Raw genomic sequence first — 72,089 nt, forward strand, 5'->3', positions numbered from 1 at the left:
TCCACCCAGGACTGGTCCCTGGTGCCAGCACCTCTTCGGAGCTTGATGAAGCCCGGTCCAGGTTTGGCGTTGGTGACCTGATGGTGCCCGGCTCGGCTGGCAGGTGAAGGTGGGGTGGCGGCAGCGTCTGTGACTTGGTTTTGTGAGCCGCAGCCACCCTGTTTGTGTTGGATGAATGCCAGGATGTGAGCAAGCGGGAAAGCCTGGCTGCACTGGCCAAAGGTCAGCAAGTCAAGATCTTCATCAGGCAAATAAACCGGTGGAGGAGGAAGAGGAGGCTGGTCACCTGAGGAGCCTGTGCCTCCCTCCATATCAGGAGCATCTTGAATAGCACTCAGGTGCTGAGGTCGGCTTCCAAGTTTGCGCTTGGACATTGTGTAGAGCGTTTGGCACCTTTTCAGGGTCCCAAACCAAACCCAGTCCAGCTGGTCCTTCTCTGATAAGTTGACTGACACTCGAGCGGCGGGGACGGACTGATAAGACTTGCTGGCCTCCGCCTGGACACAAAAGAGCAGCAAAAGAAGAAGCAGGAAGCACAATAAAGAAGTCAACTTCAAACCACTTCACAAAGATCAATAAACAAAATGAAAGATCAATCAAAAATGAAATATCTAATAGTTTGTCAGCCTGGCCACAGTATAAAACTTAAGATATTCGACAATGACAAAAACAAAACGGCTTACTCTTAAGATGATCCGATGGCGTGTTTTGGTACGGAAGAGAAAAACCGTCTTTTAATTTTGAAGCAATCGTGTGGTTGATCGCTTCTTCTGAACTTATTAGAGAGAGAACGGAAGAAAAAGGAGATAGAGGAGAGAAAAAACTCTTGTTTATCGAACCCGAAGCGTCCCTCGGAGTTCAAACGAACCAGATGACGGTTCCGTTGCTTTTCAGCCGTCAGGCCTCGTTCCTGAGTCCAGAGCTGTAGCAGAAGTCTCTTCACACCAGCTGAAACTGGGACAAAAGAGAAATAAGTTTCGTTCTTTGCTGGGATTTATAGCTCTTCAGCGGCGGGAGGAAGCTGTGGGTTCCGGGGTTCGACGTCGCTTTGGTGACATCATCACGTTGCTTCCGGGCAGAGAATCATGGGACATGGAGTTGTTGCTGGTGCTGATTTTTAATATGCCTTCTTATTCACGCTCCAGGGCATTTTTGGCACAGTCTTTTGGAGAAATTACTGCATAGTAATTTTCTCATGAGGGCAGACCCTCAACATTCCCCCTTTTGGTTTCGGGGATCGCGCCAGAGCTCGATCGTCGGAAGCACCGATGGGTTCTTCCCTCAGGAACGTTGGTCGCCTTGGACGCCTTTGACCTTTGTCTTGGATCCTGGTCAGGCACAAAAACAAAAGAGGATAGGAAACGGGATAGTCCCCACGCGCATAACGAGGAGGAGCTACCCACGCAGGTGGTACGCAATGATGTCGTCGTCCATGCAGGAGGTAGTAGTGTAGAAGAAGGGAGGCCAGCGGGCGGTTGATTCCATGAGGAGACAAAAGGGGCAAGGATCAGGCAGTCCACAGTCCATGGGGACAAGGGGACAGGGATCAGGCAGCCCATAATCCATGGCTTAACAGGGGCACCCGTGAGGGGATAAAAGGGCATATCTCCGCCGGCCATACAGTTCAGTTCATAGGCACCCGTGAGGGGATAAAAGGGCATATCTCTGCCGGCCATACAGTTCAGTTCATGGGGCACGAGGTTATGTACGAGGTCCATAGTTCACAAACGCGCATTGGCCTATGTGGTCCCAACATTCCCCCCTTTTTGGTCCAAAGGCTGGATTAGGACAGTCTTTGGGCTAAAACAAGGACCATAAAACTAAGAGGTACTACATTGTGCTGGGCGGCTGACAGATTCACTGACAGACTGAGCTGGGCCGGCACATAACCACTAGCTAAAATGTGACCAAGTAAGAAACAAAAATATAGAACCCCCCCCCCCCCCACCCCAAAAAAAAAACCATATCATAACATCCAAGAAAAATCATAGCAACCCTGAGGTATCATAAAATACATTCTTAGGTAATACATTCAGTGTGTAGCTTATAAAGAATGTGACATAATGCAACACTCAGATAAAAATGTGAGGTAGACTAAAGTGAAACTACTCTTAGGGTTACAGAATAACAAAGAAAATGTTGCTCACCCCCTTTAGACCGATGTGGTACACTCACGCCTGGACTCTCTCCAAACGCTGTCGCGAGGCACACCGTAGGTGAGCAGGTGCATCTTATCCTGGAGTTTCTTAACACGCCTGTAGGCGGAATAAGCTATCACGGCCGTGATGAGCCATCCCAGCCCCAGGGCGACCAATGTGCAGATTAAGGTTGTATAATCTGTGTCTATGTAGCGTCTTGGGTATCTATTCATGAGCATCAGAGTAAGTTCATGTGGGGTTTGTGTGAACTTAACAAGTTTGGTCCCTTCAGTCAGCAGTTGTTCGTCAATTTCTAAATCGATGGTAAAGTTATAACCCCGGAAAGTGTCCATGATCTCAATCTCTGAGTCATGCTGTTCGAGGTTGAGATGATGGAGTGCCAGGTTGCCCAAGTGTACGATTGCACCTGGCAGAACTGAGAGGAAAAAGGTTTGGTTCGGCAGTTGTAACTCAGTGGCAACGTCATGCTGGTCATAAGTTACAAGGGCCGAGTCTGCTGGGGTGCTGATAAGCCATCTGTCACCTGCATGCTCACTCTAGTATCCATGTCCACATCTTTTAATGTAACCGTTGCTTTGCAATGCTGCAGGGGCGCGTCGCTCCTGAGGCCACACTGATAATTGGCAAAGTCCCGGACAAATGGGTTACCAAGACACACCCAGTGAATATCCTTGGTTTTTGTGCATAGATCTAAGTTAGGAGTTAGACAGAGTTTGCTATCAGCATTTTGGTAAGCTAGGAAGCTCAGACTGTTAAGGTGGAAATGCTTACTGTCTTTCCAAAAACCAACGTTTAGCATAGACTTAAGCCTATAGATGTGAGGTGTCTCAATTATGGGAACATTTAACATGAAACTGAGTTCTAATTTTTCTGCCTCAACATGAATGGGAATTGCACTGCCTAAGCTGTACGCAAGGTGGATTTGTGAAGTGTGTACAGTAGAGGGAGTAGCAGCTGTCAAAATATCTTTGAGCAGATCCAGTGGTACCAAGTACGTGGGAATGCGACCTTCAACCAGGCTGTCCAGAGTGGAACTTATTTCCCTAAGCAGGTCCTGCATCAAATCTCTCACCACTCGTGTGTACACAATATCCTGATGTATGATGTCAGACAAAGTCTTGATTGCATGTAGAGATTCATTAATCAGAGCAGAGTGTAGGTTGACAGTTACAAGAGTACCCTGTAAGGTTTTAGTAAGTACATCCTGTTTGCGGTCTAGGAGGACGAGGTTCCCCTGGATCTCTGGCATCTCGTCCTGGAGTTCGGCAATGTGTCGTTGGACAGTCTTAATACTAATTGTGTTAGCTGCCGAAAGTCCAACTGAAAAGAGGGATCCCACCACGGACACTGCAGCAATGAGTCCACCTAGAAACCTTTTTGGGTGGTTATTTCCGCTGAGGTCGTCCTCGTTGACCATGAATTTTTGAATTTGTGCCAATATGTAAGTGGTGATGCGCTTGGCATGTTGAACAGTACCAATACTGGATTTGTGAGGAGGGGGGGACAGGTATCACGTGCTTATGATAGTCGTCCCATGGGTCCAAACGGACAACAATACGTTGCGTGTGTATGCGGCAGTGTGTGATCAACAATCCGGGGTTGTCTTGGAGGACCATCCCGGTTGGTGGTCCCGGTTGAATGATGGCTGATGGAGTTGCTGCCGTTGATCCAAAGAGGATGCAGAAGATCCAGAGGAACTCCATCCTGTAATGGAGAGACTCGTGGTTAGTGAAAAGAACGGCGGGGGGGCCTTGTTCTTTGTCGGTTAGTACATGTTAGTGGGTTAGACGTGCACTTCACCGCCTTTCCATTTCCATGCATAGAACTATGTGGAGACTACGTCTACCTCCTGCGGGGAGTCTGGTCTATGTATAAGCGGGGATGGTTTGACATAGGGTTTGATTTGGTTCGCATGCACCCATTTGTAGACAGGCTCCTGTCTTGCTTTGGTGATGTGTAATATGTATGCAACTGGAGAGAGTTTTGCCATGATCTCAAACTGTCCTGCCCAGCAGGACAGGAACTTCTTAGCTTTGCCTGCCGGTTGGGCGAACCGGAAGTAGAATACTTTGTCACCCACCCCGTATTCGCGGCTGGTTGTCTTTTGGTCGTAGTAGGCTTTAGCGCCTTCTACGTTGGTCTCCAGTTTCTTCTGAGCATGCGCAAACGTAGCTTTGAGGTGTGTTTTCAAGTCTGCCACATACTGATGAGCGGTATAGGCAGTGGCAACACTGACATCCTCTGGGTGATACAGGAGGTGCAGTGGTAGGGTCATCAGTCTGCCGGTCATCACCTCAAAGGGCGTAACCCCCGTTGATTGCTGGGGAGTGGACCGTATGGCCATCAGGACCAGAGGGAGCTTAACATCTCAGTCCTTCCCGGTGGAGCAGACGTACTTTTTGAGCATGGAGACGACCATGCGGTTCATCCGTTCGACCTGTCCGGATGACTGTAGGCGATAGGGGAGGTGGAATTTAACTTCCACTCCCAGAAGTTCAAACAGGGACGTCATCACACTGGATGTGAAATGGGTTCCCCGGTCAGAGTCGATGCAGAGTGGAAGTTCCCATCGACTGAAAACGTGGTTAATCAGCAGTACAGCGGTTGTGACGGCTGTGTCATTTGGCGCTGGAAGGCACTCCACCCACTTTGTGAAACTGCAAGTCATAGTTAGCATATATTTGTTTCCTCTTGCCGATTTGGGAACTGGTCCAACCCAGTCGATCTGCAGGTGGGACCAAGGGAAGGTTATTCCCCTGCATTGCAGTGGGGCTCTAGCGAGCGGCTGGGAGGGTTGAAACTGGGCACAGATGAGGCAGCCCTGGACATAGCTATGTACGTCCTTGGACATCGATGGCCAATATGGTACTTCTGTCAGTAACGCGAGGGTAGCTTTTGCTCCGCTGTGACCTCCAACCAGAGTGTCGTTGGCATAGGCAAGCATCACTCCTCTGTGGTCGAGTGGAACAACCCAGCGCGGCGGGCTGTGGTCATCATGCATGTAAACTAACAAATTGTTTTGTAGTTTCAGGTACGCAAGCTGACGACGCAGGTTTACCAATTCTTGGCTTTCGCCAGTAGGTGATGACACGCAATTGAACAGTGTGGAGCACATCAGGGTGATTTCGGAGCCGGTATCCAGCAGAGCATCAACCTGTATGTATCCACCTACATTGGTGCTACAGTACAAACGGTGAGCATGATCATGGTTTGTTAAGTCACCGAGGAACTTCAGAAATTTAGTATCAGGTTTCTCTGGGGGGTAGATTTCAGTAGATTCCTGTGATCTACCAGTAGTGTTCCCCCAGCTGATCAGGTAGGTCCTGGCTGCTCTGAGGGATTGAGCCACGCTTAGTCATGCGGAAGGTGGCTCTGAGTCTGGCTTCTTAGAAGAAGACTTTGGTGCTGGGGTCTCATCTGCAGATTTCGGCTGTTCCTTCTGTTTAGCTAGGAACTGCTGAAACATTTCCTGGAGGTCGGCTTTGGTCAGGGACTCATCCGCGGACTCATGTTCGGGACCTACCTGTGGGCGGCGCTCCTTAAACCTTCCATTGTTCTGACCTGCTTGCCGTTGGTTTTGGTTGGGCCACTTCCTGTCCGATTGTCCAGACCTAGGTGGCTGCCAATCAGCACCCCCCTTCCCCTGTGGAGGAGGTTGGGACTGCTTTTGCGGTTTAGCGGGTCTAGGTTTAGCAGATTTTGGCTTAGTGGGTGGAGCTTCTGTGCCCTCCAGCTCCAAACGCGGTTCGTCGTCGGGAGCTAGGTGCATGACGCGTTGATGTGCGTCAGGCTTGTGGGGCTTCCCGCCTGCTTCCCAGGACTGCTGAGCATACCTCCTAATCTCCTGCGTTGTTAGTTTTTTCATTCTACAATACATTGAGACTTCGGAGCGAACACACTTGTGCAGGCTGTGAATGAAGAGGGATCTGAAGGCAGGGTCTTCCTCTAGTCCAGGGCCGTTTCGACCTTGGAAATAAGCACTTTTGAGTCGACGATAATACTCTCTGGGGGGTTCATTCGTCCCATGTTCGATGGAGAAGCCCCCCATTGTAGCTGACGCAGAGTCGGCATACGTAGAATATTCATCCCTCAATGCTCGACAGAGAGAGGAGTACCAATCTCGAATGTCAGGTGGTAGAGTTTCCATGAAACCATGCACCATTCTAGATGTGGTTTTCCAAATTAGCTTGAGCTTTTCCCTTGAAGAGGGTGCTGGAAGATCAAGCAGACAACGTCCTTCTTCTTCCGGCACTCACAGGGAGCAGTCGCTTCTGCCTTTCCTCCCTTATCTGTATTTTCCCAAGGCTCTTTTTGTCCCGTCTGCCTACAGAGCGCTTCTCTGCATTTCCTCTGCAATCACTATTTTTCAGCATGGATTTAATTAATTGGTCATTCAACACGATTGATAAGATTTTTTCTACAATGAGGACGGAGGAGGGGGCTCGCGCTTGCTCTCAAGGGACACATGCAGCGGGATATATGTTCAATTCCTGGAATAAGTGGAATATCATCTGTCTCTCTCAGCTGTCCATTGAGGACGTCGAAGATATGTGGATATTTGGCCTGATGATCGTCGGATTTCTTCTGATTGGAGTGGGAGGATATCTGGCTTTCCGTAAAATTGGGATGACGGGAGCGATTGGAGGGCAACCCGCAACCATGGACGGCACCGTCCGTGTGGATACCTCACAGACTGGGACGTTGCTCGAGGTAAATCACAAGCTGGACAATGTCTTAGCTGCGTTACCGGTGATAGCGCGCAGGATTGATAACATCTCGGAAAGGGTCACTGGACGGTGTGGAGATGTTTAATCACCTAATTGGCTTCACTGGAGGACTTGAATGATCAATACAGACTTTAAGGCAGAGAGGAAAAATTATCTCTGCCTGACCCAAACAAAGTTCTGTTATCGAATCTGACACCATAAGCAGCCTTGGAGTTGCGTGCAAAAACCCCCACGATGGAAGGAATGCAGACAAATGCTGTGAAACTCTATCCACCCACCCCCCCCTGCCTTCAGATTGTGGTCTCTACCGAGGTCATTAAGCTAAAGGACTCACTGCTCTCTGTGCTTCCCCATGACCTCCCTCCCACCTGCGGAGCCAGCTGGCTGAGCGCCACAGGCAGCCCCCGGTGAGGAAACCAGGATCCCCCCACCCCCTACCTACCGGGTCTCATGTTGTGAACTGTGATGTTTGTGCTTACATGTCGGGTGTTTTTTGCATTAGAGTGCTACACCCTGCTGGTGTAACCCTGTTAATGCCTTTTTTCTCCCTCCCCTGAACTTTCCTCATTTATTCCCTCATTTATCTACAAAGGAGCGCCGTCATGGCTGCTCCCATGGTCTGCCTGTATCTGTCCTGTCTATATGTGTGTGTGTAACCTTGGTCAGGTTGTACTATGGAGTCAAGTTCCTATGCTCTGATCTGATCTGAGCGCTGGCAATAAAATTCATTCTGATTCTGATTCTATCTCCCTGAGATAGTCATTGATGTTGGACTCACTGGTTTTAGGATCAAAGCGCCCTATGTCCTTAGCTAGCGATTCAATTTGACGTACACGGAGTCCTGACTCACGGTACAGCGCGTCATCCTCTGATTCTGACCCAGGGTCTGTCTCAGAGTGCGCTGGATATCGTTGGTGTGTTCTGGGCTCCCAAAGCTGATTCCTGGGGCCCAAATCGGGGTCCGGCACGCTGTGGCGGGCTGCTGGCATGTCATGTGGGTGCCTTGGGAGGTCCTCCTCCTGGGGCCCGTCTGCGTGGTGCAGCCTGCATCTTCCAACTGGGGCTTCTGTGTAATACGCTCTGTCCGGGTACGGACTGGCGCAGGATGCTTTGTCATGCAGCTGGTTACCGGCATGCCGAATACCGGAGTAGCTAGGATGGGTGGATGGTTGAGGTGCAGGGGTATACTGTGCATAACCCCAATCGGCACCTTGCACCCTTTGTGGACTGGGGGAGCGGTCCCAATAGAGGGGCCGCTCGGCTGGTCGACTTCTCACTGATTGAGAAGGCCATGAAGATGAGGGTGGTGGTACAACCTGGGGTCCGAGGGCGGACTGCCCTCGGCCCCTAGGTGGTCCTGAGTGCCCTATAGAGTGTGTAGGGAACGGGGCCGAAGGTTGGGACTGATAAGCTTCATCTCTCCCCTGCGGCGTGCGTCCGTCCAGAGAGTCCCACACTACATACTGTCGATTACTGTATGGGGATGTATCAGGAGGCAGACTATCAGGTACCTTGGAAAGAGGTGGCCTACCTTTACGGCGGGACGGCTGTCCCTCGCTTCCTCTGGTGGAGGAAACCAATTGCTCTTTGCCGATCGTCCTGGGCGGACCCAAGTCGGCTCTGCCGGTTTGCTTTCGTACCGGCGTGGGGGAGGACTCAAACTCAACCTCAGAGTCGTGGTGTACCCCCGCTTCCCACAGTGTGTTCTCATCAGTGGGGGGGGGGGGGGGGGGGGGGGGGCGGGGTCTCCTCCCCATCTTCCCCAGAATCGTTTCTGGCGTCGTCGTCCTCCTCGTCATCCTGCATCGATCTTCCATTTCGCTGTTTTTCAGCTAGGATACTCTGGAGTTCCATGATCTTCTGATCACGTTGAAGTTCTCTCTGATAGAGGATCAAGACTAACTTAGCCAAGGGAGCCTGGATTGGAACTTTACCGTCCGGGTTCTCTATTTGGTACATCACAGCGCCGAGCTCCTCGCTACGCTGTTCTTCAGTGAGGCTCCTTACGGAGTAGGTGGGTTCCCGGGTGATCCCAACCAGTTTGGACAGCATTTGTCCAGAAAATAGGCCAGGTTCATAGTCGTGGGCTGCAGCACCACCTGGTTGCTGGGAGCTGGTCAGGTCACTACTCTGATCCCCCATTTTAAACAACCGAACCAAGAAATAGCCTAGCAGAGCTTTGCAAAGCTCAAAAGCTGCACTTCGTGGCAGCAACTGCTAGCTTGTAGCAGAAACACTAAATTAACCTCTTGGTGCACACAGGTTTTAGCATTTAAAAATGCATGGAGATGCCGTGACTAACGCATAAAATATATTCCCTTCAGTATTTTAGCAAAAAGCTGTGCCGGTGCGTTGCCGTAGCAACATCTTACAACACTTGTAGTGTTAAAAGTGCTATTTATTCCTTCAGAATATTAGCAAACTGTGTTATCAGTCTTTGAGTGAAGGTTTTGGTTAGCTTTCTTAGCCACTGTGAGTTGAAGTTGCTAAATTAGCAGTTAATTTTAACCTAAAAGGTTAGCCAGAATTATTGTCTTTCACACTCCTAGAAGCTCTTGGTCATTGGTGAGAGATTGATGCAGCTTCTAGGTTTCTAAAACAAGATGTCTTTCTGTCTTGACCGAGCTGGCCAGGAGAGGGAGCCAAAACACTGCTCAGTGAAATCAGCCCCAACCCGTTGTCAGCTGGTTCAAGGCTGACTAGCCACAAGGATCCAAAGAATTTGTGTGTATAAAAATCAATCCGCGGTGTATCGCTGCCTCACACGGGGCACCATATATGTTGGGGATTATTGGTCAAACGAATAATTTGTAAGCTTTTACTTACTTTTTGGATTCTTCAATAAAATTTGTAAATATGGAAATATTTACCGATTTTATTACATAATTAGGATATCCGGAGATATCCTCGGGGCACCACCCTTTCTAAAAAAAGGGAAATGAATCCAAACCTCTTATCAATCTTGTCTAAACGTTCCATGAATCTTAACGAGCTGCAGTTAATTCTTCATATCACACAAACAAACTCAATCTGAGACAAAAATCTTGATTGGCAATACATTTATTAACTAATATCATCACTTCAGCTCCTTCTGAAGCGTTTAGCCAATCAATATTAACCAACTGATTTTATCAAATGAATAACAAACAATAAAACAATGAAAATGATACCGTAAAACAATCTGACCCAATGGTGTAATCAAAATGGAGGGAGATCTGAAAACCCAAGATGGCTGATCCTTTGTCTGGCTGAAAGTATCAAACCATGTGTGTTAAGGGTGCAACGATACACAAAATGGACGGTTCGGTTCGATTCGATATATTTGTGTCACGGTTCGATATTTTTTCGATACAAAAAAATTGTATTCATGCCTTTTTTAATTTGTCATTCATTGAAATTTATTACAAATATTTGTTTTAACTCAAAAGTACAATTTTGTAAATTAAATGTTGCTACAATAGCAAACTTATGTAACAAAGAAAATAATCTGTGAAAAACCAAAGTAGCTTTTTTCCAAAATAATAGCTATACTATAGCCTTCCTCTGGGCTATATTCTCAGCAGCAATTAAACAAGGTCCCTATAAAATGAACCATTCTTTTATGGAACTCCCCCTCACACTCATCTTCTGGAGTGCTAACACTTAGCTGCATATACAACAAAAATAACTTAAAATTAAAGCTGCAAGCAGCGTCGTTCGGCCCTCGCAGCTCCGCGCCGCTCCGGCCTGGCCGGCAGCCCGGGGCACCAGGGCACGTCCGCAGAACACAAACGTCGACCACCCCAACACCAGAAACTGCTAACGGCCACCTTGTCCGCAACTCACCCTGACTCAGCATCCCCTTTGAGCCCACCATTATATTTTATGTCTCACCACTAGGGAATCCTCTATCTTTACCACACTGGTGGTGTGATGACAGTGACCAACTTTAATGCTATTCTGACCATGTTTTTTAAAGTTATCGAAGGATAACGTTATCTAGGTGGCGCTGTGACCAACTACAGAAAAGTCCCATTGAGGTCAGCTTTGGTGACATTATATAACATTCACCAACCGTTTGTGCCTCATTGGCTAAAGGGCATGATTGTTCATTGCCATATTCAGTTTAGGGCAAATCGGAGGCCGTTTGTGGAAGTTACAGTCAAATGTAAGGTCATGGCGTCACGCCAGCATTCACCATGGCATCAAAGCCCCTCCCTTTCTGGAAAGCTATCAGATCTGAATGGTCTTTAAAACATCATGAAGACACTGTATGACCTGAGTGTCATTTTCATTAAATTAGAGGGGACAAATATAGGCATTTCACCATAAAACAATAGACTTCCTGTTGTCAGGGGGCGGGGCTTAGGTGATGTCAGCTGTCCACATTGTCGTTATCTTGAGATGTGGTCAGTGATCACACAGACAAAGTTTGAATTAAATCTGATCATGCACATGGGAGTTATTAAGTCAAGTAATGTCATGGCGAAAGGTCAAAGTTTGAGGCTTAGCCACGCCCACACCTTTATACTTATTTAAAATCCGACGGTTGAATTTTTTCCCCTTTGACTTAAAAGTACATAGCATAAGTTTGAAGGTGATCGGTGTAAAGGGCAACGGGCCATCAATGTCCAAACAACGTGTGCGAAAACCACTAAATCGAGTACTTGGACCAAAATGGCCGACCTCCTGTGCGAAATTGCGCTTGGCTCCAAGAGACTTTTTTGTAGGGCCAGAGACCCTACATGAGTGTACCAATTTTCGTAATCCTCAGTCAAACCTTGTCTTGGGGCTGACAGTTTTAATGGTCCTAGGGGGCGCTATTTCAGAATATAGGCCACGCCCACAAATCTCAGATGCCCATTTCTATTGGGGGTTAGACTAGGATCACTCACCAGACATTTTGTGGCGATGTCACGATAATTGAAGAAATGAGAGGCAAACGTATTGCCATGACGTGATGGCGAATTTCGCCATGCTCCCAAAGCCTCGCCTTTTTTCAAAACCTGCCAGTACTGTAGACCAAGTGACCTCAACTTGTCAGCTGCTATTTACCAGAGATTCCAGGTGATTGGGTAAAAGGAGTCCAATAGGGAGCTGTGAAAAAAAGAGTGGCGTGGCGAAAGGTCAAAGTTTGAGGCTTAGCCACACCCACACCTTTATACTTATTTAAAATCCGACGGTTGAATTTTTTCCTCTATGTCTTAAGAGTATATAGCAGAAGCTCGAAGGCGATTGGTGAAAAGGGCGACGGAGCATCACTCTCCAAACAACGTGTGTGAAAACCACTAAATCGCGCACTTGGACCAAAATGGCCGACTTCCTGTGCGACTTTGCACTTGGCTCCAAGAGACTTTTTTGTAGGTCCTGAGACACCACATTATTGTACCAAATTTCGTAATCCTCAGTCAAAGCATGGCTTGGGGCTGACAGTTTTAATGGTCCTAGGGGGCGCTAATACAGAAAATAGGCCACGCCCACAAACTTAAGCTGACCTTTTCTATTGGGGGTCAGACTAGGATCACTCACAACAATGGTCGAGGTGATATCACGATAAATGAAGAAATGAGAGGCAAACGTATATCCATGGCGTGATGGCGAATTTCGCCATGCTCCCAAAGCCCCGCCTTTTTTCAAAACCTTCCAGTACTGGAGACCAAGTGACCTCAACTTGCCTGCTGCTATTTACCAGAGATTCCTGGTGATTGGGTAAAAGGAGTCCAATAAGGAGCTGTGAAAAAAAGAGTGGCGTGGCGAAAGGTCAAAGTTTGAGGCTTAGCCACGCCCACACCTTTATACTTATTTAAAATCCGACGGTTGAATTTTTTCCTCTATGTCTTAAGACTATATAGCAGAAGTTTGAAAGTGATTGGTGAAAAGGGCGACGGAGTATCACTCTCCAAACAACGTGTGTGAAAACCACTAAATCGCGCACTTGGACCAAAATGGCCGACTTCCTGTGCGACTTTGCACTTGGCTCCAAGAGACTTTTTTGTAGGTCCTGAGACACCACATTAGTGTACCAAATTTCGTAATCCTCAGTCAAAGCATGGCTTGGGGCTGACAGTTTTAATGGTCCTAGGGGGCGCTATTTCAGAAAATTGGCCACGCCCACCGGATGTTCACGTCAGATTTTTTGGGGGGCCAGACTAGGATCACTCACAAGAAGTTTCGTGACGACATCTTTAGAAATAAAGAAATGGGAGGCAAACGTAAGGCCACGGCGGTACGCCTTACTTCGCCGCGCCGCCACAGCCCCGCCCTCTGCCGAAAACTCCCATAAAGTGACGCCAAGCAACCCCCACTTGCCTTGAATTACCAGCTCCAAATTTGTGGTGATTAAGTGAAATGGGGCAATTTGGGATCTTTCACAGTAAAACTTGACCTTTTTGGTCCTGAGGGGGCGGGGCTTGTGTGATGTCATCAACCGACCATTCAATTTACTTTGTGGGTCGATGACAAATGACCACAGAAAGTTTGGTAACTCTATTCCATTCAATTATGAAGTTATAGCAATTTAAATATTTTTGGCGAGTAGTCAAACTTTGAGGCCTGGCTCCGCCCCTTCAACATATACGAAAACTCAGAATCCTTATCTCATTTTGTTCGCCCATCCCTTCTGAGCAATTTTACACAATTTTTGAGACGATCGTGCGAAAAATGATCGAGCAATCCAATCAGAGACGGACCCTAAAAACGGCAAAAACGGCAAAAAATTGCCATTTCAACCCAAAATGGCCGACTTCCTGTTTGATATTGACCATGGTTGCAAGAGACTTTTCTGTGCGGACTGTTGAGTCCTACAAGTGTACCAAATTTCATAACTGTACGATAAACTAAGCTTTATGGAGAGGGTTTTTTTTCACTTTGTAGGGGGCGCTGTTCAGCCATTTTCTTTGCGACTTTTTTGGGACCTTTAAAATATCAAATTTTTCACCAGGCCTGACAAGTGTGCAAAATATTGTGAGTTTTGGGGTATGTTAAGGTCCCCAAAAAGCTGTTCAAAGGGGGCACGGAATAACAAAAAATAATAATAATCAAAGCAAAAACAAGAGGCCTTCGCAGCGCTTTCGCTGCTCGGGCCTAAAAATGTTCACTTAAACACAAACCAAATATCAGTTACTCAACTTCCATGTTTTTCTTCAGAAAAATAAGGATGTCAACATGTTCTGCTGACAGTACAGATCTGCTTGCTGTGACAATGTCACCTGCAGTGGAAAACACCCTCTCACTTGGGACAGAGGTCCCTGGTACAACCAAGTAACACAGTGCCAACTTGGAAAGGTGAGGGTACAAGCTGTGATGTTCTTTCCACCATCTCAGTGGATTATCATCAATGTGAATGCAGCCCGCTAACCTATACAAGTTAATTTCCTCATCTGCCACTTTGGCTGCAGACCTGGTCCTTGGCTCCTGTCCCATGAACAGTTCTCCAAACAACTCCTTCATGGCTGACTTCTTCTCTGGTGGAGATGATGATGATGAATCTGAAGAGTGTGGTGCTTCAGTATCCGTAGAGGGGGCTGTTGTTGTGTTGCCTGCAGCTTGGCCCTGAAAAAATACAAAAAACAAAAATACAAATAAATTAAATTAATTGTATTTTTTTTTTATTAAAACTTGCAACTCATGTAGTAGCAAAAGAAATTATCAAACATTTATAAAATAATACTTACTTCTTCAATGCTCAGGACAATCTCTGTGTTGAGTGCTGCAAAAATTCTCAGTTGAGTTGCATCATCCAAGTGTCGCAGGGACTTGAAGCGTGGATCTAAAGCCGTGCACTTGTGGAGGTAATGCTGAATGGCAGGATCTGTGTATCTCTCCTCCAGGTCATCCCTGATGGATTTTTTTTACATCTCTCACTGTTGTCTGAGCTCTGTGTAGCTCTTGACGTACAGCCATCTGAGGTCAGAGCAACAGCGGGTGCTGCTGACACTGCCGTCTCTAATTTGGCTTTCGTCTCATTGTACAAAGCAGGAACTGCGGTCTCCGTGAAATAGGTTCGTGAAGGAAGATTGTAACGGGGCTCAAGTACTCTCAGCATCTCCCGAAACCCGATCTTGTCTACTACAGAAAACGGTCGCATGTCGACAGCAATAAAAGTAGCTATCGCCCTGTCTATTTCTTTTGCCCTCTTGGAATCACGTGTAAACGGCAGTCTAAATGACTCGGAAAGAGCTTGTTGCATGCTTGGTTGTTGTTGTTTTCCCTGCCTCCACTTGTCTTTGCATCAGGGTGATGTACAGTCATATTTGTTGTGTTCCCGCTGACATGATTAAGCATTGTGTGGCATCTCCGACATACTGTGGTAGTTTTGTCCGTGACGCGCTTACCATCAGGGTCACGCTTCACATGAAAGCCAAAAAAGTTCCAAACTCCAAATCTGAAAGACGGAGGAGGAGGTTAATCTCGGGGACCGCTGACGCAGCTGCCATGACTAGCGATTAGCCAACTTCTCATGTCTCGTTACCAAGCATGTGGGCGGCGCTAAGTGCATCTGCGCTCGACAATGCGACCTCAGGCGGAGTAGTCGAACGCAGATCACCCAGATCCACTGGATCTCATCGTCAGAAGAAAAAATGATAAAAATAAATAAAAAAATACTGTATTGTTCGGTACATATGCGTACTGAACCGAAAGCTCCGTATTGAACGGTTCAATACGGGTACATGTATTGTTGCACCCCTAATGTGTGTGTGTGTGTGTGTGTGTGTTCTCAAACTTTCACACAGTTAGAGGCAAACTTTCATTTCACACTAACTTCCTCAAACACTTTAACTTTCTTCACAAGGCTCAAGAAGAACAACAACTCAATCAAAGCAAATTAAATATCTCAAAGAGTCGGTCAGCCTGGCCACAGCTGACAGAAAACAATCTAGATATTAACAGTGTTGGGCAAGTTACTTCAAAACTGTAATGCATTATTTATTACTTGTTATCCTCATTTTAAAGTAATTAATTATATTACAATATTACTGATTTTAAAATGTAAGTTACACTACTTTTGCATTACTTGAAGTAACTTTCACCAAAACAACTTCAATATGAATCTGGTAATTTGGCGCTCAGTGAGCTCATGACATATATGTGGAAAGTGATGTGGTATCTGAGCTAGGATTGCTATTAAAAACAGTCAGATATAATAACAGTGCTTTAAAATGATTGTTTATTAAATGAAAGCAACAACAATCTGTACTCTCAGCACGCTGCCATCTTATATTAACTGAGCAGGGAGTGAGGTGGTGGGGGCTCCAAGCCTATATTTGCCTTGGTCCCCAAATGCCTTGATATGGCCCTGGATGTGGGACTGTCTTCTGAGGTGATCTGATTCTGTCACATGTATAAATATTAAATGCTTATATATGATTGCTTTTCACTGGTAAAAATGTGTATTGGGGATAAATCTACCTACTTTTTTCTTTTCAAGCACTTTGTTTTGTTTTCTTGATTTTATGTGAATAATTTCCTGCCCTTTCTCTCTCTAACCTTCCTGCATGCTGCATGTTTTCTCCGTCTTCCAGAAAAACTGTTTCCTAGATTTCCTACTTTCTAACTAACCAGCCAAAGGGATCTACCGAACTCAAAAATAAATAAATAAGCTTTGCGCTGCGTTCCAGCAGCAATGAGTTGAAATCACCGGTGCACAGATTATGAACTCAACTGAAAATTACATGAAGTACCAGAGAATATGGGCGGATATAAACGATCGCAAACGAATTACTTTGTTTTGGTGGAGCGGTTTTGTGAATATAACAGCGGCCGCGCGCAGGACGCAGCTGGAGTATTTGAGCCATTACCGCTGTGTCCTCTCTGCTCATAAAATGCCCGCAAAGCTGAGTCCATAAATGACGTAATATATGTAGATACTGGATCTTTTTTCAGGCTTCCCGCAATTAGAATTTTTAGGAAACCCGCGTCTTGATTCTAGGTTTAAAAATGCATTGTAATTACCGCTTTACTGACAATTGTACCGAGTAAATATAACCATTTTCTTTCCCTGTAATGCCTTACATTACCACATTACAGCAAAAAGCAATGCATTACAGTAGTTAATTACTTTTGTACCGCGTTACTCCCAACACTGAATATTAAACAGTTAAAACAAACGTACCTTACTTGGATTATCCGATGGTGTTTTTGGTACGGAAGGGAGACCGTTTTTCTATTTTGAAGCAATCACGCGGTTGACCGCTTATTCTGAATTTATTAGAGAGAATGGAAGAAAAAGAGAAATAGAGGAGAAAAAGAAAAAAAAACTCTTCTCTGATTGAACCCGAAGCGTCCCTCTGAGTTCAAACGAACCAGATGGCGATTCCATTGCTTTTCAGCCGTCAGGCCTCGTGCCTGAGTCCGGAGCTGGAAAACGAGTGCCTCTTCACGCCAGTTAAACTGGAACAAAAGACGATAAGTTTCATTTTTCGCTGGGATTTATAGACTCCGCTGTCCAGCGGGAGAAACTCTGTGTAGCTCCAGCACATGCGCAGAACTTGTTTCCGGTATTCGACGCCGCTTCCGGGAGCAGGGAATCCTGGGAAATGAAGTCACTGCTGGCGCTGGAATATATTCTGCTTTTCAGAGCGCAGATGACACAGTCTTTTGGAGAAATTACTGCATAGTAATTTCCTCATGAGGGCAGACCCTCAACAACCCTATCAACACTTTTAGACCCCAGATTTAAAACACTCGGTTTTCGTAGTTCCTCAAAGTGTAGTGAGGCTGTCAATCGCCTGAAAATGGAGTGTGCTGCAGTAATTGCTCGCACAACATCTGAGCCACAGCCTGGACTTTCATCAGAGCAGTTACCCATTTCAGGCAAGTTGTTCAGTATTATCAGCTTATTTTCACATTTGTTTTGTTGCTAATGTGTATTAATACAGAGTAGAAGACAAAAACTAAAACTTCTATGTATTTTTTATTATTTCACATAATCTGTGGCAGCAGCTTGATCAAAGTTTGGCAGTCAAACCACCAATGCAACAGCTGACTATCATTGAGGTCCAGCGCTACTTAGCAGAGGGAAACATTTCAAGACCAGAAAATCCGTTAACATACTGGGGGAACCGGAAGACATCCTACCCAAACTTTTTCCACCTGGCTTTACAGGTTTTGTGTACCCCAGCTTCTTCTGTGCTCTGTGAACATGTGTTTTCAAAAGCTGGTGAAATTGTGTCCAAAAAACGCAATAGACTAAATGCCAAAACATTGGATAAACTTATTTTTCTGAATAAAAATTTATTAAAAAAAAACCTTTTGAGTCAATGACACTGAAATGGGTAATATCACATTCACAACACTGTCACTTTAATTGTCACTTGGTATCATTCACAGAATATTTTGAGGTGTATATATTTTAAATGTAGAAGTTTAAAATAATACCGTATGAAGTAGGCCTACAATAGCTTACAGTGTGTACAAGGATGATTAGGTCATTGAATCCGTGTCTGTTGTGAGTCTTCAGTATGTTGCCGGCAAACATATTTAAAGTTCAGTATGTGTAATTATAGAGCAAAACAGCAGCGGAATGAGGCTTCATCTACCCATCCCTAAGTACAATTATTTACTTTAAAATATAGAACAAAGATAAAACAGAACAGAATAGGTTTACATATACAATACATATAGAAAAAATTTTACACAGTACAGATAAAGATTTAGTAGACCACAGATGCAAGGATAGGTTAATGGAAGGCATCATGAAAATGTTTAGTTTTTAATTAGTTTTCAGACCTGCAGAGAAAAAAAACCTACAAGATGCAGAAAAAAGGATAAACCTCCAACCTACACACTGTCAGCAATAAACGCAGCAAAACTTAACTTTCATGACCAAAAAAACCCATAAAAATTATTCAATAAATCAGGAGAGCAGGAACAAGTCTTATTTCTGATTTTACATTTTTTATTTCAATTCAAACTATTTAGACTTTTGTGTTTTCATCACATTTAGCTTGTATTTTATATAAAATATCATCAGCTTTACAGGTTAGCTGCTCCTGTGTGCTTAAAAAGTTATGTTACTAACCTTCTAAAAAAATTACCAAACCATTCACATGATGTAATTTGTTATTCATTATCTGAAAGTATCTGATTAGTTTAAAAAAACTAAATATGTTTTGTTCAATTTGGTTTTCAGAATGTCACTAGTTTACTTATACTTTTAAAAAATATATATACTGATGTACTGAAATACAGAGAAATCAACTTGTGAGTACAATGAATGTTAATATAGTAAGTATAGCATGTCTAACATAAGCACATTCACACATGTAAAGTATCAATGTAAACTAGAACTGCAAGCAGTTATCAGCGGGTTCCAAGCCATCCAGCGCCAGTCGCCCACCCGGCCCCGCCCTCACCTTCGCCATTCCTCACGCGGTCCCGCCCCAAAAACACGTTCTCCCGCCGGCGTCCCGTCAGCTCACTTCAACCGGCGCAATGAAAGTAACACTCAGGATACGTCATGAAACCTTTTTCTTAGCCTATACAAATTTTTTACAGGCATGGCTAACTTGACTCAATCGTGATTACAATCAAATTCCACTGTTTCCTTATCAAAGAACGTGAAGATTTAATGAGCAAAATCATGTTCTGCATGGGACAGAATTAGCTCAGGAAGTGGAGCGGCATGTGTGGTAATCGATAGGTTGAAGGATCGATCCCAACTCTGACCAGAAAATGCTGCCTCGCCTCTCAGTGCACCCCAGGGAAGGTGTGGCTACATTGTAGCTCATTCCCAACAGCGTGTGGCTGGGTGGTTGAATGGATGAAAGACTCCAAAACAAAAACTTCCTTATAAAATCCATATTTGATCTGAAGATTACCAAACAATAATCTATACATCAAGAGTATAATAGGAATAACATCAATACTTGATAATGTCCATAGATTGAATAGATTGTCAACAAAAACTGAGTTTCATTTTGTGACTTACTGATCAAATGTTTTTTAAAAAATCCTGAAAAATAAATAGACCATCATTAAATTACCAAAATATTCTCACATGGCAATGTTAACATGCGGAATAATATGATGTTGTTTTTAAATCAGTAGACTCAAAGCTTTTTTGAAGAAAAATTGGTAAATATAACTATAAGGGTCACAGCAAAAATTAAAATATTCATAAAAAAATAGTGCTACTTTCTAAAATTAATAGAAAAATCGCAGATCACCATAGGTACATGTGGAATGTTATAAATGTTTTATATTTACTTTATACCTAAAAAAAACTTTCTAACAAAAATTATTTACTTTTTGTCCAACTATACAGAAAAATTGGCAAAAAGTAAAAAATTCATTAAAAATCAATGCTATTGTACAAAAATTTCAAAGTATTCCCAGATTACCTGTGTGATGCGAGAATTCTGTTTGTATTTTTGTTGGGATCATAAATTTTAAACTTTTCTTACAATAAAATAATATTTCCATTAGTGGCTGTAAACAAAAATAAGTCCTATAATTAAACACAAGGGGGTGCTCAAATCAAGTCAACATGTTATGTGTTTCATAAGATTGTGATAACAGAATTTGCGCTACAACTGCTAGCCTAAAATGTATTTCCGTAAATATAATGCGCAAACCACTTCGTGGAGCTGCGATTTTCGTGACATAAGCTCAAGGCTACCCAGTTAACACAACCTAAAAATCTTAGCCTCTTACATGCAAATAATGATTTTTAGGAAATTTTTCAAATTTGAAATTTAAATGATTATAAACCATGCCCACTTTGATTGATCATTACCATATTGATAATGTAGTCTTAAGACTCTATAATGACAACCACTAAGTTTCGTGCAGATCCATTTAGCCAGTTCAGCAGTATAATTTCTTCCTAGTTATAGCGTCCCCTATTGTTGAATCAAGTTGAAAATCAAGATATACACTTGAATTGACCTTAGGCATGGTGGTTATGAACAGCTATGAAAAATGTCAAAATGTTTTGAAGTTATACCAAAAAACTTCTTCATTCCAAAAAAAAAAACTATTTAAAAAATCATATTAAAAAAAAGGCAAATTATCCAAAATCCCTTCAGCCGCTCCTCCTCTCTTGTCAGGCAAAGTTGTGATGTGATTGTGTTTGATGGCTGGGAGGAGTTAACGAAAGTAGGTTTGACTTACTATGCAAATTTCTACTAATTTGCATAAGTTTAAAAAAATTTTTTAAATACTCATCTAAACTTGACTGACTCAATGAACATGCAGGATGAGATCATTTGTTTTTTTATGAAAGAAATGGGGAGAAACATGCCATAAACATTTTTGGGGTACAACAGCGCCACCTAATGGACAAAATTCAATTTTTTTCTGTGATTGTAGGTATCACGATGACTGATATGAATTGTAACTTTCTGTATAGAATATGTATTTTTCATGAGTAAAAGGGCGAAAAATTTTAAAGCCTATAAGCCACGCCCACTTTTTAATCATTTTCAAAATATGACTTAAGGGTCCAATGATAAACATATCTGCCAAGTTCTGTGGAAATCCATCGAGCAATTTTGCTGAAACAAACTTTTTGACTCTTTAGCGCCCCCTATTGGTGAATCCAAACAAAATTTGGTAGATAGGGCTTACCGCTCACACTTTGTAAGGGTCTAGAGTCTCATCACTTTATCTTGAAAAATGGTGAAGATGTCATCAATTAGGACATGTGCTAGCTAGCGCACTGAATTTGACATAGGGTCATTAGCCCAATTTTCAATAATTTCGCATTTTTCTTCATCAAAACAACTTAACTTAATCCATAGATCATATGTACAAAGTTTGAAGTTGGTTTGACAAAAAGTGACGAATAGGTGATTAAAACTAAGTTTTGTGTTTTTTGCGATCTAGCAAAAAATCTAGTAGGCGGAAATGGGCGTGGCCAATACAAAAAAGATGCAGAATCTTCCAAGGATCATGTACATATAAAGTTTTTGACTGTACGACCTACGGTTTGGGAGCTAGTAGCTGAAACGCCTTCACCTCCGCAATAGCGCCACCTAGGTGACTCAGGGTCCAAATTTTTCGAATCTGAGTAGCGGTCAGGATTTTCTATCAGACTGCCATGTCAGATTTTCCTGGCAATTTCAGGCTCTTGCGCCCATACAGTATTAGCGGAGAAGAAGAATAATGAATGAAAAATCCGTAGAAAAACAATAGGGTTCCAATGCCCTTTGGGCTAAATCATATGGCAGTAACTCTGCTGTACTTTCATGGTGTAAAAGTAGCTCACGGGCCAAAAAAGGTTGGAGACCCCGCAACAGATCGTTCAGCCCTAGTGGATGCTTAGATGATTGTTTAATGTTTTGTTTCAGCTAAATCTTCGTCCACAAAGCTCACAAGCAAAATGCTTCTGTCATTTGTGGACTCCCATGTGTTTATTTAAATTAATCTTTTCGCTAAATCTTTTTCCACAAAACTCACAAGCAAAGGGCTTCTCTCCTGTGTGGACTCTCATGTGTTTGTTTAAATGTGTCTTTTGGCTAAATCTTTTGCTACAGAACTCACAGGCGAAAGGCTTCTGTCTGGTGTGTACTCTCATGTGTGTGTTTAAAGTCGACTTTAAGCTAAATTTCTTTCCACAGAGCTCACAAGCAAAATGCTTCTGTCCTGTGTGGACACTCATGTGTGTGTTTAAATGCCGCTTTACACTAAATCTATTTCCACAGAACTCACAAGCAAAGGGCTTCTCTCCTGTGTGGACTCTCGTGTGTGTGTTTAAATTTGACTTTAAGCTAAATTTCTTTCCACAGAGCTCACAAGCAAAAGGCTTCTGTCCTGTGTGGACTCTCATGTGGATGTTTAAATTTCCCTTTACACTAAATCTATTCCCACAGAGCTCACAAGCAAAAGGCTTCTGTCCTGTGTGGACTCTCATGTGTTTGTTTAAACTTCCCTTTTCACTAAATCTATTCCCACAGAGTTCACAAGCAAAGGGCTTCTCTCCTGTGTGGACTCTCGTGTGTTTGTTTAAAGTTGACTTTAAGCTAAATTTCTTTCCACAGAGCTCACAAGCAAAAGGCTTCAGTCCTGTGTGGACTCTCATGTGTGTGTTTAAACTTCCCTTTTCACTAAATTTATTCCCACAGAGCTCACAAGAAAAGGGCTTTGCTCCTGTGTGGACTCTCATGTGTCTGTTTAAATTTGTCTTTTGGCTATATCTTTTGCTACAGAACTCACAGGCGAAAGGCTTCTGTCCTGTGTGGACTCTCATGTGTCTGTTTAAAGTTGACTTTAAGCTAAATTTCTTTCCACAGAGCTCACAAGCAAAAGGCTTCTGTCCTGTGTGGACTCTCATGTGACTGTTTAAAAATGTCCTATGAGTAAAGGATTTGTTGACAGTCCTAAAATCTGACTCAGAACACCTGTTCTCATTCCAGTCATTGTCTCGGTCTCCAGTTTCAGACCCAGAGTCTGACAGCTCAGAGTCTAGATTTGCATCTTCATCATCATCTCCAACGTCAGTCTCTGAAGAATCAGGAGTCAGTTCGTGAGGGTTCAGATCTGGGTTCCGGCTAGTTTCTAGTCCACCAGTTTCTGCTATCGTCTGGTAAGCTGAGCTGCTGGTTGAAACATCTCTGTCTTCTATTTGCTTCTGATGAAGCTGTGAGAACAGAGGCTTCTCTTCATCTTCCTCACTCTTTATAGAAGCAACAGTGAATGGAAACCTGGCAGCATCAGTCTCCTCTTTCAAATGGAGATGCACCCCTTCCATACTGGGCCAGAGTTTCTCCTGTTCCTCCTTTATGTGGAGAAAATCTAAGTCCTGATGGTTGTCACCAGCGCTATGTTCTTCTAGAGCTTCTTCTTTAACCAGCACCACCTGTTGAAAAGCTGTAGGAAACACAGAAACGCAAGATGTGAATTACCGACAGCTGTAACTGTGTTTTCAAACATATAACAGGAGCCCTGACAAACGGCCAAGTAAAAGACGCATAATAACACCTATTATAAAAAGATCTTTTTTCCCTGCACACTGGACCAGGACATGAAAATCCAATGAGCTGCATACTGACCAGAAAGTTTGCCCTTATAGCCTGGTGATATTGTGTGTGTGCGCGCGCGCATCTTACATCCGCTGTGAGGACACATTTTTCACCTCTAACATGGGGACATATTAAAATTGTGAGGACATTTGCTAGGTTATCACAGTGAATAAAAACCTAATTTGGTTTTAGAGGAATGGTGTGAATTAATTTTTAGTTGAGGTTAAAGTTTGTCATGTTGTGGGCAAGCTGTTTAACTCAGGACATGAAGAACCACACGAAAAAAACAGGTAAGTAAAATAGTAAAATGATTTATTAACTGAGGGTAAGGAAAACTAAAGGAGCTGCTCCATAAAAACAGGAACAGGACAGGACGGGAATCTAAAACGAAATAATAAACAATTGTGAAACTTGTGCCGGAACCAGAGAACCAAGAGAATAATCTATTTCTGGGTATAATTGTTCTTACGGTCATAGACCAGGGCTTAGCGGTGGTGGACTGGGTGAAGATCAGTTGAGGAGAGGCGAGAGAACCGATGACTGAAGAGGAGGTGATCAGGAGATGGTTGTATGAGTCCAGGGTGTAGGTTGGCAAGCAGGTGAGCGATAGAGTGGAGGCCAGAGGATCCTGAACGGCGGGACGTGGAATACAACATCAGGCGTGGTTAGAGGATACGAGGCGAGATACTGGAACAAGAACACAGGATTTCATAGGACAAGTTCGCAGGAATTTCAGGAGATATACTGGGCTAGAAGCTACCCTTAGTGAGAGTATCAACCGGCGCTGGAGTTGTGTCACACCGCTCCTTAAATCCCCTGGCCCTCTGATTAGCGTAATCAGGATCAGCTGAAGCTCGTTGCCACGCCCACCTGCAACACAAAAGCTGACTGCCAGGTCTCCTCTCCTGCTGATTGAGGCAGACTGCGACGGTACCCCCCCCCCCCCAGCGACGCCACCTGGCAGCCCAGCAGAGGAGGAGGAGGAGGCAGAAAGAGGAGGCCTCGAAGTCCCAGATTAGAGAGGAGTCCTCGTTCCAGGACCCAGAGATCCACTGCCTGTGCTCGTGACCATACACTTCCCAGTCCACCAGGAACTGACGACCACGGCCGCGTGGCCGGACGTCCAGGATGCGGTGAACCTTGTAGCCGAGACCACCATCAGCGAGGCGGACCGGCGGAGGAGGATCAGCAGGAGGGCACTGAGGACTGGAAATCACAGGTTTGAGTAGGGAGACATGAAATACTGGATGTACCTTCATTGACGGAGGCAAGGAGAGGTGGACGGAGACGGGACCAAGGACTTTGGCTAGTGGAAAAGGACCGAGGTAGCGGGGAGCAAACTTCCTGTTGGCGCCCCGGACCTTGATGTCCCGGAGGACAGCCAAACCATCTGCCCCGGGGTGTAAACAAGCACCGGGCGTCTGTGACGATCCATGAACCTGCGGCTACGATCAGCTGTGCGGTGAAGGGCAGCCCGGGTCTGGTTCCAGGTGCGTCGGGCCCGGCGGAGAAACAGGGGAACTGTGGTGGAGGTAATGGAGTCGGAGGGAAACAGAGGAGGTTGATATCCAAGGGAGACCTCAAATGGAGGTTATGGGCATACTCCACCCATGACAATTGTGAACTCCAACCAGCATGATTCGAGGAGCAGATACAACGCAGCATAGCCTCCAGTTCCTGTTTCATGCGCTCTACCTGGCCGTTAGTCAGTGGGTGAAAACCAGAGGTGAGAGAGACCCGGGCCCCCAGGTGGTTAGCAAATCCTGTCCAGACGCGGGATGTGAACTGGAGACCTTGGTCCGACAGGATCTCGGTTGGCAGACCATGTAGACGGAAAACATGTTTTACGAGCAGTTCAGCGGTCTCAGCAGAGGATGGGAGTGATTTTAGTGGAACCAGATGGCAGGCCTTAGAAAAACGGTTGACAATGGTGAGTATGACAGTGAACCCTCTGGATGTGGGGAGACCAGTTGCAAAGTCCAGGGCGATATGTGACCATGGACGAGGAGGGACCGGCAGAGGCTGTAGGAGATCTTGAGGTGATTGGTTACTGCTCTTATGTCTGGCACATACCTGGCAGGCGCTGATGTACTCCTTGACGTCTTTATACATGGATGGCCACCAAAAGGTCTTTCTGATGAGGGTTATGGTTCTGCCAAGGCAAGGGTGGATAGAGAACCTCGCCGTATGTGCCCAATGTATCAGAGCCCCTCGGGTGCTGGAAGGAACATAGATTTTGTGTGGTGGACCGGTACCTGGATCTGGTTCATGTCGTTGGGCCTCCAGAACCTTGTTAGTTATGTCCCAGGAGATGGAGCCAACTATATAGGAGGCAGGAAGGATGGTGGTAGGTTCCACTTCTCTGTCCGAAGCGTATTGGCGAGAGAGGGCGTCAGGTTTGATGTTCTTAGAGCCGGGTCTGAAAGAAATGATAAAGTTGAAATGGGAAAAGAATAATGACCAGCAAGATTGACGGGTGTTCAGTCTCTTAGCCTCTTTGAGGTAAGCCAGGTTCTTGTGGTCGGTCCATATGACTATGGGGTGTTCTGCTCCCTCCAACCAGTGACGCCACTCCTCCAATGCCAGTTTTATAGCCATCAACTCTCGGCCACCCACGTCATAGTTTTGCTCAGCTGGAGTGAGACGACGGGAGAAAAGGGCGCAGGGATGGAGGCAGTGATCTGTTGGGGAGACCTGAGAGAGAACAGCCCCTACCCCAGTGTCGGAGGCGTCGACTTCCAGGGTGAACTGAGATGAGGTGTCTGGGTGTGTGAGTATGGGTGCTTGGGTGAAACTGTTTTTGAGAGAGTGGAAAGCCTGGTCAGCCTCCTGGGACCACAAAAAGGATTTCTTGATGGAAGTCAGCTGTGTCAGGGGTGCGGCGATCTGGCTGTAGTTTCTAATGAATTGGCGGTAAAAGTTAGCGAAACCCAGAAATCGTTGCAGTTGCTTACGTGTAGAAGGGGTTGGCCATGTCTGAATGGCGACAACCTTGTCGGGGTCCATCTTCAGCCGACCACTCTCCAAAACAAATCCTAGAAACTTGACAGAGGATGCGTAGAACTCACATTTCTCGGCCTTAACAAATAACCGGTTCTTGAGTAGACGTTGGAGCACAGCTCGGACGTGTTGACGGTGTTCTGGAAGTGTTCTGGAAAACATAAGAATATCGTCCAGTAAACTGTAGCAAACTTGTTAATATAATCACCTAGCACGGAGTTGACCAGAGATTGAAAGACTGCAGGAGCGTTGCTTATTCTAAATGGCATGACTAGGGATTCTAAGTGACCAAGTGGGGTTTTGAAGGTCGTCTTCCACTCGTCCCCCTCACGGATCCTTACCGGTGGTAGGCGTTTCGCAGGTCTAATTTAGTGAAAATGGATGCATCGTTTACCAGCTCAAAAGTTGAGGACAGCAGGGGCAGAGGATACTTGTTTTTTATGGTGATCTGGTTTAGTCCTCTGTAGTCGATACACGGGCGGAGCGACCCATCCTTCTTGGACACGAAGAAGAAGCCAGCACCCAGGGGGGACGTGGACGGTCTTATGATTCCTGAAGCTAGGGACTCTGAAATGTATTTTGACATGCTCTCTTGCTCAGGTTTTGAAAGATTGTAAAGTTTACTTGTTGGTAGAGTGGCATCGGGAATGAGGTCAATCCCGCAGTCATAAGGGCGATGAGGAGGCAGTGAGGACGCCCGGTCCTTGCTGAAGACCTGTTGCAGGTTGTGGTACTCGGAGGGGACTCCAGTCAGATCAGATGGTTTCTGAGTTGGGTTCTCGGCGGTCTGGATGGGAAGAGGAGCTGAGAGGAGACAATGAGACAGACAGAACAGGCTCCAAACTGACACCAACCCGGTCAGTTGGGGGTTATGTGAAGCCAACCACTCATCACGTGTGTGTGTGTGTGTGTGTGTGTGTGTGTGTGTGTGTGTGTGTGTGCCAAAGTTTTAATCATTGTTGGTCATTCACATGTGAGGTTATGACATGAATGTGTATATAGGTTTTATGGGTTTTACAAATGTGTAATTTGGATGTGTTTTTAGAATTTAGAGATTTTAGTGCCGGCTGCTTCACAATGCTGTCTCGAATTGCCCCTCGGGGACTAATAAAGTTGTCTTGAGTCTTGAGTCTTGATATCCTAGTGTAACCCAGAAGCTAGAACCTTAATGAGGTATTAACTAATTGGCTTACTAATATGATCCATCCTCAATTTAGATAAAATATAAAATATAAATTAAGGAAATTAACAATACTAATTAATAGATATCTAATTAACTAATAGATAATTTCATAATGAATTATTGGAAGGGTGAATAACTAAAATAACGAGTTTAATATTAAACATCGGTTAAAACAAGAATCTTGAACATCACTAACAGAAACAGAAGAGGAAAGCTGTATACTATTGGTCCAGGTGGGAATCTGAAATTTCATTGGCTGAGAGAAATAAGTCCCGCCTCCGCGAAATAAAACCGTGCGACGCAGCTGAGCGAGAGGAGAGACAAACGGCTGTGCAGCACGCAGATACAGAAAGCAAAGACTGAGCGGTTAGAGAGAGAGAGAGAGAGAAAAAAAAAACAACGGTCGAGGCCGTGAAGAACCCTGATTTGGGTGCCGCATAGATAGAGGGAGAGGCGGACTTGACTCCTTCTAATAAGAGCTAGGAACTTGGAACCAACGCGGTGAGTAAAGAAAAAAGAAGAGAAAAAGCTAACGATGCAACTTAAAAAAAAAAGGGAAACTTAAATAGCTTATCAAATTAATTCCATTCTTATAGATTTGTGTGGAGACGACAGAGTGAACCAATCCTCTGTAGGAGGGAACCGTTGGAGCGCGTTGGTGAGTGAATGAGATTAAATTCAGTAAATTATTAAATTCAAAAAGCTAATTACAGCAACCGAGGTGACAGCAGTGGGCTGCTAGACGTTAGATCCCAGGAGTTAACATCTCAAACCGCCAGTTAACGGCGGTAGGGCATATGGGATTCCCAGGAGTTAACGGCTCAAACCGCCAGTTAATGGTGGTACGGCCTAGATGTACAAGGTCCTCAGGGGCGTTATAGCTAACGCCATAGAATTAGCAATGCGTCCCTTAACCAAACATTTAATAATAAAAAAAATAGATAAATAAAAATAAATAAAAGCTAACTGATTAGGGAGGAATTATTTTACAAAGGTGGACCAAAGGACCAGAATTTATATTTTGTTGAATTTTGTTATAGAACATTTTATTTATTTATTTATTTATTTATTTATTTATTTATTTATTGTGTTACAGATATACAAGGTGTCACAATGCTGTATAGAAACACAACTAAATGTATCCTTGTTGTCATGAATGTATTTCTTGTTGAATAGTGTAGAGTAATAGAATCTAACTGAGCCTATTGAGCTGAACAATTGTTGTCATATGTAATTATATTTCCAGAGCTACTGAGAATTATTTTAATAGACAATCAAATTGATGTTATGTTAGTTGAACTGTGAACCCAAACATGATTGGCTATGCCAATAGAGTGAAGCATTTGTTTAAGTCTGTAAGACTTTATGCTGTGATGTGACGAGAAGGGTCGATGCCAACTCGCTAACAGTCCTGTTGTTTACAGGCTGGGTTTTTTTTTTTTCCTTGGGTTTGATCCCGACTCCTATGATCGCTCACTTGGAACGAGAACTGGATTTCTTCCTGACGAGGGAGATGGCGAGCCTTAACCACTGAACGAACCAGGACATCTCAAGTAACTGAAGAGCAGACTGCTCTCTTCTGTGAACAATCTCAACGGTGTGGTAGGAAAAAATCGCACCACCGGACTCTGACTTTCACCCCAAGCGTGGGGATTTGACTTGACGCCGGCTGACTTGTGACTCATATGATCAAATCTCATACAGACTATTTTACTATTGTCGATTGTTTTCATCTGTTTTTGTGTGTTATCTTTATGTGTTATATTTCCCATTATTATTAAAATTTAGTATATAAACCGTTTCATGCTATACCCGTGACTCCAGTCATTCTTAAACAACCTCCAATTCTCCCCGAACCTAATTATTGGCCCATTTGTTTATTTTTTCTTTTAATTATCTTATTGTATCCTGTAATCCGGTTACACTAGCACAACTGGGGACTGTGGAGAGGGAAACACATAAAAACTTAAGAGTCTCATGATGATTACCAGAGATTAACGGGTTTATGGGCATGGTGCGATGGGTTATGGTTGTGAGGGCGCAGCCATCAAGCGAGGAGGCACGAATGGGTGTGGAGAGAGGAGTAGTGGGAATGTCCAGCTGCTGCACCACCGCTTGGTTCAGAATGTTCCTCACACCCAGAGTCCACCAGCGCCTTGGTTGGGAAAGTTCGTTGGAGGAAGGAAATTATACAAGTTATATTGCACCGGGAATTTTGAGCACTAGGAATCCTACCCACCAGTAATCCCGGTCCTACTGGTGGGCTGCGGTTTTTGGCCGAACAGGGCAGTTTTGGATTAGGTGACCCGGCTGACCACAATAGAGACAAAGACCCAGGGAGCGGCGTCTCAATTTCTCCTCTGGAGTTAACTGTGCTCGTCCAATCTGCATGGGTTCGTTGGATCCCGAGGGAAGGAGGTGTTGTTGATGTGTTTGGTGGGGACAGACTGTTTACCATGCTGGAGATTCCATATCTGTTTGGCGATTTCTGCAGGAGACTCTGTCTGATCAAATAGTTGTCTGAATTCGGCTAAAAAAGCCGAGAGCGAACCTCGCAGGAAGCTAGCCTGCCAGCTCTTAGCCTCGGCCCATTGTAGAGCCCTACCCCGGAGTAAGCGACTATGTACGAGATCTTGACCGAATCATTGATGAATGTGTCTGGTGACCTTTCAAAGGCAAACTGACTGAGTATTAGGAAACAGCGGCATTTACCTGGTTCGCCGGAGAATGTATCAGGCTGTGGCAACTCTGCGACCCGGAAACTAACCCCAAGCTGCTGAACCGGAAGTGGTGGTGAAGACGAAGCTACGGAAGTAGTGGGAGGAGGCAGCAGAGACGTGAGCTTCTCATTCATTTGGCATAAGGCGGTGTCGAGCTGGAAAAGACATTGATTAGTGGCGGATAACTGTTCGAGTACTGACCGGATGGATCTTTCGTGCTGGGACAACGTGTAAGCGATGGCGACAGGAAGTGGTTCTTCAGGGGTTGCATTCGTTTGGCCGGTTGATTCTGTCATGTTGTGGGCACGCTGTTTAACCCAGGACATGAAGTACCACACGAAAAACAGGTAAGTAAAATAGTAAAATGATTTATTAACTAAGGGTAAGGAAAACTAAAGGCGCTACTCCAGAAAAACAGGAACAGGACGGGACGAGAAACTAAAACGAAATAATAAACAATCGTGAATCTTGTGCCGGAGCCAGAGAACCAAGAGAATAATCTATTTCTGGGAAGAATTGTTCTTACGGTCATAGACCAGGGCTTAGCGGTGGTGGACTGAGTGAAGGTCAGTTGAGGAGAGGTGAGAGAACCAATGACTGAAGAGGAGGTGGTCAGGAGATGGTTGTATGAGTCCAGGGTGTAGGTTGGCAAGCAGGTGAGCGATAGAGAGTGGAGGCCAGAGGATCCTGAATGGCGGGACATGGAATACAACTCCAGGCGTGGTTAGAGGATACGAGGCGAGATACTGGAACAAGAACTCACAGGATTTCATAGGACAAGTTTGCAGGTATTTCAGGAGATATACTGGGCTAGAAGCTACCCTTGGTGAGAGTATCAACCGACGCTGGAGTTGTGTCACACCACTCCTTAAATCCCCTGGCCCTCTGATTAGCGGGATCAGGATCAGCTGGAGCTCATTGCCACGCCCACCTGCAACACAAATGCTGACTGCCAGGTCTTCTCTCCTGCTGATTGAGGCAGACTGTGACAGAGTTGGGAATACAGCAACAGTAGTTACTTAACCAGACAGGTAATCGAGAGAACAGGGAAATGACCTGCCATTACCCTGGCCCACTCAGTGATTGCCGTCAGTCATGACATGCTTCATGTCTAAATGAACAATCCGTCATGTGACTAATCGGGCCTGTATTGGCGCTTTCACATCTGGGCAAGCACGGATCGGACTGTGTGGCATTTGTCCGGGTCCTGCACCAGTAGGTTTTCTTCACACACACTTCTCATGAATGGGGACATCTCCTAGCTGGTGAGCTGGGCCAAATAAAGCACAGAGAAAGTCAGTGGTGACTCCCTTAAACAATGGCTGTGCAGCTTAAATCTCTTTGTGTGTTTCTGTGTGTGTGTGCACTCCTCACAGCAGTGAGCAGTGAGTTTGAACCGGCCAATCAGTAGGTAATGGGTGTGTTGGACCTGTTCAGCCCAAAGCAGACCTCTTTGGTTCGACTGGTTTAGTGCAGAAAACCTAGATATGGACACTTTAAAAGCTACCCAGTCTGGTCCATGCTGGCCCAGATGAAAAAGCACCATAAGTGACCATTTTGGAAGAACCAGTATAAGGTGGTGTTTTAGGGCCAATTGAGTTAACACAAAGTGCACATTGCGCAATGATGAGTATGCAGGGTGGGTTTGAGTGAGTAAAAAGAAACAATGGCTGCCAGGATTTGATCATCTGATCAGCATCACCTGACACCACTTCTAATTTTGACCTTTCATCATACTGGGACTTTTTTTCTAGGGTACAATGCTTACCTGTAAAATGTCCTGGTATTTATTAGTCCAAATCTCTGTGATGTCTGAAAAACATATCTGTGTTCAGAAAAGAACCAAATAATGGAATTGGATAACAAACACAGATTATATTTAACAAAGATGTTCAAAGCCTTTTCTCCGCCCGCAGCACAGTCGGAGCTGCTTGAATAGAATAGAATAGAATAGAATTCTTCCCACAGTGGGGAAAATCACTCCTTACAACAGAACATACACTTAGAGAAAAATAAGCAGAAAAATAAGCTATTATTGTAACCTTCAACCACTAAAATCAACGAATAAAATAAAAACTTGGGTTTCCAGAAATATGCATCATAAAGGACACTGACATACTAATGTACATCAGTGCACAAGTACTGAACACATTCTGAATATTGCATTGATGTCATTGTGTAACAGAGCCATTATACACGTTTACTGCAGAGGGGATGTACGACCTATGGTAGCGTTCTATTTTACATCTGGGATGTCTCAGTCTGCCACTGAAGGAGCTGTCCAAGGCCTCCACAGTGGAATGCAGTGGGTGAGATGTTTTTTTAAGATGGAGGTCATCTTCACCATCATCCTCCTTTCACACATCTCCTCCACTGAATGTAGTTGGCAGCTGGGGATTAACTTTGAAGAACCTCAGCCTCCTCAGGACGTGGAGGCGGCTTTGTCCCTTCTTATACAGAGCATCTGTGTTGTTGGACCAGTTAAGTTTACTGCTCAGGTGAACACCCCGGTACTTAAAGGTATTCACCACCTAAATGTCTGAATCCTGGATGTTTACTGGTGACTGTGGAGTAGTGTTTCTCTGGAAGTCAATCACATCTCCTTTGTCTTACTGGTGTTCCAGCAAACACCAGTCAATAAAGTCTATGATGACTGACCTGTACTTCAGGTCATTCCCCACTGACACACAGCCAAGTCATCTGAGAACTTCTGGATGTGACAGCGCTGCTGGTGTTGTAGGTGAAATCCGAGGTGTAGAAGGTAAATAGCAAACCTTTCTTTTCATTGCAAGTCAAAGCATTAGGAAACGGCCGCGAAACATCCAAAATTTTTTCTCTCTGAGCCTCAGAACCTGGCTGAGCTGGAGAGTTTTCTGCCATCCAGGATTTGATGTCTAAATTGCAGTTAAAAAGTGCATCCATTGGCCGTGTGTCATCAGGAGACACGGAGATGCACAACTGCGTATCATTTGAATAGCTGTGAAAGTTGACTCCATGTCTCCTGATGACACCACCAAGAGGGAGCATATAAAGGTTAAAAAGCACTGGGCTTAAAACTGAACCCTGAGGCACACCACATGTAATCCTATGAACCCTAGAGGAACAGGTATCTAAACTTACCATAAAAGTCCTGTCTGAGATAAGATGAGAACCATCTGTGAACAGTACCAGAGTAGCCAATTTCTTTTTGACATGTTAAAAGAATAGTGTGGTCTACAGTATCAAAAGCAGAACTTAGATCCAGTAGAACCAGCATTGTCGCTCTCTGTTCATCATAATTTTATTTAAAATCTTCAGAAGGGCCGTCTCCATGCTGTGGTTCACCCTAAAGCAAGCTTTTCTAAAATTTTGCTTGAAAAGAGTAAGTTAGATACCGGTCTAAAACTGCTAAAATCATTTAAATCTTAATTGCTTTTCTTCAACAGGGGCCTCAACACTGCCCCTTTAAAGGCAGAAGGAAAGACCCCAGTCTAAACTGAACAATTCGTAAAGATTCAAACTTAATCTCCAAAAGAACCATAAATTGTTTAAAAAACTTTGTGGGAATTGGGTCCAGAGCACATGTGGTGGGCCTCACCAAGGAGAAAACTTTATAAAGAGTCTCACCAGGACAAAACTGTCCAGGGTTTCCTCTGACAAAGCGCTGCAAAGACCCCCCTCCCCAGAGCGCACTACCACACCACTGAACCTTTAGCCCCTGAGGCTAAATGGATTGAGATGCCAGGAAAAGTGGAGCAGAAAAAAAGAAGCTGAAAAAAAAGCTCTGGCAACAGATGCATGTTCAGTCTGGTTTAAGGTGGAGATTTTGGGTCAGTTGAGTTATCGTGCAGCGGCTGGGTGCGCGGGGAGGGTTGGGGAGGGAGAAACGGTGGCTGTCAGGAACTGATCATGATGATGTGGTGCTGATGATCCGATTATCAGACTCATATCCTTTGGGGATAGAGAGCAGTGCTTTGGGCCGGTACCAGTACCACTGCCATTACTAATTTTGACCTTTCAGCATACCCGCACTTTGGTCTACTAGGGCACAGTGAATTCCGGAAAATTTTTCAGGGTATTCATTAGTCAGAATCTCAGAGATTTCAAAAAAATTATCTGTTTGTCCTCAAACACCAGCCATCCACAGTCTGGCACATGCTCCATGATGGACCGCATTGTGCTAAAGGTGCAGCAGTGCCATGAGGTGTGCCGCTTGTACATCACCATCAGCATCAGCTCAGGCAGAGGAGAGGATAGAGAAAAAGGACGAGTTATCTGACACCGTGCGCATTTCTGCAATGAATGACAGCAGCAGCCAGTGGATAAATGCTCCGACAGACAGGTAGACGGAGGTGGAGAGATGGCATCCAAACGGAATATAGATCGTAAGCAAACACAAGAAAAAATCATGAGGAGTGTGCTTCATTTGAAAGTGGGCGTGATGTTGCAAACAACTTTGTAGTAATAAACATCCAACTGCTGCTAGTCATGAGACAGAAGAGGAGAATTATGAGTGGAATGGAAAATTTATTTTACAACAGCCTGATGATCATTCATGAAATCTCTTGTCAAATGCATAAACCTTCGCCTCTGGCTTATATTGTCTTTGGTTCATAGCCTTTCAATCTATAGTTTTACTACTGGTGTGTGTATATGAATAATAGTCAGGAAAACATCCAAATCTATTGACCTAAGTCTGCCTGTCTACAGAGAGGGTTTATATATATATATATATATATATATATATATATATATATATATATATATATATATATATATATATATATATGTACATATATATATATGTACATATATAAATATATATATATATATATATGTATATACACACACACACACACACACACATATATATACATATATGTAATTAAGTGTTAATTACATTTAATTAAGGACCATAAGACATTAAATTTCATATCGATTATCTGAATTCCATCTTATGGACACTGAGTTATTTAAATGAGAAGATTGGATCTTTTTATTGCAGGGATTTTAAAATAACACCTTGTATTAACTGAGAGACAAGAGAAGAGAGACTTTCAAACGTTTAAGTAAATTTATTACTAAATAATTTTAAACAATTTAACAAGACTAACTCTCTAATGATGGATGCTCTGTTTGAATGAAGTGTGAGGTGAATGGTGTGTGGTGAATGAGTGTCATTCAGAACCCTCACATGCGGAAAAACAAAGTCTGAGTGGGAGATTATGTTTTGCTCTTAACTTATCAGAGTTTGAGACTCGTAGTCAGAAACACATGAGACGCCATTTATGTCGCATCCACATACCCTCAGTGAGACCTCCGTACAGATCCGGATGCCAGGTCCACGGAACCTCCGCTGGTACTAGAGCCGATGAAGCAGCGTCGACAGTACAACAAACCAGTCTTTGGATAGTCTCCAGGTAAAAAGTGACAGGTGTTTCACAGCGTCAAAAAGGGGACCCTCCTTGAGTCAGCGAGTTCAGCTTTTATTCTGAAAGGTACCAGTGCTTGGTTGGTAACAACGCAACAGAATTTTCCCAGCTTGAATGGTTCTCAGCTTAAAAAGAGAAGTACAGGTGGTCAGTCCAATACTCCACTTAACATGCGGTGAACTTCATGGGATCTTGAGAACGAGATCTTGAGAACTGAACTTAAGATGGCGTTGGAACTGTTTTATTAATCTGGATGTTTTTGATTCTGGACGAATCAAAGCTGACAGATTTAATAAACACCACAGAGACTCTGCCACGCTTCAGACTAGGAAGGTTCTGATTGGATCAGTACAGCAATGCGTCATGTGATTGTTTTCCTTAGTGTATCAGTGTGTCTAGTGAACTAGAATAAGTCATATCACTTATTAAAACATTTTAATCATAATATTGTGATTTCACAGATCGGTCACATTGTATCATTGACTAACAGTTGTTATGATTAGCTTTATTGAAAATAGAGTTCTTTAATTTAAGAAAAGAGTCTAATCAACTTCTGTCTTCATTGCTGGAAAGTAAACATTTTAGAAACAAATGCATGACCTTGAGGCTGTTTCATGCACTCTGGCGCTGTGTCAAAGGGAACTGTGGAAAAGGTTAAATAACCTTGGAGGAATAGCCCCTTCATCACGTTTTATACATACATACATATATATATACATATATATATATATATATATACATATACATATATATATATATATATATATATATATACATACATACATACATATATACATATACATATATATATATATATATATACATATATATATATATACATATACATATATATATATATATATACATATATATATATATATACATATACATATATATATATATACATATATATATATATATACATATACATATATATATATATACATATATATATATATATATATACATATATATATATATATTAGGGCTGTCAAAAATAATGCGTTAACGACGTTAATTCGTTTTGGTCATCAATTACGTCAATTATTTTAACGCATTCGACGCATGTGCAGTGTGACAAATCATTTGTTAGAAAAGTGTTTGGGGAGTAAAGGCGAGATGGAGCAAGGTGGGCCTATGGATGGATTCAGATATAAAAAGAATAATGATGGTACTGTTAACAAGTGCAAGGTTTTTTGCCAGATTTGTAATAAGGAGTTTCAATTTCACCAGAGCTGTTCAAGCTTGAGGTACCATGTCAACGCCAAACATGCGTTTGCTGGTGGACCCTCAGGTGCTGCAAGTGGTTCGTGCCAGACTACGCTGGATTGTCCAAGGTCATTAACAAAATCAACCTCAGATAAGTTGACCAACACAATAGCAAAATGGATTGCAAAGGATTGTAGACCCATTGGCATTGTGGAAGACCCGGGCTTCGTGGACGTTTTGCAAGTCGCGTCTCAAGACTCATCCTATAAGCAGCCAACAAGATCCACAGTTATGGCGAAAATTCACGAGCTCTATGAAAACGAAAAAGAAAAAAGGAAAGAGGTCTTGGCTCAAGTAAATCATATCACCCTGACAGGAGACCACTGGACATCTGTGAGTAACAACAATTACCTCGGAGTAATGGCACATTACATCAGTGACGCATGGGAACTGAAGTCTTTTGCGCTGACTATATTAAAAACGAGGAGCGTCATTTTGCGGATGCTTGTAAAGAACAGTTCCTGTCTGTGGCACGTAAGTGGGACATAGAGGGGAAAACGACAACTATTGGAAATGACAGTGCTCGCAACATGGTTGCCGCAATTCGACTTACACTGTATGAACACATGAACTGTGTCATTCACATGGTGCAGAGAAGTGTCACAGTGAGTCTTGCTGACAGCGGCTTTGTGAATGCTTTGGTCAAGGCTCTCAAAGTTGTCGGTCATTTTCAGCACAGCCCAGCAAATTCTGCAGAGCTTCAAGCACAACAAGCCAGCCTGGGAAAGAAGCAAGAGCCATTGATCAAGGATGTTCCAACACGTTGGAATTCGACGCTGGAAATGGTCAAGTGCTTGAGCAGCAATAAAGAGGCTGTCATCGCAGCCCTGGACAATCAGGAGCACAAACTCCTTTTGCCGACCGCAGCAGAGTGGGATAAACTGCAGAGGCTGGAGACACTTCTGGAGCCATGCAGGTAAATCAGTCTGTAGCCCATCAAATAATATTGCCTTGATTATTTTCTGGAATAAATTAAACCGAGTTTAATATCTATAACATGTATGTATGTGAAAAATAATGATGAATATGTTGCTAACACTCTCTCTCTCTCTCTCTCTCTCTCTCTCTCTCTCTCTCTCTCTCTCTCTCTCTCTCTCTCTCTCTCTCTCTCTCTCTCTCTCTCTCTCTCTCTCTCTCTCTCTCTCTCTCTCTCTCTCTCTCTCTCTCTCTCTCTCTCTCTCTCTCTCTCTCTCTCTCTCTCTCTCTCTCTCTCTCTCTGTGTGTGTGCTTGTGTATGTGTTTGTGTGTGTGTGTGTGTGTGCGTAGGTATGTGACTGAGCTCCTGGGTGGGGAGGCTTATGTCTCCTGTTCTCTGGTACTACCTGTCATGGTCTGTGTCAGCGTCTTCCTTCATGTGTCTCCTGATGTTTCTCCATTCCTCTCTAGATTCCCTTTTGTGACTCTTAGCACACTCATGTTTCCTTTGTCTGCGTCTCAGTTATGTGTCTTATGTTGTAGCCCTTTGAAATCATTCCACCCAGGTCCTGTGTCATTCATTCATCTCCAGCCTCTTTGTCCCCAGCTCGGTGTGTGTATCATTCCCCTGCTTAGAGGTTGTGTGTGTGTGTGTGTGTGTGCGCGTCCTGCCCCAGTTCGGTGTGTGTGTGTGTGTGTGCGCGTCCTGCCCCAGTTCGGTGTGTGTGTGTGTGTGTGTGTGTGTGCGTCCATCCCCATCTCGGCGTTTGTGTGTGCGCGCGCGTGTCCTGCCCCAGTTCGGTGTTTGTGTGTGTGTGTGTGTGTGTGTGCGCGTGCCCATTCCCCAGTTCAGCGTGTGTGTTTATGTGTGTGTCAGTGTGTGTGCGAGCCCATCCCTCAGCATTTAGGTTTAGTTTTGTGTTTTAGGTGTAACGTGAGGAAATATGGGTTTTCTGTCACAAAGGTGATACTTGGCTCGGCTGGGTCAATAGCTGGGTCGCTGAGAACTTTCACCCACAGATTGAGACCTTTGCAGACATGAAGTCTGCAAGAGTCTGCTGGAAACCATAACATCTGAACACCTGCAGTACCAGAAGATGTGTTCCCAGGAAATGTAGTCACAACAAGTCGTAAACTTCCTTTCCTCTATTTTAATGATAAAGATTAATCATTCTCATTTTGCTCATTATAAATGTGTTTTAATCAAATGATTGATTATTATGCTTTGGGTAATTATAATGGATTAATGAATCCATGCTTAATTAAATAATGTTTGAGGATGTTTGTTAACGACCTTCACGCACACACACACTCAAACACACCCACACACCGATTCTCACAGTAAACTCCAAAACACATTTGCTGACGCACACGTTTTGCTTTGAGAAGAGAAAGGCTTTTGGTAAGTTTCAGTCTTATGGTTCAGTTCGAGTTTGTCAACGAGAGAGTTCGGACGTGTTGAACACGCACCCGGGGAAGGGAGCCTGGAGCTCCTGCCCCCCCCCCCCCCCCCCCCCCCCCCACGCTATTCCGGTCAAGCCAGACCAGATAGCTGAATTACAATCGCTAACGCAGACTCGTCCAGAGTCTTTGATTTTCTGAGTGAATTAAACTTAAGAAAGCGCATCTGCAAACGCTTTATCATCACGTGTACCGAGGTCATCTCCTGGACCGGGTCGCAGCACGCCTTCGTCTTCTCTGCCAGCCGAGGTGTCACCCCTGGATGAAACATCGTCCTTTGACGTCCCGGGTCCAAGAGGAGGGTCCGAATATGGTGAGACAGAACACGAGAGATAGCGTTGATGCATCTTTTCCAACAAAACCTAAGTTTATTCAAACCATCACTTTTCACTCAGACACCTGTTTCTTCCTGAAGCAAAATCAGAGGCACACACGCATTCATCTCACCTCATGTTCAATTCTCACTACACTTTGCACACACGCATCCATAATCACATCATATCACTCAATCTTCAGCACCTCCAACAGAAGGTCTATTTGAGCAAGTTTACAATATCAACTGTTAAAGATTGTTCAACAAAGTTGCCAATGTTGATTGTCATTTCGATGTTTACCATTTCAAAAATCATTAGTTTAGTTTGAAGAATTAAAACTTTTAACTTTCAAACTTGTTTCTTCATTGAACTGAAACACAGACACACGGATATTATCGTCAGTTTATCGATGAAAACAACCTTTGAGTCTTCTTAAAACTATACAATTTGGTTATTAATTTAATAAAATTAATATCACAAATTAATATGTAGAATGGTTCCTCTTTCATAAAAGAGCATAAACCATAACGCTACATAGGTTTATCTGCCCTCCACTGGTTCTGTTTCCCCATTTAGTTAATTGTTGTCACCCGCCTTCCCTCCAGCCGTCACTCCACACACCTGCTTCCTGTTTCCTTAATTGTTCTCCCTATGTATTTAAGCCCTGTCTTGTCTCTGTTTGGTGTCGGTCCATTGTTGTTTGTAATTCTGTCATATCTTCTCGTGCCTCTCATTTTTGGATCTAGTCTTCTTGTGCCTCTCGTGTTTTTGGATCTCCAGATCTTTATCTGGATTGTTGGACTTTGGCTCCCAGCCCTTTGGAATTACTTTTGTTTTTGTTCATCCTAAAATAAAAGGATTTTTTAATTTATTCAACTTCTGCCTCGTGTCATCCTGGGTTACTCCATTTTGGGTCCAACCATCCTCGTAACGTGACAGAATGGACCGACCAACCAGGACCCAGCGTACCCGGATGTACAATTTTCATGGTGACCGGGACTCCTGTAGGACTTTTTTATTGGACTTGGTGAGATTTTATGGCTCGGACATGTTGGACACGGACTTGGTTATTAACACGGTGCTCCTCCTAAGGGGAGGAGCCCTGCAATGGGCCAGCCGTTACATAGAGCAAAATCCTATAGAGGAGTTAGTTTTTTGGGATTTCACAGAGGATCTGCAGGACGCTTGCAGCAGCTCACAAGTTCCCTCCTTTTCAATGGATTACAACCTGTCAGCAAGCGCCGTTGTAAGAGCTGCCTTCTCCGCATCGTCAAAGCGCCCCACCTCCACACCCTCACCTGGTCTGGTCAGCGCCACCTTCCCATCTCCGGTGGGCTGTCATACTTCATCACCCTCTGCTCCGAGACTTCAGTCCTTCCCTGCCCCGGTCCAAACCATCAGGACCGGTTTCGTCACCTTCTCCCCTGAACCTGTTGGCGCCATCTCAGCACCTCTGATGGGCCAAACCTTCACACCCTCACCTGGTCCTGACAGTGCCACCATTTCCTCTCCGGTGTTCTGTAACTCGTCCTCTGTACCTGCATTCGTCACTCCCGCACCTCCTATGAGCCGCGCCCGCCGTCGACGTCACCGCCATCATCCACAGCCACCCAATGTCAGAGTTGTGCCACCTATTCTAGAGGCCCCTGCTCTGCAACCCATATCTGAACTCATCCAGTCGTCTGAAGCCAGAGCTGTGCCGCCTGATCAAGAGGCCCCTGCTCTGCACACCGACCCAGAACCCTTGAACCCATCCGAAGCCAGAGTTGTGCCGCTTACCCAAGAGGCCCCTGCTCTGCAGCCCGAACCTGGACTTATGGAGCAGTCTGGGGCCGTAATTGTGCCGCCTAATCAAGAGGGCCCCTGCTCTGCTGCCTGAGCCAGAACTCCTTAAGCCGTCTGCTGTCAGAGTTGTGCCGCCTGTCTCAGAGGCCCCTGCTCTTCAACCCAGGACGGAGCTCCATCTACCATCTCCGCAACCTGCCTCAGCGGTGGTCCCAGAGGAAGCATCGCATCCAGTCTCAGCTGTGGTCCCGGAGGACGCATCGCATCCAGCCTCAGTGGTGGTCCCGGAGGACGCATCGCATCCTGCTTCAGCTGTGGTCTCGCAGGACGCATCGCATCCAGCCTCAGCGGTGGTCCCTATGGTCGCATCGCATCCTGCCTCGGCGGTGGTCCAAGTGGACGCATCACATCCTGCCTCGGCGGTGGTCCAAGTGGACGCATCACATTCTGCTTTGGCGGTGGTCCAAGAGGACGTATCGCATTCTGCTTCTGCGGTGGTCCAAGAGGACGCTCCGCATCCTGCTTCGGCGGAGGTCCAAGAGGACGCCCCGCATTCTGCGGTGGTCCCAGAGGACGCTCCACATCCGGTCCAGCCCGTCAACGAGACTGCGATCCGGCCTGTTCCCGAGTCGGAGGTTCCTGTCCCCGAGTCTGAGGTTCCTGTTCCCGAGTCGGAGGTTCCAGTCCCCGAGTCGGAGGTTCCTGTCCCCGAGTCGGAGGTTCCTGTCCCCGAGTCGGAGGTTCCAGTCCCCGAGTTGGAGGTTCCAGTCCCCGGGTCGGAGGTTCCGTTCCCCGGGTCGGAGGTACCAGTCCCCGGGTCAATATCGATGTCCCCGTCTCAAGTCTCGACGTCCCCGTCTCAAGTCTCGACGTCCTTGTCTCAAGTCTCGACGTCCTCGTCTCAAGTCTGGACGTCCTTGTCCAAAGTCTCGACGTCTCAAGGGTTCCAGTCCCCTGCGTTCCAGTCTCCCAAGTCCCCTGTGTTCCAGTCTCCCGAGTCCCCTGTGTTCCAGTCTCCCGAGTCCCCAGTGTTCCAGTCACAGTCCCAGTCCCCAGTGTTCCAGTCTCCCGAGTCCCCTGAGTTCCAGTCTCCCGAGTCCCGTGTTCCAGTCTCCCGAGTCCCCTGTGTTCCAGTCTCCCGAGTCCCCTGTGTTCCAGTCTCCTGAGACCCTGCCTCGTCCTTTGAAGTCCCTTACTCCTCTTCCTCCTAAGCCCTCAATCTCTAGAGTTTCCTGTTCCTGGCTCCTGGTTCCCCGTCGTCGGCCTCCAAGACTTTCCTGGTCCCGCCTCTTGGTTCCCCGTCGCCGGCCCCCAAAACCTCCCTGGTCCCGCCTCTTGGTTCCCCGTCACCGGCCCCCAAGACTTCCTTGGTCCCGCCTCCTGGTCCCGTCGCCGGCCTCCCGGGGTCTCCTGTTCCCTCCTCGCCCGCCCTTATTTGGGTTGTGTTTTGTTGGTTCCCTCCTCTGGTTTTCTCGTGCCCTGTGTGTCTTGTCTTGTGCTTGTTGTTGTTTGTTCATGTTGGGGCGTCTGGTATCCGCCCCTTGGGGGGTGGTTACTGTCATGATCTGTGTCTGCGTCTTCCTTCATGTGTCTCCTGATGTTTCTCCATCCCTCTCTAGTTTCCCTTTTGTGTCTCTTAGCGCCCTCATGTGTCCGTTGTCTGTGTTTCACTTATGTGTCTTATGTTGTAGCCCTTTGAAATCATTCCTCCCAGGTCCGGTGTCATTCATTCATCTCCAGCCTCTTTGTCCCCAGCTCGGTGTGTGTATCATTCCCCTGCTTAGAGGTTGTGTGTGTGTGTGTGTGCGTGTCCTGCCCCAGTTCTGCGTTTGTGTGTGTGTGTGTATGTGTGCATGCCCTTCCCCATCTCGGCGTTTGTGTGCGCGCGTGTGTCCTACCCCAATTCGGTGTTTGGGTGTGTGCGCGTGCCCATTCCCCAGTTCAGTGTATGTGAGTTCATGTGTGTGTCAGTGTGTGTATGTGTGTGTGAGAGCCCTTCCCTCAGCCTTTAGGTTTAGTTTTGTGTTTTAGGTTTATCTGCCCTCCACTGGTTCTGTTTCCCCATTTAGTTAATTGTTGTCACCCGCCTTCCCTCCAGCCCTCACTCCACACACCTGCTTCCTGTTTCCTTAATTGTTCTCCCTATGTATTTAAGCCCTGTCTTGTCTCTGTTTGGTGTCGGTCCATTGTTGTTTGTAATTCTGTCATATCTTCTCGTGCCTCTCATTTTTGGATCTAGTCTTCTTGTGCCTCTGGTGTTTTTGGATCTCCAGATCTTTATCTGGATTGTTGGACTTTGGCTCCCAGCCCTTTGGAATTACTTTTGTTTTTGTTCATCCTAAAATAAAAGGATTTTTTTATTTATTCAACTTCTGCCTCGTGTCATCCTGGGTTACTGCATTTTGGGTCCAACCCTCCTTGTAACGTGACACTACCTTCTCTCTGCCACTTGCGTCTCAAGATAGAAGCCTGTGATGAGGACCCTGGATATGTGGTGCGATTCAAGGCCAAGTTCAAGGAGGAGATAGCATCCTGTCAAGAACAGCTCAACAGTGCATGGCTCCAGATTGCTACAGTATTGGATCCTCGTTTCAAAGACTTAAAATGCCTGTCTCAGAGGCCCCTGCTCTTCAACAGACAGGGAAGAGGTGTGGACCACACTTGAAGGAATGCTGCAACAAGAATCGCCCAGAAAGTCTTCATAGACACATGATGATGGGCCACCCAGTAAGAAAATCTGCCTTCTGCAAATGAGCTCAGATACAGAATCAGAAGATGAAGACGTCCAACCTGCCATACACAGGTACAGAGCAGAGCCCACCGTTGAATTGGAGGACTGCCCCTTGAGGCTGAAGTGTAAACTCCCCTCAGAAGAAATGTGGAATGCTGCTATTGCCATGGAAACTCTTTCTCCCTATCTCAGCCTGGGCGGGACTGTGACCGGTGAAGGCCGTGGAACCGTATCTAGGGTCAATGCGCTCTCTATCCTAATAATCTCCTTCCCCTGTCCAAACGGAGGTGGTGAGCGCTGCTGCCCTTCGGGGATGCTTGCGGCTGCGCACTCTGAAGTGAGGAGAGTCCCAGAACCCTGCCTCCCCACCTAGTGGAGACTTATGTTGTGTATCGTCTGAAGTCTGTGTGCATATCTGACTGAGATGTTTTTTTGCATAGCAAAGCTATCCTCTCTGTCGGGGGTAACTCTGAAGTGCCTTTTTTCCCCTCCTCCTGACTCTATCCTCATATAAACCCTCTCAATCTATAACGGTAGCGCGACTCATGTCGCGAATGACCACAGTCACCAATTCTTGTCGTGTCTATGTATGAGTGTATGGCTGATCTTGGAATTGTCTACTGAAACAATTGCCCCTCGGGCAATCAATTTCCCTCTGGGATTAATAAAGTATTATTGAATTGCATTGAGGTGGTGGGCATCTCATTCAGGAGCCTATGAGAAGCTGGCCTCACTAGCTCAGAAATTTCTAGCCACTCCCACAACCACTGTTCCCTGTGAATGACTTTTCTCAGTTGCAGGTCACATTGTGAACAAGAAAAGGTCAGCTTTACTTTTGGAAAACGTGAACAAGTTAGTTTGCCTCAGCAACTGGCTGAAAGATGAAAAAGCTCAGTAGATTTGAAAGGTGATGTGCGAACAAAAAGACCAGTTTCAGTGCAACATGTTGTAGTAGTTAGGCTTGCTTGAGCAACTGGATTAGTGAATATAGGAAAAGGTAAAATATTGTTCTTTTGATTGAATTTAAAAGTTTTATTGAAAATATTTTTTCAACACAAAAACACAATGGATGACTCAAATTGTGTATGATAAAAATGTGGAAGGCCACAGTTATGCTTTGACTGCATTTATTGCTTTCTGTTCCATTGAATACTGTATTGTACATCCTGGTTAATAGGAATGCCAAAAAGGAAGCGGTGGGACATTGCAAAGACAAATATTATGGTGTGTAATATGGTTCAGGTTGATTTAAACCACCAATATTTGGCTGTGTTAATAAACAGACATAATATGAAAATTGTGTATCTGTATCCTGTTATTTATCTTTTGGTATGCATTTCAGAAAAAAACTGGTTAGGATTCAGGTGTGGTTTCAAATAGTGATTAATCATGATTAATCCACTGAAAATTCTGCTTAATCTGATTAAAATTTTTAAATCATTTGACAGCCCTAACATATATATATATATATATATATATATATATATATATATATATATATATATATATATATATATATATATATATATAGTAATGTCAGTTGTTGTAGTCGTATTTACAGTAATTTCATTTAGACCAAAATAATCTGCTTGTATGATGGATTTCTGGTCAGGGTCAATGATTTAGAAGTTAGAAGTTAACCCATCAACTAGGGCTGGGCGATATGGCCTAAAATCAATATCACGATATATTGAGGATTTCACCTCGATAATGATAAATGGACGATAACTGCAGGTATGTGCATAAAACAAAAGTTGTCCACTAGATGGGGCTGTCACATGTATCACGTTGAGTCACATTTCTACGTGACTCAAGGTGGTACAGCTTCTTAAAGGTAACGTTGCCAACCTACACACATCTTTTCATTTTTTTATTATTTATTTATTGACGGGAAAAGTGATTTCGATATAAGTCAGAAATTTCGATAACGATAATTTTTCGGTTTATTTCGCAGCCCTACCATCAACATATAAAAAAATGGACATTACCCCCCCATTGCTCTCCCTGTTAGTTGCTGCTGAGGCATCGCAAAACCGAGGCTCATCTATGGCCACTGGGTTGGCTGGTAAACCTGCTGAACACCTAAGGTATGCTAATTCAGTGGTAGCTGTTCTGTTGGTCCCAGTGATGTCTGGGTGGGAGAGGTGGTAGCATGGATACCTATAGGCCCATTGCTCTGGCTAGCACTCTCTCAAAAGTCTTGGAAAGAACTCTGCTGGACAGAATTAATGATGCCTTAAAAATCACAGCCAGTTTGGCTTTGAGTCTGAGCGTGGACAAGCATGTGTATTGTAAAGGTGAATGTAAAGGTGAACTATTTCTTTATGTTTAACAACGGCAAAGGTATACGGGCTTTTATTTTGATAGCGTCATAGCAACCGTAGCCAAGTAGGGAGGCGCAACGGGCGCAACACAGAAGAAGCAAACGGAAATCCATTAGAAGTAAAGACGGAGCAAAGGATAGGCTATTAGCAGTTCACGGAGAAGAAGACAAAGAAAGTTTGAAGAATACTTCTGTCTAGCTTCAGTTGATAAGGGGAACAAGGTTTGTAACTATAATTCAGAATGTTGTTATGAAAACGGAACGTGTCTATATGATTGTATTAATTGTGAAAACGGCTACCAATGTAATCAGTTATGCATTATGGTTTATTTTCTGATTTATTTATTTTTTGTTTATGCCTAGCTCTTACGTTGGTTGGTTGATGATACGGACGGCTCAATAAATCATCATTCACCATCAGTTCCGGCCTTCTCGATATTGACTGAATGCTACAGTAAGAGCTTGACCGCCCCCTCTTGCCGCACGGTGTGGTTTCAAGGTTCAATGGCAGTACCCGCAACGTCCAGCAGAGGGCAGAAGTTGGTCAGGAATTGAAACGGATCAAGGCAAAGTAAAATGGAAGACAGGCTGCAACAGTAAGTCAAACGGCCCTAACTGAACAGATGACAACTCTGCAAAGGGAAATTCAAGACTTAAAGGACTCACTTCAGGATGAAAGTAATGCGAGACAGGACATTAAAGATTCAATCAAATGCAAAGAACAAATGATAAGTGAACTTCAAGATAAAATTCAAAACACGTCAGATCTGCCAAGACGCTCTGAAAGAGTTAAAGTCCAAACAGAAAAGATAATACATCTACGGGAAGAAATGATCAAAAAGGAAAAAAAAAAGCTTGTTCTTTATGAGCAATGGAAAGCACAGGCTCGTGAAACGAGAGAAAAATTAAAGGAAGATATAACAGTGAAGGAGATGTCAGAACTTGCTGACATAATAGAAGAAAGGAGAGATGATATATTAAAGTTATATTCAGAAAATAGAACCTAAATGGCACCATCATCTGACGTAAGGAGAAAGATCGATGCATGTGAAGCAGTAACTAAGGAGATCATAGGGATAATTCTGGAAAGAATAAGTGGTGTTGATGGAGATTTTGATGCAGATCGTGAAAAAGCTCGTTTACGTGAACTTTTAGAGCATGACTACGCCATTTCCATATATGGATCAACTGCAGCATCAAATCGCAGCCAGCGATCCTCAGCTTCCCATCTTACAGCAAAACGAGCTGAAGCAGCAGCAGAACTAGCAGCAAAGGAGGTTGAGTATGAGGTCGCGCTGGAGGAACAAAGACAACAAGAAAAAATAAGGGCTCTAGAGGAAGAGCATAAAAAGCAGGTGGCAGTTCAAAATGCAGAGTTAGAACACCTGAGAGCACAAAGGGATGTGAAAGCAGCTCGAGCCAGATTTGAAGCATATGACAGGCATTTACTACAAGTGGGTGATGTACAGTCAATTATAGATGAAAAGGTGAGCCCAAACATCACACCTAAACAGCCGTTACCAGCAGTCTCCTTTGGTCCTGTGCAGACAGCTCTCCCTACTGTTACTGAGTTGGCACCAGCAGTGCAGGAAGCTCCCCCCCAGTGTTACCCAGCTAGCACAGGCAGTTCAAGACAGCATAAGATTAAACAAACTTCCTACGCCAGAACCAACAGTTTTTAGTGGCGACCCAATGCATTTTATTGAATGGAAATCCACATTTACATCACTGATTGATCAAAAGGGCATCTCAGCAGCAGATAAACTGTACTATTTGAAGAGATATGTAACAGGGTCAGCTCGCAAATGCATTGAAGGGACTTTCTTTAGGAGTGATGAAGCCGCATATAAGGATGCTTGGGACAAGTTAAACCAAAGATACGGCCAGCCCTTTATTATACAGAAATCATTCCGAGAGAAGCTATCAAACTGGCCAAAGGTGCTGTCCAGAGATGCTGATGGATTAAGAACTTTTGCGGACTTCCTAAATGCATGCATGCTCGCTATACCTCATGTAAAGGGTTTGCAAATACTTAACGACTGTGAGGAAAATCAAAAATTACTGCACAAACTACCAGACTGGATAAATGCAAGATGGAACAGACAGGTAACAAAGACTTTAATGGAAGGTGGTGAGTTTCCAAGTTTTAGTGACTTTGCATCCTTTCTCTCTGTTGAAGCTGAAGTTGCATGTAACCCATTCACCTCCATTCATGCCCTTCGTTACTCTGAAACTAACAGCAACAAAGGAAACACAAGAGAACGAAAAGGGAACAAAGCAAGTGTTTTTAAGACAAATTCAACGGAACAAAGTAACACAAAGTCAATAATAATAACATCAAAGGATTTTTCATGTGTTCTGTGTCAGATTGCACATCCACTCCACAAGTGTCCAGACTTCTTAAAACTGTCTCTAGAAAACAGAAGAAAGTTTGTGAAGGAGAAAAAACTTTGTTATGGTTGTCTAAAACAAGGTCACAATGCCAAAAACTGCAAACGCCGCTTCAGTTGTGACACCTGCTCAAAGAGGCATCCTACCTGTCTTCATGACGACAATTATTGGAACGGCCTACAAAAAGAGACACATGTGAGTGTAAATAATGGAACTCAAGTTAACTCACCTGCAGCAGCGACGGCTATGTCACTCAATGTTGCCAGACCTGAACGCACAATCAGCACATCAATGATAGTTCCAGTGTGGCTGTCAACTGCTAACAACCCACTCAAAGAAAAACTGGTTTATGCGCTATTAGACACGCAGAGTGATGCTGTCTTCATTGATCAGGATGTAACACATGAGCTGCAGGCAGATGTTTGCCCAGTAAAGCTAAAACTGACTACCATGATGGGAAAAAATGCAGTTGTAAGCAGTGAAAGGGTGTCTGATCTCTTGGTGAGAGGCTATAACTCAGCCACAGTCATAAAGCTTCCTACGGCATATTCAAAGGACTGCATCCCTGCTAACAGAGAACACATACCCACATGTGAAACAGCCAAACAGTAGAGTCACTTGCTGCCCATTGCAGATGAAATCCCTCCACTTCTCAGTTGTGAGATAAGTCTCCTCATAGGTTATACTTGTCCTAGAGCTCTAGCACCTAAACAAGTAATCTTAGGAAAAGATAATGAACCTTATGCTATTCAGACTGATTTGGGATGGAGCATTGTTGGCAACTCAGACCCTGAAGAGAAAACAGACATGACAACCAGGCTTTGTCACAGATGCACCGTTAAAGAGGTTCCTCCTTCCACTCCAGCAGACGCAATACGTGTATTGGAAAGAGACTTCAAAGACGCTGAAAGAAATGAAAAGACTGTGTCACAAGAGGATCTATTATTCCTCCAAAAACTTGAGGAAGGCATAGTACAAACAAAAAAGGGAAATTATGAAATGCCATTGCCGTTCAGGAAAAGACCACAAATGCCAACTAACAGACAACTTGCTGAAAGCAGACTAAGTCCACTGAAACGTAAACTCATGAAGGATCAAAAATACGAGGATTACATGAAATTCATGAAAGAAATGATCAAAAGAGGTGATGCAGAAGAAACTGACGATATTGGACCACCTGGTGAGACATGGTATATACCTCACCACGGTGTTTATCATCCAAAGAAACCTGACAGGTTGCGCATAGTTTTTGACTGTTCAGCTAAACACAATGGTACCTGCCTTAATGATCATTTACTAAATGGCCTTGACATGATCAACAGTTTAACTGGTGTTTTGGTGCGCTTCAGACAGCATAAAGTCGCTCTAATGTGCGACATTGAAAAAATGTTCCACCAGTTTCAGGTTAAGGAAGATGATCGCAACTATTTGCGCTTCTTATGGTGGAAAGATGGTGACGTTAACAGCCAGCCATAAGCATACAGGATGACAGTCCACCTTTTTGGCGCTGCTTCATCCCCAGGGTGTGCGAACTATGGACTCAAACATCTGGCTAAGGAAAACAGATCTGCATATCCTGTAGGCTCACAGTTCATAACCAGGGACTTCTATGTAGATGACGGAGTCACCAACATACAAAAAACTGAGGATGCTATTCAACTAGTAAAGGAAGCACGTGAGCTGTGTGCAAAGGGTGGATTAAGGCTGCATAAGTTTGTATCCAACAACACTGATGTTTTAAACAGCATCCCAACATCACAGCTGGCAACAGATACAAAAACAAAGGACTTGACATTCAAAGAGGCACAAACAGAAAGAGCCCTTGGCATTTATTGGAATGTAGAGAAAGACTGCTTTACGTTCAACATCATGCTGAAGGACCAACCCCCAACCAGACGGGGCATCCTATCAGCAGTTGCAGCAATATATGATCCCCTCGGATTTTTAGCTCCTTATGTGCTCAACGGCAAGGGAATTCTCCAAGAAATGTGCCGTCAAGGAACAGACTGGGACGACCCAATACCAGATCACCTCAGGCCACGGTGGGAGTGCTGGAAGGGAGACCTGCAAAATTTAAAAAACGTCCAGATAAACAGATGTTATGCTCCTGCAGGATTTGGAGAAGTGATCAAAAGAGAAATACATCACTTTTCAGATGCAAGCACCACAGGATACGGCCAATGTACCTATCTTAGACTCACAAACAAAAACAAAGAAGTTCATTGTGCCTTTGTCATGGGCAAAGCACGTGTCTCATCCACAAAGGTCACCACTATACCCAGGTTAGAACTCACCGCAGCCACAGTATCAGTCACAGTGAGCAACATGTTAAAGGAGGAGCTGCTCTGCGATGATGTAGAAGAGTTCTTTTGGACAGATTCAAAGGTCACTTTAGGGTACATAAATAATGAGGCAAGGCGCTTCCACACGTTTGTTGCGAATAGAGTGCAGAAAATACGGAGCCACACCTCACCACAACAATGGTTTCATGTACCTACTGATGAAAATCCCGCCGACATGGCTTCCAGGGGCACTTCTGTAAAGGAACTGCTTTCAGCCAACTGGCTCACCGGCCCTCAGTTTCTGTGGAAAGGAGAAATACAGCTTCCAACAAGAAAGACTGTTGAGCTCCAAGTAGGAGACCCAGAGGTGAGAAAGGTGCAGATCCTAAACACTCAAGCTGTAAAACATGCAAGTCTCAGTGACCACCTCACAAAGTTCTCCTCCTGGTCTCGTGCAGTTAGTGCTGTAGCACGTCTCAGACGATATCTGCTCAAAGACAAATCAAAGACACTCACCACTGTAGCTGAAAGGAAAATAGCTGAAACTGTGATCATCAAAGATGTGCAAGGACAAGTGTATCAAAATGAAAACTTCAAGTGCTCTGCTTCCACCCGGAACATTCATAAAAGAGAACTTGTATGCACGAAAGCGGTGGCGCCAAGTTCAGTACCTTCTTGAGCAGTTCTGGAGCAGATGGAGAAAAGAGTACCTTCAGAACCTTATAGTGAGACAAAAATGGCACACACCTAAAAGAAACATGCAAATTGGAGACATAGTGATGGACAAAGATGACATGCTACCACGCTCTCAATGGAAACTTGGTCGAATCGTGGACACTGTGCAGGACACTGATGGACTTGTCAGAAAGGTCAAAATAGCCTCTGCAGACAAAAATCTAAACAATAAGGGCCAACGTGTCAGCAAAATGTCTGTGGTAGAACGCCCTGTTCATAAGTTGGTCTTGTTGTTAGAAGACTGTAATGTTTGAATCTACAATGCTTGAAAGTGTTTGAAAATGTTTTATTTCTTTATTTTTTGTTAGAATTTTATACAAAGTATCTGTTAAGCTACTGTTATTGTTATGGAAAAATTATTTGTGTTTATATGTTCAATAGCAAATAATTTGGTGGGAGTGTAAAGGTGAATGTAAAGGTGAACTATTTCTTTATGTTTAACAACGGCAAAGGTATACGGGCTTTTATTTTGATAGCGTCATAGCAACCGTAGCCAAGTAGGGAGGCGCAACGGGCGCAACACAGAAGAAGCAAACGGAAATCTATTAGAAGTAAAGACGGAGCAAAGGATAGGCTATTAGCAGTTCACGGAGAAGAAGACAAAGAAAGTTTGAAGAATACTTCTGTCTAGCTTCAGTTGATAAGGGGAACAAGGTTTGTAACTATAATTCAGAATGTTGTTATGAAAACGGAACGTGTCTATATGATTGTATTAATTGTGAAAACGGCTACCAATGTAATCAGTTATGCATTATGGTTTATTTTCTGATTTATTTATTTTTTGTTTATGCCTAGCTCTTACGTTGGTTGGTTGATGATACGGACGGCTCAATAAATCATCATTCACCATCAGTTCCGGCCTTCTCGATATTGACTGAATGCTACATGTATATATGCCCTAAAGGAGATCGTGACCAAATACAGAAACCAGAACTCCTCTTTCTCTATGTGCTTAATTCCAGCATTTCATTAATTGTCTCAGTTATCGTGTTTCAACCATCATTCATCATAATTTGTTCATTATTGTTCCTAACCCTCATCCCACGTCTGCCTGCTGCCCGTCCGCCCTGCGCTCCCACCGCTCACCTTTCCTGAAGTCCTGGACAATAACCCGTTCGACTCCTCAAACCACCACCTTGCCTACAAGCTCACCACCTCCTCAGATCTGACTCCTTCCCTCCCCCTCCAGCCCTCAGCTACCAACAATACAGTAAGCCACAATTCTCCGTTCACTTCAGCTACCAGTCTGCAGCCAGTTAATTCTCTCATTTCCAGAATCTCTCGAGCCCGAGACCATCGCCACACGTTGTGTTCTCCCTCAGTTTCCCTTAAATAAACCCTGTTTGCTTTGATTTCCTGTGTCCGAGACCGATTCTCCGTGTCCTGGGTCAAAAACACAACCCCAACATGTCATCTATTCATAAAGCTGCTGCAAAGAGGTGTTCCAAGATACATTGTACACATCCTGGTTTATTGGTATGGTATGCAAATGTTACACACAGGTGCGATGCCCATGGTTACACGTAAAATGGGGTAACAGTGTCTCAGAGCCATTTAAGGTCAGTAATTGAGTCAGACAAGGAGATGTTCTATCCCCTCTTCTTTTTAACCTTTACATGGATGATTCATCAGTGAGGTTAAAGGTCAGCAGGACTGGTTGTGCAGCGGGTGGTGTCATAAATCATCTGATGTATGCAGATGATTTAGTGGTTCTAAGTCCGAGCACCGCTGGTCTACAGCAGCTACTAGATATCTGCTCTGACTATGAAGTAGAACACAACATTGTGTAAAATGCAGCTAAAAGTGTGGTTATGATTCGCCGGGCCGAGGAGGACGAGCAAATGAAGTTTCCAGAGTTTTATCTGTCAGACTCTGTGATTAGTGTCACCAAGAATGTGAAACATCTTGGTCATATCATCACTGAGGACATGAGAGATGATGTCATGTACAGGCAGTGCTGTGAGTTATACGCTCAGAGAAATACACTCGCTCCTAAGTGTGGGTCTTGTTCTGATAAAGTAAAGATAACCTTGTTTAAGGCTTATTTACATATCTGAATGTTGGCAGCCCTACCTGGGTCCATGCTGTCCAGGTCCAGGTGGTGAAGAACACACGATGAATCAGTCCCAGCTGATGGATGATCCTGAAGTGGTAGCAGTTTTTCTTTAGCCGTATTTAGCTAACAGCTGCAATAGAAACAAAGCAGGAGAGCTGATTAAGATGCTGCTTCAGAACAACGCAGGAGATTAAAGATCCAACGCTTTGGTTCTGATCAGCTGAGGACAGATCCAGTCTGGAAAAGAGGACCTTTGCTCACCAGAATTCACGGAGTAGAGCTAACCGCTTTTTCCTCCAGAGTCACATTCAGATTCGGGGCTTTTCCGTCGGAGAGTGCGAGCAGCGATCCTGCATCATGACCAACTCAGATGAGCGAGTCTGATAGAGAGAACCGCTTCAATCTGATGAAAGCAGCAAAACGAGCGCGTTTCTCAGAGAGGCCAAAAGAACAGCAGCAGACCCAGGGGGCAAGGAGTCTAGAGAAAAGCTTTTCTGACCCACAACCTGATTCTGGAGCTCCGATTGTCACGAAGACCGCAGAATATCTTCTCTGGTTCTGGAAAGAACTCCACCAAGTTGTTGAGAAGAAAGTTTCCACAGCCTGGTGAGAAGATTTCTGCAGCAGCAGCAGTTAGTCGCTTTAGCTGATCAACTCTCCCAAAGACTGAAGTGAAGACATTTTTACTGCAGAGCCTCAAATATTCTCCTCACACACCAGAACAACAAGCTAGCTCTGCTAGCAGCTTCCGGTTTCTGTTTTTTCCGGTGGTCGGTGACCAGCGTAAAGGTGCAATCGCGCCACCTGCTGGATCAGAATAAAACACACCTGTGTGTTCATGGGACTAATAAAACCGTATGTACAGTCTATGAATAAAACACACATAACGTGTTATATTTTTATTATTTTAGGTGGTCTCTTCAAAAGCCACCAAAAACAAGTAAAATACGTTTTTCTGTTTGATGTTTTTTAATCTAAATCTGACCATTTTTATTCTTTATGAACTTCAAACAAACTAAAAAATTTTACTTTCTATAAATAATGTGATAAAAGCTTTTGATGTTGTTACGTTTATTTTTAGCAGCTCTGAGGAGCAAATAAAAAGTGTTGGGAAGGTGCTGATTTAGTCAGTGGAGAAAAGGGCTTTCTCTGTCTGTGCACCGAAGCTGTGGAACGCATTACCACTACCAGTAGCGGTTTTAGGCACGGGCAGACAGGGCAGTTGCCCGGGGCGGCATTTTTTCATGACACAAAAGGGGCGCACAGGCGCTGATTTAAAAGAAAAAAAGAAATCTGCGCCGCACCGAGGTTTTCTCTTATCGGTTATATGACAGTGTCTGGATTGGAAACAGCGAGTTGGCGCCCCCTGCAGCTGCAGGCGCTCCTGCTGACCGAGAACGTTCACGTGCTCCGTGTGTGTGTAAGAAGAGGAAGGGGAGGGGTGTGGCGGGGGAATTCACCTCTGCGTCTTTCCAAATGAAAAGCGCGGTTAGGGGCTGAATCAACTGTATTAACATGGCTAAAGTCAATCTTGATGTTCTTCCATTTAACGCACATTTCATTCATAATATCATAAACACAGGCCTATCGTTCTTTCAGGTGTTTCTGAATTGTGTGAAATGACCAAATAAAAAAAGGAAAAACAAAACGATCGAGGTCAAATTGTTTAGTCCTGACTAAAGGAAACTTATTGAGTCAAGAGCCAAACAGAAGAGATGAACATAAAAAGGCTAAAACCACCAGGTGCCCGATTCAGGAAGAAAAGAGGAGATGATGCATGTTTGCAATTTTTTGAACCAGGTAACTGGGATTTTAACGGTTAAATTCGGTCAACTAATTGCTAACAGAGCTAATAGGGCTGAAATATTGAAACGAATATTCAAATGGTTCGAAAAAATTCATTGAATCGTTTTTTACTGATTCAAACTAGGATTTGTTAAATGCTCGCTGCAGCCTGTGGCCTGCGTGAACAACAACACATGTTGATCATGTTCACATAATAATAAATAAAACAACTCTACAAGCAGAAGAAAACTCCCCAGTCACCACTAACTATCCTATTTATTTATTGCAGATGCCTGCACTGATTATTTTTACATGATTTGTTCTGTAAAAATTGGCATTTTTGGTAGTCTACAGTTTTTTATGTTAGTTTAAATTACAATTTCAGAGGCCATTCTAAAATATTATAGATCATGATAAAGATCTATTGGAGATCTACCCCAACTTTTGGACTGCTCTGCCAGTCACTGTGGCTCAAGCTGAGAGGAGCTTTTCAAAACTTGATCAAGTCATACCTGAGGTCAACTATGTTTCAGGGGTGGCTCACTCACCTGGCTCTGATTAGTATCAATCACTCAGTAGGGGAGCAGATTTCATATGATGACATTATTGATGACGTTGCATCAAGGTTAGGTTTTAATTTTAGTTTGTGTTTTCTGTTTTAAGTGCAATGCTGTAGTGATTATCTTTAGTTTGTTATGTGTGAAATATTTTTGCTATTTAGAATATTTATTATATATTATGTTCATATATTCTTAATATTTAGTTATTGTTTGTTTTTGTATATTTGATTCTATATATTTTGATACAGTATATAATGTATATTGCTTTACATTCTGACAACTTCATAGTAATTAATGTAAATATGTGCAACTTAGAAAAATGAATGTTCAATAGTCGTTCTAATAAAACAAGCCTGTTTGTAGAAAACATGCGTGTGTTCGTGCAGGTGGGGTGGTGTGGCGGTGGGTGGGGGTGGGGGTGGGGGGGCGCACAAAGGGTTCCTCGCCCAGGGAGTAATTCCATGTAGAACCGCCACTGACCACTACTAGTGAGGCAAGCACCAACAGCTAGCATTTTTAAATCACGCTTGAAAACTCACTACTTCAACCTAGCGTATACCACATAATTATGAACCTCAATCACAACTGCATTGTTTAAAAATGGAATTCACAATATCAACTTCCTTATTATTCTGGTTCTTTTTAAAAATGTTTTTCTAATTTTTTATTCTCCCTGTGTTTTATTGATTTCTAGCTGTTAGTTCTGGAATTTTGTTGTATTTCCTTTTTATCTTTTATCTGTGTTCGACATGATTGTATAATTTTTGCTGGTTTAATTAACTAACATTTTTAGTGTACAGCGCTTTGTTTGGTTGTAATGCCTTATTGATTGCGCTTTATAAATAAATTTGGATTGGATTGGACAGTCATTATAGCTTCATGTAATGCTTAATGAGGCCACCAGAGGGTGACACTATTGTTTTCTCCACTCACTGAGCTCTGATGGTCAAAAGTAAAAAAATAAGTTTCTATTTAGAATAAATATTCCTCATATGTAATATAATATAATAAATACTCAGTATAAAGATGTAACTGTTGTGTTTTTCACTCAAGTCCAGAATCATGTCTTCAGTTTCTGAGGTGTTTATGGACAGGTTGTCTCCAGAGCACCATGGGTTAGTGATAGGACAATGGAGACAGGCTTCATCATTGGACACAAAGACAGAGACTACCATCAGCCAGGAGCTTGTTGTGTTCATCTTACAGAGCAGAGCACTCTGTGCATCACCCACTTACAAAATGGTGCTGCACAGCTGATGGACACTGAGAATCAAAAACAGGAAGGCTGGAACGCAGGTGAGCGAAGGTTTATTAAAACAAAATAGAACAGATTAACCGACCATATTCTATAAAAGCTTCCAGTGTGTAAGAGAGAGCAAGGCAGAAACACAAAACGTTACAATGCTCTTAAATAGATTAGTATTAGATCCTAAATCCTAAATAAAATAAAGAGCCATAGGAAGCAGGAGAGACTGTTCTCAAAGCCAGCCAGCCCCCCCCCCCCCCCCAGCAGAAACAACACAATCACTGGCATGTGACATGACTAAATCCAAAACTATTTAACCTTTATTATGAACTAGAGAGGGACAATATTCACATTTTATACACAACTAGAAAATTCTGAATATGAAGGGAGGAGGTTAGCATAATGGACTTTTTTCTTCAAATTATACCATCAGCAGCTGATGTTCCTCTTGGCCAGTAAGTGTTTATGAAATATATATCAACATAGAGCAAATACCTAATTTGAAAATAGGTTTGTCTAATTTTTCATATTAAATCTCAGTTACATAGCCTATAGGCCACATAGGCTATTTAACAATGATATGTCTAGTCCATAGTTAACTCATGATTAATCACAAACAACTGATTATTTAAAAAGATAAAAATCTTACTTTACCTTGACAGTGTTTTTGTCCTTCCTGTTTTTGTGATATTTATCAAGGATTTGGGTGGACAAAGATGATTCATTTGTTTATTTCTGTTTCAAAACAGCACAGGTGGGCCTATCTGACCTCACAGAGGAAACTTTATTTTACTTGAGAAAGATGTTTTAAGATGAACTTATTAAAACAAAAAAATCTTCAAACTCTTCAAGGTCTATGTTTAGATGAACAACCTTTAACATTCAGACTTATTTTTTGATACAAGTCACATGAACAGGCTGAATAAAAGGATATTTCCCTTTGTTGCATTTAACTATTTCTTCTTTAAATAAGTGCTGATTCAGAAGAGAATAACTGCATTTGGGAAGATGATGACTTGCTACGTTTTTTCTCCAACAGTAAAAAAGCTCTAAAGCTTCTCTGAGTTTCTCTCCCTCTCAGCCTCTCTCACTCAGCTACTAATGAACGCCCGGTAGGCAGGGCCAGATTAACACTTTGTTGTACCCTGGGCAACAATTTTCAAGAGCCCCATCATCACGACCCAAGGATCACCATAATATGGTCACATATGGAATATTTTACTGTAATATGCAGTAAATATACTCAATACTTGAATGCCTGATGTCACGTAACCCACTCAGGGTAACCTTTGACCTACCTCGTGTGGACTAACCAATGAGGAGAGGGTCTTAACTTGAGGCCCTCTCTTCATTGGTCAGTCTGCATGAGACTGACTCTCAACCGCTCTCAACTGATGTTCAGAGTTATAGGCAGCGATGCGTCTCTGTGCAGCGCAGAAGCCCGGGTGGACAGTTTGTTTAATATAGGGTGACCATATTTCCATTTCCAAACAAGAGGACAAGGGATCTGTGCCTATGACGTCACACTATGGCAACGCCACACAAACCACGTTGGGACCCATTTTTTCTGTAAGAACTAAAATTAATATCAGATTCTGCCAATAAAAGGGCTCTAAAACAATTCATATGTAAATATTTAGCATATTTATTGCAAAATCTCATTTTTCTGCTGTTGTGCTGCAACAAGATTGTATTAATAATAAATTATTATACCTTTTGTTTTACTACAGCATAGGTAAGCTTCCTGTGCACAGATTATTAAGGATGCTTGTTTCAGCTGTGAGATTAGACGATAGGATCAATGATAAAATAAGTAGTCACACACTCCTTGGAAACTTTCAGAGAATCCACAAATAGTGGCTTTCAAATGGTTTTGTAATTTTGAGCAAGTTTAGAAAAGCAGCAGATGAGACAACATGTGTGATAATTTAGCTTTTCATCTGATAATATTAGAACATGTCAGTAATGTCTGAGGGGCTTTTATAAACACTGTATAACTAACACTACTGGAGAGGGCATGAATTACACAGAGGCTTCTGGGGAGCCCAGTTTTGGGGTGGTGGTGGTGTGTGTGTGTGGGTCATTTTGCCTTGGCCCCCAAAATGTCTTGAAACGGCCCTGGGTGTGTGACTGAGTTATGAAGATGATCAGAATTGTATCAGATGTATAAATATTACATGTGTATAACTTATTGTTTTATACAGGTAAAAACGTGTAGTGGAGATAAATCTACCTACATTTTACTTTGTTTTCTTGTTTATATTTAACTATTTTCCTGTCCTGTCTGTCTCTCATCTTCCTGCATCTCCTCTAAACTCTCCAGAAAAACTGCTGCCTGGATTCTTACTTGTTCACCTCATGTAGGGGCGACGGTGGCACAGGAGTTAAGTGCTCGCCTCGCAATCGGGAGGTCGCAGGTTCGAGACCCGCTCAGTCTGTCGCTGTCGTTGTGTCCTTGGGCAAGACACTTAACCCACACTGCCTGCTGGTGGTGGTCGGAGGGACCGGTGGCGCCAGTGCTCGGCAGCCTCGCCTCTGTCAGTGCGCCCCAGGGCAGCTGTGGCTACATTGTAGCTCATCCCCACCAGCGTGTGTGAATGTGTGTGTGAATGGGTGGATGACTGATTGTGTTGTAAAGCGCCTTGGGGGGTTACAGGACTCTAGAAGGCGCTATATCAAATACAGGCCATTTACCATCAGTTACTTTTGAGCAGATCAAAGGGATCTCCTGACTGCAAAATGCAGAGCGAGTTTCGATGCTGCGTCAGTGAGGTGAAATCACCGCAGCACAGGTGATGAGCTCCGCAGTAGCAGAGCGCTTCAGGCACAAATAAGACAGAAAGTAGAGAACATGTGCGGACATGAACGATCGTGTGTTAATTATAGTTTTTTGGTTGCGCCACTTTGAGAATGGACCATGCGCTGGAAGCAGCTGCCTGGATCGCTGCGCAACAACGATCAGCGCTGTGCTGCTCTCTGTGCTCTCTGCTCAAAAGAGTCCATAAATGATGTAATATAGGTAGAAAACCTTTTTCCGGCTCCCCTGGGTGTGTAGGATATACAGCTCCCCCATAATTTGATCCCTGCTCCTGGATGAAAAGCCGGACATTTTCATCAATACAAGAACCCCCAGTCCGGACGCGCCGGACAGAGTGAAAAGGGGACACGGTCCATCTCCTTTACTTTTTGTATTATTTTCTCTCTGTAAACATGCTGTTAACTTGCTTTGCACATCTTCTAATTGAAATCTGTCTTCATCATATATATTTTATTTTTTCATAAGCTTGCGTTTGGTGCCCCTCCCCCGGCGTGGTGCCCTACGCGCTATGCGTGGTGTGCGTGTGCGGAGCGCCGGCGCTGCCTCTGAGTCCACTGATCTCGGGTTCAGGGGGAGAGAGGTCCAGAGTCTGGGGGCCACAGCAGCAGATGATCTGTCACCTTTGACCTTTAGCCTGGTGCTTCACAACCAGTAGGCTTTGGTCACTGGACCTCAGGGACCTGCTGGGGGTGTAGGGACTAAGAAGATCACCAATATAAGATGGTGCTTGTCCATGTAAGGCCCTGTAGACCAGAACCAGGATCTTGAAATGAACCCTGAAGTTGACTGGCAGCCAGTGAAGCTGGAGGAGAAGCAGAGTGTAAGTGCTTTACACTGATGCCACCGATCCCTCTGACCACCACCAGCAGGCTAGGTGGATTAAGCGTTAAATGGCATTCTATACTTTTCAGCAACACTCCAAAAGTGAAACCTTAGGTCACCAGCTCATCATTGTGTAACAATACTGAGCCACCTCTTGATGGAAACATTTACAGCTTAGTGGCCACAACATGGGGCTTGCAGGACAGGAAGAGGTGGCTCATGGTCTGGAAGAGACCCTGATCTAGGGTACAGGACAACAACCAGGGCTGCAATACTATCTAGGATCTAGATACTACAATGATCATTTTGGTACTTGTGTAGTTAAATTGGTCCATTGAGCCCTGTGTGGACTTTCATGTGTCTGTTTAAAGTTGATTTTACACTAAACTTTTTTCCACAGTCGTCACAACTTATTGATTTTAGTTCTTCCTGGACTTTCCTACATGAGTCTACATGTTTCTTAACTCTGGCACATTTCTTATTAAGCAGAAATTCTGAGGACCTTATTGCTGAACAACTTGTCACTCTCACGTGTTTCTGGAGAGACCACTTGTGGACAAACTGTTTACCGCCCTCATGGCAGCTAAAAGACTTGTTGGCAGTCTTGACATCTGACTCGGAAGACCTGTTCTCAATCCAGTCATTGTCTCTGTCTCCAGATGAGCTCTCGATAGAAAACACCACATCTTGGAGATGCATCTTAAATGAAAACAGCAAGCTCTAACTGTCCCATTGATGTGTTTTTCCAAAGTGATCCATCCACTTTTACTCCCAGGTTGGTAACGACCTCCTTTCTAAATGGGACCAGCGTTGTCAGCTCTGGAGGCATCGCATTCATACGTGTCATATTTGGGCTAAAAGAATCACCTAGTTTTTTCCTCATTAAGACTCAAGACATTTAGAGCCAACCATGCTCGGACCTCTGATAAACAGGTTGCTACACCACGCTTTGGGGGAATATAATCCTTACGGGTAAAACTAGATTAGGATTTGGAGAAACCACCTCCAAGCACACGGGAGTTGCCTTTGTGTAGGAAATGTGCTCCAGAAATAAAGCTGTGTTGTCACCGAGTCTGAGGAGACTCTAGAGGTCAGGGAGAGGCTTCAGTCAGCGGTAGGCACTTGGTGTTTGATGTTGGGGGCAGCTTGAGTCCTGATGAGGCTAAAGAAGACTAAACATGTTTGTTGTGAAGCCCTGTTGATGTTACATCATCTTTGTTGTTGTTTACTATTTATTTAGCTTGTAGTTCTGGTTCTGATCTAAACAAGAGAACAGTTTAGATTGTTTACACCCAGAACGAATCCCTCTCAGTAACCAGGTGTTTGTTTACATAAATAAATAAATAAATAAATAAATAAATAAATAAATAAATAAATAAATAAATGTGTGTCCAGTTGATCAGCAAACATCAGCATGTGGACTTAACATCTCCAGAGTCCCATTCAGTCCCCTGAAACCTTCAGATGTTCAGAAACATCATGAGGACACAAAGAGTGTCCCCTTAAAGAGTCCTGACCCCCCTAACAAAGTGCCAGGCTCTGATTCAGGTGGACACCAGAGAAGTGGGTGTTTAGGAGCACCTAAAGCAGCCCTATTCAATAGGCGGCCCAAGGGCCAGAACTGGCCCATCAAGCATTTTGGACCGGCCCATTGTCTTCATAATTCTTGATAAATAGTTTTTTTTTTCAGTAGCAGTGTCGCAGTTATTAGCAGCCGATGGCTAAACCGTAATCGCGGCAGTTTACAACACTTTGCAACATTTTACGGCACGTTTTGAAGCGTAAGAGACCTGTCCAACAGGTCGGTGACGCTGTTATGCTCTTCAGTGCCCGTAAACGGCAGGTTTTATGACAAGTTGCGCAGCTCCTGATGGAAAGTATATGACGATTTATAACAGCGGTTTCTTGGAAAAAAACATGTCACATTCAAAAGAGAAGAGACGTAAAATTGACACTGAAAATAGAAAATTTAACAAGGAGTGGACTGATAAGTATGCACACATTCAAAATGCTGAAGGAAAACCCACGTGCCATGTCTGTCTCGTCATTTGCTCGGTAAATAAAGAATACAACGTGCGGAGGCACTTCAAGACGAGTCACACTAACTTTGACAATGAATATCCACCAGGCTCAGAGGCTCGACAGATAAAAATAAAGACACTGAGCCAAAACTATCAGCGAAGTTGTGTGCATTTCACCCGAACCTGCACGTTGCAGCAGAAAGCTACAACAGCATCTCTGCCAATTGCATGGATATTGACTAAAAATAACAGACCATTTACAGATGCTGAAACAGTGAAAGAATGCATACAAGCTGCTGTTGAGGAAGTGGTGACGGATGAAAACGTGAAAGAGCAAGTTATAACTTCGATTAAATCAATTTCACTGTCCGATACAACCACTGTGAGAAGAGTGGATGCTTTAGCCACGGATGTTTTTGACACTCTTCTTGATCAACTGAGGAAGGCTGATTTCATATCCCTGGCTGTGGATGAATCAACGGACAACTCGGATGTTGCTCAACTTTGTATGTTTGTGCATTTTTATGATGGTCACTGTTTGAAAGAGGACATATTGGGATTAATACCACTTGAAGGGCAAACAACAGGAGAAATACTCTTCCAGAAGATTGTGGATTTTTTTTCGAGAGAACGGACTGGACTTGGAGTGTATTAACCTGCTTGTTACAGATGGTGCACCTTCGATGGCAGGGAAGATCAAAGGATTGTCTGCACGGCTGTCTGCACTTGCGCCAAAAATGAAGTCGCTGCACTGTCTCATCCACCAGAGTGTCCTTTGCACACAATTAAGTGGTGAGTTGAAAAACATAATGGATTCTGTCATGGCTACAATAAACTTTATCAGATCAACATCTGGTCTCCAACACAGACTGTTTCGCAAACTTCTTGATATGTCAGCTGAGCATGCTGACCTACCTTTGCATAACAATGTGAGGTGGTTAAGCCAGGGAAATGCACTCATGAGAGTCTGTGAACTGAGGAAAGAAATCATTACTTTCCTTCGTGAATGCAAGCAGAGAAAGGCTGAAACATTTCTGACCAACATGCTGGATGATAAATTTGTGTCTGAGATGTGTTTTTTATGTGATATTTTTCATCATTTGAATGTACTTAACCTGGGACTTCAAGGGAGAGATGAAACAGTTGCTGATGTGGTTGAAAGACTGACTGCTTTTCAAAATAAACTAGACATGTTTTCATCTGATCTCAGTAGCAGACTGCTGCATTTTCCAACCCTCAGTGGCTTCATTAAGTCATCACAATGTGGTAAAGTCACAAAGGTCATGTCACACTTTCTGGACCACTTGAAACACAACTTTGCACAGAGATTCTATGACTTTGACATTCCAAAAGAGTTGCTGCATGTTGTGAGGAACCCATTCACCAGCACGCCCAATACTTCCCCCAAAACAGCAGCGTTCCTGGAGTTACATGGCATTGATGAAGGTCCCCTGAAACTTGAAATGATTGAAATACAAGCATCAGGGGAATTCAAAGATGTCCTTCAGGAAAAAGGCTGCACTGAGCTTTGTCCCAGAGATGTTCCCAAACATGAAAAAACTGGCTATATGTGTCTTAACAATATTTGGATCAACATATGCATGCGAATCAGCCTTCTCTCACGTGAATGCCATAAAAACAGAGAATCGAATGTCCTTGACAAATGAGCATCTGCATCATTGTTTGCGGATTGCTGTCACCCCATATGAGCCTGACTTTTCTCATCTTGCCCAGTCAAAGAAGTGTAATTTTTCTCATTAGAGATAGATCAAAGTTGTAGATTTGTAGATTGAACACGGCTGATTTGTTCAGTTTAGTGATGTAATAAACAAGAAAGGCTCAACAGTTAGAAAAAGGTGTTAAAAATACGAATGCACAGCGAGGAGATAGGTTTCACTGCAGTATGAAGACTAAACACACCTTTGTTTCCTTTGATATGCTTTAAAAGCCAGCAGTTTAATTTTATTATTTTATTCAAAATTTAGATTGTTCTTATTTGCACAATTGCTCTTACTGTTTTAATTTATGACTGTGATATTTCCACAAAAAACATTTTAGGTAATGCTACTGGGAATTTATGTTACTGGGATTTCAGTCAAACTAAAACTGGTTATGTTTTCTACGCTTTACTAAGCATAGAGCAAGTGCTGTCACTATGAGTTTTTGACTCAGACTTTTGTTTCATTTATTCAATTCAATTCAAGTTTATTTATATAGTGCCAAATCACGACAAGAGTCGTCTCAAGAAACTTCACATACTAAACATTCCAATTCAGGTCAGTTCATTAAGCCAATCAGAAAATTTTTTCCTATATAAGGAACCCAGCAAATTGCATCAAGTCACTGACTAGTGTCAGTGACTATACTATGGCAAGCCAAATGAGCATTTATTCTGATATCAGGATATCAGCCAGAATTGTCATGAACATGTAAGCCATTTCTGTCCACTAGTTAACTAGTTAGCCATGTTTGTGTCAACTAGTTAAATATCGAGGGTGAAAATGTGCCCACTAGTTAACTAGTGACAGCAGAAATGCGCACTAGTTAACTAGTGAACACATTTAGGCTTCAGTAGTTAACTAGTTGACACAAAAACTGCTCACTAGTTAACTAGTAAAAGCAGAAATGGATACCAGTCAGCTACTTGAAGGTATTTGTCTCACTAGTTAACTAGTGAGGGTCAAAATGTGCACACTAGTTAACTTGTGGTAGACATAAATGTGCACTAGTTAACTAGTGAACACATTTTGGCTTCACTAGTTAACTAGTTGACACAAAAACTGCTCACTAGTTAACTAGTAAAAGCAGAAATGGATACCAGTCAGCTAGTTGAAGGTATTTGTCTCACTAGTTAACTAGTGAGGGTCAAAATGTGCACACTAGTTAACTTGTGGTAGACATAAATGTGCACTAGTTAACTAGTGAACACATTTTGGCTTCACTAGTTAACTAGCTGACACATAAATGGCTCACTAGTTAACTAGTAAAGGCCAAAGTGCATACCAGTCAGCTAGTTGAAGGTTTTTGTGTCTCACTAGTTAACTATTGATGGCCAAAATGTGCACACTAGTTAACTAATGAAGGCATAACTCCTAACTATTTAACTAGTTGGAGTAGGTCAGTGCCACTAGTTAACTAGTGAACCATTAATGGCTCACTAGCTAGCTAGTTGATGGCAGCAGGCTCACTAGTTACCTAGTTGATGCATCCATTGCTCAAACTAGTTAACTAGTGAGGACATAAATGTATACTAGTAAACTAGTTCAAGTCTACATTCACACTAGTTAGCTAGTTGCACAGAATTCTAATTAGGAGGCGGAGAATTTCTCAAATTAAGACTCTCTATTGGCTCCCTGTGTCAAAATAAAATATGACAACCAATCACAGTGCGGAATTTCACTAAATCCCACCCCAAACATTTGCATGTGGCACAAAAGTTAACATGCTGGCCAGAGGAACCTCAGCTAGTGAACTAGTAGTGGCTTCAGTGTGACATGTCAACTTGTGAAGGCGGAACTGCTCACTAGTTAACTAGAGAGGGTACAAATGTCCACTAGTTAACTATTGAGGTGCAAAATAAGTGTCACTAGTTCACTAGTGGGCCCCAAAACGCCCACAAGTTAACTAGTAAGGTGCGGATATGCTCACTAGTTAACTAGTGAGGTGCAGATTTGCTCACTAGTTAACTAGTGCACTCTAAAGTGCCCACTAGTTAACTAGTAAGGTGCAAAAAAGCATCACTAGTTAACTTGTAAAGTGCAGATATGTTCACTAGTTAACTAGTGGGCCCCAAAATGCCAACAAGTTAACTAGTAGGGTGCAGATTTGTTCACTAGTTAACTAGTGAGGCACAGATATGCTCACTAGTTGTTACAACCAGGTGTCTAGGGGGCCTGGGGTAACATGGAGGACGCGTGACACAAAGGAAAATTAACAAAGGTTTTATTTACTTTCTCTTAATTCAGAAAAGATGACTATTATTATGTAAACCACCACGGATCTAAATCCACTTTTACCAAAACAGGTTCAAACCGTAATATGTAACATAACTCTAAAGAGCACAATATCGAAGTTCTAAGTGGGAGACAACAGACCAGAGGAAAGGCAGCTCTGCACTATTGTCCCCCTTGGTGAGGAGCTCCAGCTGGTCCTTTAAACAATTTGCGGCTGATGAAAACCCAGCTCAGCTGGTGCAGGGAGGAGCAAGGGTGAGCCAACATAGTCTGCAGGCAGGCTCCTCAGATGCAACATAAAATGCACAGAAAAATGAAATCACAACACAAAAAGGCTCCAGCCGTAACACTTCCCCCCATAAAGCCTAAGGTCTACACCTTTGGGTACAAAAAACAAAACAACAAACACTGCTACATCTCATTCTCCAGGTTGGGCAAAACCAAAATTTTTTCTGTGCCTTTGCTGCTTGTCATCTTACTTAATAAGTGGCCAAAGCACGGAATTTGTAAAGCGAAGGTCTCTGTACACTACTCACGGATAAATCATAATGGTTTCTTTTTATTTTTCCTCTTTATTTTGGCTGGTCCACAAAACCCAGCATCAAACACGGGCGGCTCAGGCTCAGCAGCACGTCTGTCCATTTCACAGGAGCCTGTGTTTTTGTTTCCTGCAATGAGACCATTAGGAGTAGAAACTGACATGTTTTCTACTCCCTTAGCTTGAGGTTTTGACCAGGCAGGTAGAACCACCAAGTCCCCGGCAATGTCATTTCCCAACAGGAGAACGACGCCATCCACTGGTAGGGAGCGACAGACAGCAATGTTAAAATATCCAGTGACGAGATCAGATGTTAAAAACACACGATGGACAGGCCTCTGAAAGGACGGGGGCACAATCCCTTTAACAACTACTTTAAAACCACAAGCACTTCTTCCAGAAAAGGGTAATGCCGAACTCAAAATGAGAGAATGAGATGCCCCAGTGTCCCTCAGGATTTTTATCGGTACAGGCCTATCATCAGCCGACAATGAAACAAATCCAGAAAATACAAATGGCTTAAAACAGGATCCCACATCCCGTTCCCCAACAGTAACATGGGCTGAACAGGTAAAAACCTCAACATTGTCAGGCTGTTCTTGTCTTACATTCTTGGCCTGGAGAATGGGACAGTCCTTTATGACATGACCAGGCTTGTGACAATAAAAACACAGAGCAGGTTCAGGAATGACATTCGTTATGTCTGCCTCAGTAGGCGGCCCAGGTGAGGGTCTTCTGTTGGGATCAAAGTTCACCCTGTGAGTTAACACAAACTCATCCGCGAGCTGCGCTGCAGCAGACAATGACGTCACCTTCTGCTCGTTTACATACTGAACCACTTTGTCAGGGATGCAGCGTTTAAATTCCTCAAGGAGCAGGAGCTCACGCAAAGTAGCAAATTCTTTTACCTTGGAGGAATTTGTCACGAACGTGCGTGCCTGGTGGGTGGAGCGGTCATCAGATGAGGATCCAAACGCGGGGAGGAACAAGGCGAACAGGTGAGTCTGTTTCACAAAGGTTTATTAGAAACACACGCTGGACACTGAAACAATGACACGACAGGGAACACAGAACAGAAGGGGTTTAAATACAAGAGGAGCGGGAGCTATGGTGATTGGGAAACAAGAGGCAGGTGGGAGCAATTAACGGAGAACAGACAAAACCTAAGAGTAGACAGGACAGGGCGTGACAGTACCCCCCCCCCTCAAAGGGCGGATCCCAGACGCCCACAGGAACAAGGAGCAGGGCGGGAGGAGGGGGACCCGGAGGGAGGGCCCAGAGGAACCGAGGGACCACAGGAGAGGCGGCAGGGATCAGCAGAGTCAGGAGGCCTGCGCCTGCTGCAGATGAGGAGGCGACGGGCCCTTGGAGGTCGGCGCCTGCTGCAGATGAGGAGGCGACGGGCCCTTGGAGGCCGGCGCCTGGGGCAGATAAGGAGGCGACGGGCCCTTGGAGGCCGGCGCCTGGGGCAGATGAGGAGACGAGGACGAACCCTAGGGGGCCTGCGTCTGGGACAGATGAGGAGGCGACAGTCCCTTGGAGGCCGGCGCCTGGGGCAGATGAGGAGGCGAGGACAGGCCCTTGGAGGCCTGTGCCAGGGGCAGATGAGGAGATGGGGACGGACCCTTGGGGGCCTGCGCCTGGGGCAGAAGAGGAGGCGACGGGCCCTGGGAGGGCGGCGCCTGCGGTAGAGGAGCCCTGCAGGCTGGGCCGGGGACACAGGCAGGACCGGCGACAAAGTCCCTGCAGGCTGGACCGGAGCGACCTTCAGAGTCACCATCAGAACCGGACACGGAGGAGACGTCAGACCAGACGCGACGTCATCGGACGAGCCGACTTCAGGATGGCAGGCGGCGACGTCATCGGATGAGCCGACTTCAGGAGTGGAGGCGGCGACGTCATCGGACGAGCCGACTTCAGGAGTGGAGGCGGCGACGTCATCGGACGAGCCAACTTCAGGAGTGGGGGCGGCGACGTCATCAGACGAGCCAACTTCAGGAGTGGAGGCGGCGACGTCATCAGACGAGCCAACTTCAGGAGTGGAGGCGGCGACGTCATCAGACGAGCCAACTTCAGGAGTGGAGGCGTCGACCCTTGGATTGGAGGCGTCGACCCTTGGATTGGAGGCGTCGACCCTTGGATTGGAGGCGTCGACCCTTGGAATGGAGGCGTCGACCCTTGGAATGGAGGCGTCGACCCTTGGAATGGAGGCGGTGTTGACTTTCATCCGCTTCTGGTCCTCTGGCTTCTGGACCGCCGGTCCCCGATCCGCCGATCTCTGGGCTGGTAACGTCTGCTTCTGGGCCTGCACCGGACCCATCTGCTTCTGGGCTGGTACCGTCTGCTTCTGGGCCCGCATTGTCTGCTTCTGGGCCGGAACCGGAACCGTCTGCTTCTGGGCCTGCACCGTCTGCTTCTGGACCCCCCCTGGAACAGGCCTTGAGTGAACGAGCAGTGCTAGTGCTGAAGACAGGGAGCGCAGAGCGTCGAGTCGGAGCTGATTAGAATGGGCGCTCTGTTGAAGCCGGACCAGCTCAGCCCGTTGACTGGCCAGTTCAGTTGGCTGGATTGTGGGTGTGGCTCCACCTCCCGCAGATGACAGAGGAGCCGAGTGGACCGGAGGCGGGACAGCTGGTTCAGCCGGAGCCGCGAACAGTTCGTCCAGCTGGAGCTCAGCGAGCAGGTGGTCCAGCTGGAGCTCAGCGAGCAGATCGTCCAGCTGGAGCCCGCGGAGTTCAGCGAGCAGATCATCTAGCTGGAGGACTTGGAGTTCGATGGTCTGACGAACCTGGGCTGTTTCAACCTGTAGACTGGCGTGCTCCGCCCACAGGGCTGCGAGCGCAGCTCCTCCTCCTGCAGACGCCGATTCGGCCGGAGACGGGACAGCTGGTCTGACCGGGGGCGTGTCCGAACTGGCTCGCCGAGCACGGCCAGCGGTGGGCTCGCAGCTCCGTCCTGAAGCGCAGGGCTGCGGTGGATTCCGGCGTCTCTCCCCACGCCGTGAACCAACCCCGGGGGAGCAGAAAGCCAGCCTCGTGCCCTCGAAGCTGGAGCGATCCCGGAGCATCTCTCCCTCCAACGTCCCGTCCGGTTCCGGAAGGGCGGCGAGGAACGCCGAGGCAGAAGGTCGGGGACGCCGTCTGCGGCGAGGCGGAGCTGGAGCTGGGGAAGGAGAAGCCGGTCGATAGTCGGCGGAGAAGAACTGGAATAAATACTTCCATGGGAGGATCTCCCCGCTGGACCCTTCAGGGGGTCGTGTCATTCTGTCACGAACGTGCGTGCCTGGTGAGTGGAGCGGTCATCAGATGAGGATCCAAACGCGGGGAGGAACAAGGCGAACAGGTGAGTCTGTTTCACAAAGGTTTATTAGAAACACACGCTGGACACTGAAACAATGACACGACAGGGAACACAGAACAGAAGGGGTTTAAATACAAGAGGAGCGGGAGCTATGGTGATTGGGAAACAAGAGGCAGGTGGGAGCAATTAACGGAGAACAGACAAAACCTAAGAGTAGACAGGACAGGGCGTGACGGAATTACACCATTTATCGAATAGAACCGTTTTTACTCGAGCAAACTCAATGTGTGTCTGTGCAGAGTTTTTCCTGGAAAGTCTGAATTTCTGGCGATAGGCTTCTGGCACCAACTCATATGCCTGTAAAACTGCAGTTTTAACGGTGTCATAATTATTGCTATCCGAGACAGAGAGAGCGGCTACAACCTCGGAGGCTTTACCTGTGAATCTGCACTGCAGCAGAAGAGGCCACACATCCCGCGGCCAATTAAGCGCCGTTGCGATGCGTTCAAACGCAGAGAAGTAGCAGTCAACCTCAGATTCCCTGAAAACAGGCATCAACGCCATGCAGTTACTGATATTAAAAGAGTCTTGCGGTGGGGAACTCACCGGAGATGTCTCTTTCTCAGCCTTCACAGCCTCGTGTT

The 72,089-nt window shown here is 44.5% G+C and overlaps 2 protein-coding genes across 8 annotated transcripts; one reads left to right on the forward strand and one right to left on the reverse strand.

Moving 5' to 3' along the window:
- Positions 1–18,072: 18,072 nt before the first annotated feature.
- On the reverse strand, positions 18,073–55,163 carry LOC107372597 (gastrula zinc finger protein XlCGF57.1). 6 transcript variants are annotated; one of them, XM_070542328.1, is made up of 4 exons: positions 54,664–55,163; positions 54,420–54,532; positions 30,722–30,884; positions 18,073–23,674 (listed from the first exon to the last, which is right to left on the reverse strand). In XM_070542328.1, exons 3-4 carry the CDS (start codon positions 30,861–30,863, stop codon positions 22,197–22,199), a joined length of 1,620 nt encoding a protein of 539 aa, XP_070398429.1. In that variant the 5' UTR covers positions 30,864–30,884; positions 54,420–54,532; positions 54,664–55,163; the 3' UTR covers positions 18,073–22,196. The 6 variants fall into 6 exon arrangements, 4 of the variants coding, with proteins under 4 accessions (XP_070398429.1, XP_070398430.1, XP_054592063.2 ...); XM_070542329.1 differs by lacking the exon at positions 30,722–30,884; XM_054736088.2 differs by lacking the exons at positions 30,722–30,884; positions 54,420–54,532; positions 54,664–55,163 and adding exons at positions 24,296–24,513; positions 24,587–24,841.
- On the forward strand, positions 46,913–50,793 carry LOC139062080 (uncharacterized). 2 transcript variants are annotated; one of them, XM_070542330.1, is made up of 2 exons: positions 46,913–47,160; positions 47,302–50,793. In XM_070542330.1, exon 2 carries the CDS (start codon positions 48,631–48,633, stop codon positions 49,939–49,941), a length of 1,311 nt encoding a protein of 436 aa, XP_070398431.1. In that variant the 5' UTR covers positions 46,913–47,160; positions 47,302–48,630; the 3' UTR covers positions 49,942–50,793. Both variants share the same exon structure in this region, with proteins under 2 accessions (XP_070398431.1, XP_070398432.1).
- Positions 55,164–72,089: the final 16,926 nt, after the last annotated feature.

The sequence above is a fragment of the Nothobranchius furzeri genome, chromosome 12 (genome assembly GCF_043380555.1).
Source record: "Nothobranchius furzeri strain GRZ-AD chromosome 12, NfurGRZ-RIMD1, whole genome shotgun sequence".
NCBI lineage: Eukaryota > Metazoa > Chordata > Actinopteri > Cyprinodontiformes > Nothobranchiidae > Nothobranchius > Nothobranchius furzeri.

Bases quoted from the DNA above. Each gene is read 5' to 3' on its own strand.
- LOC107372597 (XM_070542328.1), bottom strand. From the start codon at position 30,863: ATGAATGAGAAGCTCACGTCTCTGCTGCCTCCTCCCACTACTTCCGTA. The intron at 23,675-30,721 runs GTAAATGCCGCT...TGTTTCCTACAG, and splicing joins TACATTCTCCGGCGAACCAG to CTTTTCAACAGGTGGTGCTG.
- LOC139062080 (XM_070542330.1), top strand. From the start codon at position 48,631: ATGCATTTTATTGAATGGAAATCCACATTTACATCACTGATTGATCAA.